This window comes from Schistocerca americana, chromosome 5 (assembly GCF_021461395.2).
Source record: "Schistocerca americana isolate TAMUIC-IGC-003095 chromosome 5, iqSchAmer2.1, whole genome shotgun sequence".
NCBI lineage: Eukaryota > Metazoa > Arthropoda > Insecta > Orthoptera > Acrididae > Schistocerca > Schistocerca americana.
Window position 1 is genome coordinate 676470735 of NC_060123.1, and position 72089 is coordinate 676542823.

Sequence of the window (72089 nt, forward strand, 5' to 3'; positions counted from 1 at the left end):
CCATAACATTCCCCTGTGTCACGCCAGAGGTTACTTTAACGTCTGTAGACGTCTCTCCATTGATAACAACATGCTGTGTTCTGTTTGCTAAAAACTCTTCAATCCAGCCTCACAGCTGGTCTGATATTCCGTAGGCTCTTTGTTTATCAGGCGACAGTGCGGAACTGTATCGAACGCCTTCCGGAAGTCAAGGAAAATAGCATCTACCAGGGAGCCTGTATCTAATATTTTCTGGGTCTCATGAACAAATAAAGCGAGTTGGGTCTCACACGATCGCTGTTTCCGGAATCCATGTTGATTCCTACAGAGTAGATTCTGGGTTTCCAAAAACATGATACTCGAATAAAAAACATATTCTAAAATTCTACAACAGATCGATGTCAGAGATATAGGTCTATAGTTTTGCGCATCTGCTCGACGATCCTTCTTGAAGACTGGGACTACCTGTGCTCTTTTCCAATCATTTGGAACCTTCCGTTCCTCTAGAGACTTGCGGTACACGGCTGTTAGAAGGGGGGCAAGTTTTTTCGCGTACTCTGTGTAGAATCGAATTAGTATCCCGTCAGGACTTTCCACTGTTGAGTGATTCCAGTTGCTTTTCTATTCCTTGGACACTTATTTTGATGTCAGCCATTTTTTTCTTTTGTGCGTGGATTTAGAAAAGGAACTGCAGTGCGGTCTTCCTCTGTGAATCAGCTTTGGAGAAAGGTGTTTAGTATATCAGCTTTACGTGTGTCATCCTCTGTTTCAATGCCATCATCATCCCGGAGTGTCTGGATATGCCGTTTCGAGCCACTTACTGATTTAACGTAAGACCAGAACTTCCTAGGATTTTCTGTCAAGTCGGTACATAGAATTTTACTTTCGAATTCACTGAACGCTTCACGCATACCCCTCCTTACGCTAACTTTGACATCGCTTAGCTTCTGTTTGTCTGAGAGGTTTTGGCAGCGTTTAAACTTGCAGTGAAGCTCTCTTTGCTTTCGCAGTAGTTTCCTAACTTTGTTGTTGAACCACGGTGGGTTTTTCCCGTCCCTCACAGTTTTACTCGGCACGTACCTGTCTAAAACGCATTTTACGATTGCCTTAAACTTTTACCATAAACACTCAACATTGTCAGCGTCGGAACAGAAATTTTCGTTTTGATCTGTTAGGTAGTCTCAAATCTGCCTTCTATTACTTTTGCTAAACAGATAAACCTTCCTCCCTTTTTTTTATATTCCTATTAACTTCCATATTCAGGGATGCTGCAACGGCCTTATGATCACAGATTCCCTGTTCTGCACTTACAGAGTCTAAACGTTCGGGTCTGTTTGTTATCAGTAGGTCCAAGATGTTATCTCCACGAGTCGGTTCTCTGTTTAATTGGTCGAGGTAATTTTCGGATAGTGCACTCAGTATAATGTCACTCGATGCTCTGTCCCTACCACCCGTCCTAAACATCTGAGTGTCCCAGTCTAGCCGGCCAGAGTGGCCGACCGGTTCTAGGCGCTACAGTCTGGAACCGCGCGACCGCTCCGGTCGCAGGTTCGAATCCTGCCTCGGGCATGGATGTGTGTGATGTCCTTAGGTTAGTTAGGTTTAAGTTGTTCTAAGTTCTAGGGGACTGATGACCTCAGAAGTTAAGTCCCATAGTGCTCAGAGCCATTTGAACCAGTTTTGTCCCAGTCTATACCCGGTAAATTGAAATCTCCACCTAAGACTATAACATGCTGAGAAAATTTATGTGAAATGTATTCCAAATTTTCTCTCAGTTGTTCTGCCACTAATGCTGCTGAGTCGGGAGGTCGGTAAAAGGAGCCAATTATTAACCTAGTTTGGTTGTTGAGTGTAACCTCCACCCATAATAATTCACAGGAACTATCCACTTCTTCTTCACTACAGGATAAACTACTACTAACAGCGACAAACACGCCACCACCGGTTGCATGCAGTCTATCTTTTCTCAACACCGTCTGTGCCTTTGTAAAAATTTCGTCTGAATTTATCTCTGGCTTCAGCCAGCTTTCTGTACCTATAACGATTTCTGCTTCGGTGCTTTCTGTCAGCACTTGAAGTTCCGGTACTTTACCAATGCAGCTTCGACAGTTTACAATTACAATACCGATTGCTGCTTGGTCCCCGCATGTCCTGACTTTGCCCCGCACCCTTTGAGGTTGTTCTCCTTTCTGTACTTGCCCAAGGCCATCTAACCTAAAAAACCGCCCAGTCCACGCCACACAACCCCTGCTACCCCTGTAACCGCTTGCTGCATGTAGTGGACCCCTGACCTATCCAGCGGAACCCGAAACCCCACCTCCATATAGCGCAAGTCGAGGAATCTGCAGCCCACACGGTCGCAGAACCGTCTCAGCCTCTGATTCAGACCCTCCACTCGGCTCTGTACCAAAGGTCCGCAGTCCTGTCGACGATGCTGCAGATGGTGAGCTCTGCTTTCATCCCGCTAGCGGGACTGGCAGTCTTCACCAAATCAGATAGCCGCCGGAAGCCAGAGAGGATTTCCTCCGATCCATAGCGACACACATCATTGGTGCCGACATAAGCGACCATCTGCAGATAAGTGCACCCTTTACCCTTCATGGCATCCGGAAGGACCCTTTCCACATCTGGAATGACTCCCTCCAGTATGCACACGGAATGCACATCGGTTTTCTTCCCCTCTCTTGCTGCCATATCCCTAAGGGGCCCCATTACGCGCCTGACGTTGGAGCTCCCAACTACCTGTAAGCCCACCCTCTGCGACCGCCCGGATCTTGCAGACTGAGGGGCAACCTCTGGAACAGGACAAGCAGCCATGTCCGGCCGAAGATCAGTATCAGCCTGAAACTGGTTCGTCAGACAAACTGGAGAGGCCTTCCGTTCAGCCCTCTGGAATGTCTTTCGCCCCCTGCCACACCTCGAGACGACCTCCCACTCTACCACAGGTGAGGGGTCAGCCTCAATGTGGGCAGTATCCCGGGCAGCCAAAGTCTTAGTCCGATCGGGGGATGCGTGGGACGAGCCGGCCGTCCCCGACAAACTCCCATCCAGACCCCCACAGCGATGCCCATTGGCAACAGCCTCAAGCTGTGTGACCGAAGCCAACACTGCCTGAAGCTGGGAGCGAAGGGATGCCAACTCAGCCTGCATCCGAACACAGCAGTTGCAGTCCATATCCATGCTAAAAACTGTTGTGCAAAGGACATCACACACATCTATGCCCGAGGCAGGATTCGAACTTGCGACCTTAGCGGTCGCACAGTTCCAGACTGTAGCGCCTAGAATCGCTCGACCACTACGGCCGGCTGCAAATACCGGAAGTAGCGTCCTAACACCAATGGCTCTCCAAGCAGGTACTTCGAGAATGATGCATATTCATCATTTGGTTTTGCAGCTCTTGCAGTAGCCGGGATTGCAATGAAAGTTATTGGTTCTCAGGTCCGCCTGTTAAACAACTCCTTTATAGAGAGCTGTCAGAAACAGTCTGAAAGGGTGTAACGGTGTAATGGTGTTGCAGAATAGGTTGTACTGAGATCCTTACTACCATGCCATGTCCAAATTTTGTATCGCTCTCTTGTTCAGTCTTAGGAAACCAAACGAAGAACACGTTTGTTGACACCGTCTCTGGCAGGCCGCTTAAATTTGCATGCGCAACGATCCAATTGGGTAACTTCAGTGCTAATTAAGTCAGAAACGATGCAACGTACATAATTTCCTTCTTAACAATCATACCTCAACACAACCTACCCTGCAACATCCTTGCAAGCATTTCAGATTTTTTCTGACCATCCTGTACGAACCTAAACGTGCGTCAGCACTTTTGTGCCACAGTCAGTGAGTACTTTCATTCAGTTCTTAATTTCTCAACACTGTTGCGTTCTGTAGGAACCTCTTTACATTACTCCATTTTGACAGGTGGTGATGATGGCTCTCGATCTTCCACCGTAATCGAGTCCATCGACATGAGGTGGCAAATATGAGGTAGCGAAGGAGGTGGAAACGAGGGCTCTGCTATGCCAAGACTGCTTGCTAGCTGCAAAAGAAAAACACAATTAATTACCAACTGTACAAAATAAGAAAGTATTTATTACTTAACTTTGCTGTTGTCCATGATCAGTTGGTTGACAATTATAGAGGACGCGACTAGGCTAAGCGTCTGTAGAATGATATAATTTACAAGTCACAAAACTTGTAGTGACGAATAAATCTCTCGTAATCTTGAATGTCGAATCCGCTGAATTTCAAGACTAATGGAGCTACAAAGACCTGATGGCAGCAACGACTCAGCTGCAGACGATGACTAACATCGACGCTGGCTGACAACTGAGCGCGGCTACGAACTGTAGACTGGCACAACTGCAGTACTCTCCTGCTGCACATGAAGTGGTCTAGCGGCGCCTCGCGGCGAGCATAAGTACTGCGACTGGCTGTGTACTCTTTGGCTAGCACGGCCGTTCTTCTGTTCCGTTTATCGAGAGAATCGCATCCGGCGGATCGATCTCTCAGGCGGCGGTGTGGTCGTATGGCTGACGACATCACTTGTCATATTCAGCTTCGAAATATCCATTCGTATCTGCTTCTCATCTGTTGTCGAAATGTGCACAACAACACAAAGCTTGTTTTTCCAGAACTTCACTTGCAAGTTACACTTTTTCACTTTAGAAGACACAACGCAAAGTCTTGCTGGGGACACCATCATATGTTGTTTTTCCCCCCACATTGATGTGTGGAATGTAACACGCTATCAGCATAGCAGTTTTAATTGCGGTGTAGGTCAATATATCCCAAGGTGGCGACTTACTTAATTGTTAATTGATGAGATAATTAATTAGAAAATAAAAATATAGAATACACAGAAAATGACTTCATTTAAGTTACTGCTCTTGGGTGGTGTGTGTGTGTCAGAGCGGTGCATTTGTATACTGAGCATCTATCAAAGTGGATTTCCGGAAGTAATTGCTTTGTTGTAGACTTCTTTTCAAGGTCAGCAAAACAACAGCGAAAAGAAGTACTTCCTCCATCCTTCATCTATCCCTTTTATCTTTTTGCAAGCGCTATCTGACTCTCGCGTCTCTAGCTTTGTTACTCTGTGTGTGTGTGTGTGTGTGTGTGTGTGTGTGTGTATGGGCGTGTGTGTATGTGTGTGTCTGAGACAGAGAGAGACAACGAACGGGGTTATATATAAAAAAAAAGGAGCTGTGAAGCGAAACGAGCTCCGAAAGAGGGACCCTCATCTTGATAGCGGACCCGCACTTGCTACACGGTCCAAATTCTGCAGAACGCCAGCCACGGACTTTTCGCTTTGACGACGAGTACTGCACGTATACTTAAAACACGCGGCGGACCGAGATAGCGGCTGCGGGCGCTGTTATGAGCAGGCGGCGCCGTTTCCGTCTTTTTTAGAAGAAAATCCTGTAAATGTCTCGATGTAAAGGTAAATAGCGGTGTTATATTTGAGCACGACTCGAATGGCAGGAGCGTTTTACGTCACAGCCCGATAAAATCTCTAGCTCTCCCACCACCTGCCGGCTCTGCCGAGTTTTCGATTCCTGCCCTACCTAGCGAGACTTTCTTTGCTATTATATCTACGACGTCTCCTTGCATTGTTAATGTAGTACTAGTTTTAATAATAGAAGTAAATGGGAAATACGGACTGCAATATCTTGAATGGCAAATACAGCAACTGACAAATTGATAACAGCAACGATTGAGCCCAATTCGCCAGCTGTCGCTCGTCCCGCGATATAGTGACTGTTAGGAAATACTTTGCCCTGAAAAAGCACAACGTGTTTATAACTAGACACAACGTAATTTTTTCTTTCTTTCCTCCAGCGCATTTCTTACGAACGTGAACTACTTCCGAATGGACGTCTTGGAACGTTATAAATATGATACTAAAGTGGAAACAAAGTTTGTTTAAATAAGAGTATGGTGTGGGCTGAGAAGACAATTAAAATTTACTTTTTCAGCCGGCCGGAGTGGCCGAGCGGCGCTGCAGTCTGGAACCGCACGACCATAACGGTCGCAGGTTCGAATCCTGCCTCGGGCATGGATGTATGTGATGTCCTTAGGTTAGTTAGGTTTAAGTAGTTCGAAGTTCTAGGGGACTTATGACCACAGCAGTTGAGTCCCATAGTGCTCAGAGCCATTTGAACCATTATTTTTTCTGTTTGTTTGTGCGTAACTGTTTTCGCGCGAAATGCCGACGGTTGCTTTTGCCAGTTGATGGAAGCGTATTATATGAGTAATATCGTGAAACAGATGGAGGTAGGGATAGCATGAATAAACAGCGTGGTAAATTATGATCACTAAGCCGTAATTCCAAACTCTTCACTCAGCAACGTACAGCTTTCGGATTTTGTATTGAAATGATTGTAAAAAATGAATATATTGCAATTCTGGATGTGTTCTCTCTTCTGTCGTTAGCCTTCTGTCTTTGTGGGATAGCACCGTTACAGTGCGGAAGCGCTGTAACAAATATGTATGAAAAGGCCGCTCGCGGAATGGCAGTTGTGGAAGGAAGTCTTACAGCTCTGTTCCTACTTGAGCTAGGAACATTGAGGAAAAGGTTTTTGGCTCATCTCGGACCAGGGGCCATTTGTATTGCCTTTCGAACATCTGTCTTGCTGTACCTTTGTTACAAATGTTCAAATGGCTCTGAGCACTATGGGACTCAACGGCTGTGGTCATAAGTCCCCTAGAACTTAGAACTACTTAAACTTAACTAACCTAAGGACATCACACACATCCATGCCCGAGGCAGGATTCGAACCTGCGACCGTAGCGCTCGTGCGGTTCCAGACTGTAGCGCCTTTAACCGCTCGGCCACTTCGGCCGGCCCCTTTGTTACAGTACAGATATTAAGCAAGATTTCAACAACGAACTGGAACTGTCGTCTAGGCAAATTGCTCCAATCGATTAATTTCTTTTAAAAAATTATTTAATTAGGCTGAAATTAAAGGTCAGCTAATGGCAGCATTTGCACGAGCACCGTTCGGATTTCACGTTTGAAAACAGTCATCCTCATTCGGATTTTACGTGCAAAATAACTGTGGACTTGAGCGAGACTGATGGATCAAATCTGGCCCACTAGTATATCAGACTTTGGTCTAAGGCAGGTTTTAACCGTTTGAAAATTCGTGCTTGCTTTGGAGTTTACATGCAAAGAGCAAGTTTTTCTTGGCTATTTTTGAAGAGCACGGTTTCTATGTAAACTTATACGAATCGGTTCAAATTTTGCCCAAAGGTGGATAAATGGATAAAGTCAAGCCTGATTTTTTTTTCTGTTATGTTAATCCGTTGACGAGATACGATGGTTTAAAGTAGAGCTAAATGTAGCATGTAAAATTCTTCTTAAGTGAGTAGAATGCGTGGATATGATTTAAAGGGACTCAAAAATTGTTTTCTTACGATAAAATAGAAAATTCGCTTTAAAAAATCTAGCTTCATTCGGATTCTACGTACAAAACACCACGTTTTTGTGAGGTTTTCTATGCGTGTTACAAATACATGTAATTAATTATCGTCTTGTTGATTTCTGAGTGCTTTACCCGCTTCTACAATACCAGCAACGCGGATCTACAAACCACAAGAAAAACCTATACCGGATAAGTTGTTGTATGAGTAAAAAAAAATCTACTTTGTAAGATGGCAAGAACTATGCCCCTTACATGAAATTATTAAAGATCACCTAACTCGCGTTGAGCGAACAGTAGGACTGAACAGAAATGACTGACATGGCACAATGTATCTTGTAGAGGGTATAGTATGGACGTATTGGAATAATTAATGTCGGATGATGGTTTTAAAGTAATTCACACAACATGAAAACTTTGTGGAAACGCGTCGATTTACTAGAGGCTAGTTTATCCTAGGGAAGTATTCAGAGCTGACCGTCTGGGGAGCGGTGAAGGGAAACGACAATAGGCAGGTTAGGGTGGCTCAAGCTCTGAGAAAGCGGTAACAGGGTGCGGCCTCCAGCTGCCTTAAGATGATTGACAGTGAGGGGGGGGTGGTTGACCCTATGCTGGTGTACCGGCAAGCAGACGGAGAACTTTTATGCCTGTTGGTAAATGTCCATCATCCCGTTTCCAGTGAAACATACGAGAAAGCTGCGCAAAGCTACAGTGGGGCAGTCAACAGAGGCAAAAATATGCGTGTTCGTGACTATAGCAACTTCACGCTGAATTCACGGTCCACAGAGTCTGAAGTAAATCAGGTGAAAAGCGACAGAATGAAATACACCGGCCTCCGATGGGAACGTAGGACCAAGGAATTTGAAGTACTCTCCTGGGAGTCAGAATTCCGGAAAAATTGGTGTTTTGTGCAGACACTAACCTTGATGGGTGGCGTGGGAGGAGCTAAATAGCAGAAATTGAGAGGAAGGGAAATTTTGTGGGAATTTGTTCACTTCCCAGAGCAGGCATTGGTCGGCGCTGGGAAGCGATGCATAATTAACATGACTTGCGCTGAAATTGGCGTAAGTGATTTTGCATTTTGCTGGAGGGGAAACTGAGGTGAAGAGCGGACTGGGCAAAGTCTCTGTAGTGGTCTTCTGTACCCAGCTTGCCTAGAGTGCGGACGTGGCGTTCTTTACTCAGCTTGCCTGAGAAAGAGTGAGCATCTCTGCAGTTTAGGACTTAGCAAATGGAACGATTGAACTTTGGGATAGAAAGTTTTCGTTCAGCTATGTACTGAGCAAGATAGCTAGCAGTGAATAGACGAGTGCAGCCTTGCAGCACCACGAGGCCGGCAGACGTCCTCACGACGACGACGCCCCGCCACGCTGAATTCGGTGGTATTGCACATGCTCCGGCTTGAATTAGGCCACTGATTAATTTGTTGGATCACGTCAGCAAAGTTTCCTCGAGGGTTTCATGGGCCGTGTATTGGGGAATTCTTCTCACACTTCGCATTACGCCTGGGTCAGTCAATAGGAATTAGTTTTGATTTATCGCGCTTTACTCCACATAAACGCAATTTATTACCACTGCCTGATAGGAGAGTCATGTAATCTGATGATTGAAGTTAGAGAGTTAAAATAAATTTGTGTTAACCGACTGCATCTGTTTTCAATCAAGTAGTTGATATACCAAGTCACTTTCTTAATTAATTTTATGTTCAACATTTGCATCTGGTGTTCAATAGCTGAATATAACATCAATGTGCACCCCTTTTTAATTAAAAGTGATCAATTTTGAATCAATTAATGTCAATCAGGACAATCAGGAGTCACAGGGCCTTATTACTTTCTTTGCGTTATCCGATATTGCGTCAGTTTTGCACTCTTTGTTGACCTGTTAGTCAATTAGCTGGGGTGAACACACGCCAAAACCAGATAAGTGACGCGTGGGGTGTTACAACTTCGATTGTCAAGCTATGGCGGCCTAGTGCGAAAATTATGGTGGAGCAAAAATTGTGAACCAGAATGAAAACTGCTCGTCTCATAGCATAAAAAAGGCGAATATATCCTGGGCAGAGTTAGAGATGTAAAACGTCATGAGAAAATATCTTTCACCATCGAACTTAAAAACGTGGCCTGCAAATTAAACTTTCTTAACTTGACGCTTATAATAGAAGAAAATAAAATACCATTCAATATTTTTCGTAAAGAAACATATACTGATCAGATCGTACCTGCGTCTTCCATGCACCCACAGTCTCATACAAACGCTTTCTTTCACTGTGCTATTCACTGAGCTACTTCCATTCCTCTTTCGAAAGAAAAGTTCAACGACGAAATCAAATTACTGAAAACGATAGCAGTTAATAACGAGTATAAAACCGGCATAGTAGACGACATCCTTAAAAAAGAAAACTGTTAAGAGTTACTATCCCAGGCACATTCATAATTGAATATAACCCAAAAAACATTTTTCTATTCCTTTCTTGGGGCCCATCTCCTATCAGATCCAACGCCTTCTTCGTGATAAATGCAAGTGCAACGTTGCCTTCTCTACCAATAATAATTTGGAAAAAAAATCATTCATAATTTATAATCGATTCATTCCCCTTTAGAATGTTCTGGTGTCTCTAAGATTTTCTGCGATACCTGCTCTTCTTACTGCCTAGGACAAACAGGACGTACCTTTAGAACCAGATATAAAGGACACCTTTTGAGAAAAAATGGCACTAGCCCCCAAAATTCGTCTTTTACCGAACATCTTCTGATTACGCGCCTAGAGCTATTTACGATATCAACATTTTGCACACTGAGAAGAAAGGGCGTAGATTAGATATTCTTGAAGAATTAGAGACTTTTAAACATCGTTCTCGAAATGGTAGCCTCATTCTTATTCAGCAGCTGCAGTTGCGTAATAAAAATTTCTTCAATGGTATAAAGCCGTTACTTGACATTTAGTTTCAAGTCTCCCCGTGCAGTTTACCGAAATGTTTTTTCCATCTAAGTTAACTCATAATTTTTCATTTATTAAATGGTTCATTGGCTGTATTTCATCTTACATCGTTTTCTACAGGCTGTGTTATTCAACCGTTTTTGTATTTTCTATAATGACGTTTTTATGCTTCAAACTGTACCTCTAAGCTCTCATGTAGACAAACTGTTACTTTATCTGTCGTTGTTAAGCAAAATATTGCCTTTTACATTATTTACTGAATAATATTCATTATAATTTTCGTCTGTCTACACTTGAATGTTAAGCAGCCAAGTTGTACTTGCGGCTGCTAAATGGCAGTCCCGATGCAATGTCATGTTCACCTGCCCGCACTTGTTAACGTGGGAGCCTCAGTCCGTTGGAACCTGCGGCTGTGCAGGTACTAGCAGCCCATAGTGGCTAGCCTTCATGCATTCGTTGTTTTTTAAAAAAATTGTGACTAAAGCCCTTTTGACCTGTTACTTATTTTATACGTGACATGTAAGTACTGTCTCTGTCTTGTGTTGTTACTCAGTACTTACACTTTTATATAAAAAATTTCTTTTCCCGCAAATTTGTAATTATGTTATAGGCCATTTTAAACGTTTAACTTCTTATGAAGGCACTCTTAGATGCGTTGAAACCTGCTTAATAAGACTAAAAATTGTGATCGAAGGCTCATTTGTTTCAATTTAAATCATTTTTCCCACGCACCGTTCGTTACTGGAACAGGAAAGGTGGAAGTGACAGCGGCAAATAAGCTACTCCCCGCCACACACCGTAACGTAGCTTGCGGCATATAGATGCAGATAAATTATGGCAACTCATACACATTTTCCGAAACAGTGAATATGGGTAGTACAAATAGTGACTCGAAAGGAGTGGTCCCCAGGGATGGGACTGACTTTATGAAACCAACCGTAGTGTGGTGTAGGGTTACGTTTCCAGCTACCACACCCTGCGGCTATTCCCCTGGTGGACCCTCGTTTGCAGGTAACATAACAAAATATCATTATACACTATCATTAACTATAGCCTTGAAACTATTAATAATTTCAAGGCGGCGCCGTAGCGTACAAGTTATTTGGCTGTAGGCTGAACAAACAAGGAGAGCACGGCAAATGCCATACCCAGATTTCCCAGAAACTTCGCTCACAGGAAGAGGTGGTAGAGTAAGCGAACGCGTGTCTCAGATTATCGGTGGATATTCGATCGTTTTTGAGAAAACGATCGTCAAAGTTTCCGACGTAGTTTCGATTCCCTTTATTGCGCTGTAGTGGCTGCTGTCGCGGCCTGTGACATCTGTGTACGGTGTTTGAAAACAGATTATTATTTTTGTTTATTTTATTTTATTTATTTTTCTACCCTTCTCTGTAAAGGTCACTACACGAATGTTTCTTATAAAGTCAGGGGAAACGGGGCCGTTACATTGTCATTCATGCCTCATACAATATGGAAATCGGAAATTTGTGGTAAGTTCCCATGAGAGCCTGCCGCTGACTTCATAGATCCTTAGACTGGCACACTACTTAATCTGACTTAAACTAACTTACGCTAAAGACAGCACGCACACCTATGCCCGAGGGAGGACTCGAACCTCTGACAGGGGAAGCCGCTCAAACCGTGGTAAGTCGCCTGAGACCGCACGGCTATACAATATGCGTGTGTACAGTTATTTCAGGGTAAAACAATAAACTGGTAGCCAGGATCGCAGGAATTCTTCATATTCCACGATTAACAGTTTCGGCGAAACTAAAACTTCCATCATCGCATCTTAGGACACATACAGGTTACAACATCAAGGCAAATAATGGTGATATTAATAGTTGCCTGTAACACGCACGCCTTACAAAATTGTCGTAAGTAGCACATAGGCATCCAAGAGAGATGACATTATAAATGTTAAGTGTCTCCATCACATACAAGTTTGAGCTAGGTTATAGAAATTATGAAGTTTTGTTTTCTCGATTATTCGCATACGTGACCGACCTGTTTCAATGTCTGCGGTATGGTACAGCTGGGAATCTAACCTATACCACCGAATAGTCAGTTTCAAAAAGTCAATCGGTCCAACCACTGGGGTTTTCTCCATGTCAGTTTTGTTGATACATGCTTGTTGAAGGATTGTAGCATACTCTGGGGACTATTATTCTAGCACGCTGAGAAATAGACGTCCGCAGCTCGTGGTCGTGCGGTAGCGTTCTCGCTTCCCACGCCCGGGTTCCCGGGTTCGATTCCGGGCAGCGTCAGGGATTTTCTCTGCCTCGTGACGACTGGGTGTTGTGTGCTGTCCTTAGGATAGTTAGGTTTAAGTAGTTCTAAGGTCTAGGGGACTGATGACCATAGCTGTTAAGTCCCATAGTGCTCAGAGCCATTTTTGAGAAATAGCCAACGCAGCTAACTGAAAATGCTGCTGTCCAGTCAGTGCTATCGCCGAGGTGTTTCGTCCGCATACAGTCACCCTCGGCCGTAGGAAATTGTTTTCTTTTTAAGGCTCGAGGAAGCCTTAACTACATGCTTCATGTACGTACACGTCCCGTTATTCAAGTAAGTAGACAGCAAAGCCGCTACCGCTGCTATACACGCTGTTATACAAGGCGACAAATACATGTGGCCGTTACAACTGGCTCGTTTGCATGAGAATTGCCGCCCTTGTTCCACGCTCCTGATTCCATCGGCTCAGCGGGTCCTGTGCCCATCCCCCACGGGATCAGCCTGCGAAACTTGCTTGCCTACACCCGCACCCAGCGGCGCTGAGTCGCCACCTAGCGGTGCTAAGCAGCTTTGCTCGCGCTGCGGAGCAAGCGGCAAGTGCGGGCGCTAATCTCCACCACTGTACCCAAACCTATCACCCGGAGTGGTGAGTACAGGCTGCGCTGCCGCTTACGCAGAGCCTATTTCGGAAATGGAAAATTTCCTCACGCTGCCAGCACCGCAAATACAGTACGTAACTTTGTCTTGCTACGGTTACTAATAGCAGAAACTTCCTTGTGTTTTCATGTCCTTCTCCACGTAGTCACATGACCATTCCAAAATGGTGTAACCAGTTTTGAGCAAGCAGCCCTCTCATGCAGTCTGTCAATACGTAATAGAGAAATAATCACAGTGCAATCTGCACTACTGGCCATTAAATTGCTACACCAAGAAGAAATGCAGTTGATAAACGGGTATTCATTGGACAAATGTATCATACTAGAATTGACATGTGATTACATTTTCACGCAATTTCGGTGCATAGATCCTGAGAAATCAGTACCCAGGACAACCACCCCTGGCCGTAATAACGGCCTTGATACGCCTGGGCATTGAGTCAGACAGAGCTTGGATGGCGTGTACAGGTACAGCTGCCCATGCAGCTTCAACACGATACCACAGTTCATCAAGATTAGTGACTGGCGTGTTGTGACGAGCCAGTTGCTCGGCAACCATTGACCAGACGTTTTCAATTGGTGAGAGATGTTGAGAATGTGCTGGCCAGAACAGCAGTCGAACATTTTCTGTATCCAGTAAGGCCCGTATAGAACCTGCAGCATGCGGTCGTGCATTATCCTGCTGAAATGTAGGGTTCCGCAGGGATCGAATGAAGGGTAGAGCCACGGGTCGTAACACATCTGAAATGTAACGTCCACTGTTCAAAGTGCCGTTAATGAGAACAAGAGGTGACCGAGATGTGTAACCAGTGGCACCCCATACCATCACGCCGGTGATACGCAAGCATAGCGATGACGAATACACGCTTCCAATGTGCGTTCACCGCGATGTCGCCAAACACGGATGCGACCATCATGATGCTGTAAACAGAACCTGGATTCATCCGAAAAAATGACGTTTTGCCATTCGTGCACCCAGGTTCGTCGTTGAGTGCACCACCGCAGGCGCTCCTGTCTGTGATGCAGCGTCAAGGGTAACCGCAGTCATGGTCTCCGAACTGATACTCCATGATGCTGCAAGCGTCGTCGATCTGTTCGTGCAGGTGGTTGTTGTCTTGTAAACGTCTCCATCTGTTGACTCAGGGATCGAGACGTGGCTGCACGATCCGTTACAGCCATGCGGATAAGATGCCTGGCATCTCGACTGCTAGTGATACGAGGCCGTTGGGATCCAGCACGGCGTTCCGTATTACCATCCTGAACCAACCGATTCCATATTCTGCTAACAGTCATAGGATCTCGACCAACGCGACCAGCAATGTCGCGATACGCAATCCGCAATCGCAATAGGCTACAATCCGACCTGTATCAAAGTCGGAAACGTGATGGTACTCATTTGTCCTCCTTACACGACGCATCACAACAACGTTTCACCAGGTAACGCCTGTCAACTGCTGTTTGTGTATGAGAAATCGCTTGGAAACTTTCCTCATCTCAGCACGTTGTGGGTGTCGTCACCGGCGCCTACCTTGTGTGAATGCTCTGAAAAGCTAATCATTCGCATATCACAGTATCTTCTTCCTGTCGGCTAAATTTCGCGTCTGTAGCACGTCATCTTCGTGGTGTAGTAGTGCATAAAGTCTGCCAAATAACTATGTACTAGGGAAGTTCAATAAGTAATGCAACACTTGTTTTTTGTGAAAGCAGGTTGGTTTTATTCAGGCTGCCACTAAGTCACTTTATTCCCTACTTTTTGGACTACAAAACCCTATTTTTCAACATAGTCTCCGTTCAATGCCACGGTCTACGCTGCATTACCGTGAGGGCCTGTTTGCCCTTGTAGTAACACTCTACTGGTCGACTTCGGAACCAACGCCTTGCTGCATCAGCAATCTCCCCCTCATCCACGTACAGCTTCCCGCTAAGTGCATTCTTCATCGGGTCAAATAGATGGAAGTGAGAAAGCGCGAGATCCTCGCTGTAGGGTGGAAGAGGAAGAACACATATTTGAGTACCCCCAGCTGGTGCGTCAGCACTATCAACAATGACGTCCCGTCGTGTAACGAGGTGTTTGACTGTGGTCCGTCGATCACCTCGAATGAGAGTGTCCACACGTTACAACACTGCCGGAGTCACGGCTGTGTGCGGCCGGCTAGCATGCTTGAGATAGGACACATTCCAGCAACCTTGTTGTGATGATGACACGCCTCTGGCCGGCGGGAGTGGTCGAGCGGTTCTAGGCACTACAGTCTGGAACCGCGCGACCGCTACGCCGCAGGTTCGAATCCTGCTTCGGGCATGGATGTGTGTGATGTCCTTAGGTTAGTTAGGTTTAAGTAGTTCTAAGTTCTAGGGGACTGATGACCTCAGCAGTTAAGTCCCATAGTGCTCAAAGCCATTTGAACCATTTTTGCTCAGAGCTATTTGAACCATTTTTGACACACACGTCGCCCACCGACTCTCCATGCTTTTGTTTAATGAGAGGTCTCCGTATACATTCTGCAAGAGCAAAAAAATGTGTTGCATTACTTATTCAGCGCCCCTTGTCTGTGGCACTTCGGACTAGTGCCTTGACAGCAGGTATGATACAGTCCTTTATTGCCCTGGCAGTAGGAGGGAGTAGTGATCCCATCATCCCCGTCCTTCTTTATGCATTCGAAGAAAACCTTTGTCCTAGGATTGCATTGTGGTTTTGCTCCTTTGCAAGAGATCGACGCACGTTAAAAACCGTAGCAGCTATGAAACAAAAATATGTTCTAAATAATTTCAATGGAAAGCCCCTTAAGAAATTGATGGAACATACTGTAGACTCTTCGGAGTTTTTGAGTACCTCTTTCGAACGTTAACATCGCAGCTTTATTGTCAGTGATGCCCGGATTCTTGTGAACAGTTTTCATTACCACCAGTGGATAGTTTCTCTTCTGACTCTGCACTCGACAAACAAAATAAGTACAGTCTCTCTCAGTGCTGTGTTACAGTAAGAAATATTCGATAAGTTGCCACGCAGTTATCTTAAGAAATTATCATTTGTATGCACTCCTAATTGAGCTGCACGACTCCATTTTCCGGTCTCTCGGCATACTAATTCTCTTTGCGGCACAGTTTGAACTGAGTTCGCAGACGGCCGCTTTCTTGCGATCGTCTTTCAGATCGTGTGTTCCCGCACCATGCGCAACTTACATATCAGATCAAAGATGATCCGATCCTATCCGACTATCTCTGGTGGAACAGTGCATCTTTAAAAAGAATCAGTAGATGTCTCTTAAGGATACCTGTAAGGTTCGATCCATGTCAGACAATCAAAACAATAGGCTCGTATATTTCGGGCGAGACGCGCCGTGCGGTTTAAGCACAAACCTACTCTGATTCCTGGCACTGCTTGGAAACGACTTTATTTAGATACTTGATTTATGATTTCGAGATGGGCGAATTCAACCAACAATTTTCAGCAAGATGATGACATTACTCAAAGAGATGATTTTACGAGTTTCATTTATGTGGTTTGAACTCATGTATGCTTTAAGTGATGTAGAATAGTTGGCATTTCAGCTTGTCATGGAAAACTTTATGCCTTTTTTCTAGCCTGTGATCTCATCAGAACACGCGACCATCGGTATCTAACTCTTGAGTTAACCATCCGTGGATTCAAGTAACTTATAGATTATTTCTCCCATTCGCAACGTCATGCTCTTGAAGCTAGTAAGCTTATTTTGTATTTTATTTCTGGTATGTTGTCCAGTGGGGACGTTAAGTCGTTGGAGCCGATGTGTGCATTTATTCACGACAGTAACCTAATGTATGTCGCCTTTTCAAACATGTATTGCGTTTTTTATACATTTCGTCTTCTTGTGTCGTCGCTGGGCTGCTGATTTCGCGTCGGAATCGGAATTGTACGTAGTGATCCCTTCGGAGAACAGGTCGATTCTCCTCGGCTGCGATAGAACTGCTGAGGTGGATGAAACTGGAAATGCCCGTCAAAACACGCGACGTGGTTTGTGTCCTGGTCTGCACAGTGATATAAAATTGAACATTAACTGTAGCTGACATTCAACATAGTTCCTGTTCTGATGATGACCTCTGTTGTAGGTCGTTGGATATGCAAAGAGGCTAGCTCCGCCTGGCCTTAGGCTATCCTCTGGAAGCGCAGACGGCCGCTTTTCGCGATCGTCTTTCAGCTCGTGTTGCTAGAGGGAAGGCTATCCTACAGTGGAGTGCGCGGTCACAACATTCCTGGAACATCATTCAGGTTCATCTTAGTGTTTGATCTATGATCTTGCAGCATACGAACAATGATATTGGCCTTTAATTCTATGCATCTCAATTTCATCCTTTTTGTTAACTGGAGTGACCTGCACTCTTTTTCAGTTCTTTCTGTATTAACACTGTGCCAATATTTTCGCCCTATGGAAAATATGAGCACCCCTTTCACAAATATTTTGTCGCCCAAACATACATTTCCAGAAGGTGGTACCTGACCTGAGCTGACCTTCTTTGCCCCTTAGCCTAGTCCCCATTCAGCAAAATCATACTGTATAGTTTTTCCCTGAACAGGAACGCGTTTCCCATTGTCGTTTCAAATTTAAATTTATTTCCGTGTGACGAACAATAAAAAATAAGAAGAAAACTTTATTTTTATTAGCAACTAGCTAAGTAGCTGACGTTAATCCTCCCCCTCTCTCCACCCACGTCATCCCAACCATTCCCAGTCGTCCTGCTCCTCCACCATCTGTCCATCCTCTCATCCTCTTCCCCCCCCCCCCCATTCTCTATTCATCATAACGTTGATAACGTTGTCACCGCCGCCCCAGTAGGATGTTAGGATGTTGCTAGTTATTACCCCCATAGTTTCGCTTTTCAGATCGAAAGTAATATACAGATTGTATCAAAAAGAATCATTCGATTTTAAAAAATCATAACTATTATGTTATTTGAGATATGTACGTGAACAACTCTCGAGTTTGCATGGTTCCCGATAGGTAGCAGCGGTGTGCGTCCACTTCACTTCTAGTAAAAATGGTGTCGGGACAACAGAATGCGTTGTGTGTTCTACGTTTTGAGCAGTGCGGGTTAATAATAACTGTTCAGCGTGACTTCAGAACTAGGAATGGTGTGATGTAGACAATGGTGTAGACGATGGCATGAACAATTCCGAGAAACAGGTTGTTTGTGTAAAGGCAAATCGCCCGGCCGTCCCGGAGTGTCTGACACAGACGTCAAACACATCCGCCATATTTTCACAAGGAGTTCACAGAAATGCGTTCACCGTGCAGCTAGACAGCGCAACATGACCCAGATGTCCTGTCTCTCCTGAGTTGCGTCGTCGTTGACACTCGAAACCATACAAAATCCAGCTACTTCAAGCTCTTCGTGTAGGTAATAAACAACAACGTGTGGAGTTTTGTAATTTCGTTCATGTCAAGGTTGAAGATGACAGTTTTCTTCCACGCTTAGTGCTTAGTGATGAGGTAACATTCCATTTAAATGGAAGGGTGAACCGTCATAACGTGAGAGTATGGGGTACGGAACAACTAGATGAAGTTGTACAACATGCGAGGGACTCTCCAAAATTTAATGTGTTTGTGCAGTTTCACGAGAAAAGGTGTATGGTCCATTTTTCTTTGCCGAGAACACTGTTACAAGAAGCACATTTGTCGATATGCTTTAGAACTTTCCTTTCTCACAGCTGAAGACTGATACAAACGATTTCATTTGCCAAGAGGATGGGGCACCGCCACACTGGAATCTGCAAGTGCGGGAATTTTTACATCAGAGGATTACTAAACGATGGATCTGTCTCACTGGACCAAATAATTCAACCTTACAGGGTTACTGGACCTTACTATGTGTGATTATTGCTTGTGGGAGTTTATGAAAGACCCTCTTGGTGTGCCTCCGTTACCAACAACAATGAATAAACAGAAATATCGCATAACAGCAGCTGTGGAAGCTCTAACTCAAGATATGATCACTGCAGCGTGGGAACAATTTGAACACCGCATTGACAGACGTAGTGTGTCTGAAGGGAGTGAACACGTATGAAAATGTATGAAAAAAGCTTCTTGAGTTTCCCCTTAATCGAAAAACATGATTCATTGTATATGTTTACTAGTTTCAGAAATATAGATGCGCCAAATCGGATGATCCTTTTTGATACGCTCTGCGTTGTATGCCAAGCTTGGCTGAAACCAATCCAGGGGCTTGGAGCTTTTTCCGACGGCTTAGTCCGCGTGCTCATATGCCACAAATATTTCACATATATTCAACGTATTTCTACACATATTTCACCTGTACCTCCAGCGATTTTTACCCTGCAGTTTCGTATTCACGTAGCTTAATGCTAATACGTCATATCTCTTGAACAATGTGCCCTACAATGATGTAATGTTGCGGATACATATAGTGCATACTGCCTGCGAAATGTGTTGAAAATAGAATCAGTAGTAAACAAATAAATTAAAACGTCACGCTCGATTCCGCAGTTATTCACGCATCTCATTATTTCGTTATATCTCGTGAACCATGTGTGGTAATATTTCAGAAACATTCTGTGGTATATGTGAATACTTTCTGTACAACGTGATACAAATACAGTTATTACTAACGAACTAATAAATTAGAAGGTCATGCCTGATGGGCGAGTTTTACTTCATTAGCAGCGAAAGTGTAGTAAATGATAAACTTTTCTTCCTTTCATTATTTTGTGGAGAGTGTAGCCAGAAAAAGTAACGTTACAGTTTGGCATTATGTGTAGAGTTTGTTGCAAGTCTCTTAGGGCTTTCATTCTCAAATATTGGATGAATACAATCTGGCTATTTGCGAATCGTGATGTTAGGTACATTTGCACCTCCACCCCCTTGAGAGGGAGTTTGTACTTACCCACGTGGCGGTTCTTTCTCGACAGTAAGTGATACGTGTACTAACTTTGGTTGAAGGCGATCGAGTGATTTAGGAAGAGACGGGGAACATGCAAATAGAGTGGCTACAGTTGAAATTTCGCTACTTGAGCCAATGTAGACGGAAAACCACACCCCTGGGCATTAAAATTGCTACACGAAGAAGAAATGCAGATGATAAACCGGTATTAATTGGACAAATATGTTATACTAGAACTAACATGTGACAACATTTTCACGCAATTTGGGTACATAGATCCAGAGAAATCAGTATCCAGAACAACTACCTCTGGCCGTGATAACGGCCTCGATACGCTTGGGCATTGAGTCAAACAGAGCTTGGATGGCGTGTACAGGTACCACAGTTCATCAAGAGTAGTGACTGGCGTATTGTGACGAGCCAGTTGCTCGGCCACCATTGAGAGATCTGGAGAATGTGCTGGCCAGGGCAGCAGTCGAACATTTTCTGTATCCAGAAAGGCCCGTACAGGACGTGCAACATGCGGTCGTGCATTATCCTGCTGAAATGTAGGGTTTCGCAGGGATCGCATGAAGGGTAGAGCCACGGGTCGTAACACATCTGAAATGTAGCGTCTACTGTTCAAAGTGCTGTCAATGCGAACAAAAGGTGACCGAGACGAGTAACCAATGGCACCTCATACCATCACGCCGGGTGATACGCCAGTATGGCGATGACGAATACACGCTTCCAATGTGCTTTCACCGCGATGTCTCCAAACACGGATATGAGCATCATGATGCTGTAAACAGGACCTGGATTCATCCGAAAAAACGACGTTTTGCCATTCGTGCACCCACGTTCGTCGTTGAGTACACCATCGCAGGCGCTCCTGTCTGTGATGCAGCGTCAAGGGTAACCGCAGCCATGGTCTCAAAGCCGCTGCAAAGTCGTCGAACTGTTCGTGCAGATGGTAGTTGTCTTGCAAATGCACCCATCTGTTGACTCAGGGATCGAGACGTGGCTGCACGATCAGTTACAGCCATGCGGATAAGATGCCTGTCATCTCGACTGCTAGTGATACGAGGCCGTTGGGATCCAGCACGGCGTTCCGTATAACCTTCCTGAACCCACCGATTCCATTTTCTGCTAACAGTCATTGGATCTCTACCAACGCGAGCAGCAATGTCGCGATACGATAAACCGCAATCGCAATAGGCTACAATCCGACCTTTATCAAAGTCGGAAAGGTGATGGTACCCATTTCTCTTCCCTACACGAGGCATCACAACAACGTTTCACCAGGCAACGCCGGTCAACTGCTGTTTGTGTATGAGATATTGCTTGGAAACTTTCCTCATGTCAGCACGTTGTAGGTGTCGCCACCGACGCCAACCTTGTGTGAATGCTCTGAAAAGCTAATCATTTGCATATCACATCTTCTTCCTGTCGGTTAGTTTTCGCGTCTGTAACACGCCATCTTCGTGTTGTAGCAATTTTAATGGCCAGTAGTCTATTTACCGTATGCGTGCCAATCTTCACAAGAATGATCTTCAGATTGTTGGATCTCCGTTGTTAGTAATGTCAGTGACTTGATATACGGTCAGGTACTGTTACGGCGACGTAGGGCGGAAACACAAGCATCAGTCTGCTTTGCAGTTGCAGACAGTCAACATGGGTCTGTGTGAAAGCCTTTACTCGCAAAGCTGTTTTATGTTAAGAGTAGTAATTGGTGATTCTGGTCTTCGCGAGTATCGAAGCATTAACGGAATACGGAGAGGTCTTGTTAACGCACCAAGGTTCAAGAGCATGATCCGCAAGTTCGAAATAACTGGTTATTAGGGAACTGCTATTGGAAGAGGCTGAAGGTCAATTACGCCAACATACTTGGAGAAATTACAGTTGCCGCGGCTGTGAATGCTGCACGCAATGTGGGATCTTCAAGCAGTGAACGAGCTGTGTCACGACAGCTGAACATTCCGTGGACCACCGTCCCAAAAGTGCTGCGGACAACTGTGAAATAGTATTTCTAGTGGGGTCCCTGGGCGTCATGAACGTAGATGATTATCACATTCAGCAACGTTTGTAACCTACGACGTAAGCATAGAACGCAATTAACAAATATTACTGTCTCATGTAGAAATTAGAATGTGGCTCTTCCAATGATTTACTCACTATTTCTCTTCATTGTTCTACGATCACACGTTTTTCATATGGTCGTTCTCAGGAAGTGAAAGCTTGATTATAACCATCCATTGCATGCATCCACGTTTATAATATGCATGTATAATGATACAGTCTTAGTTAACTGACATTTACATTTGAAAATAGTGTAGTAATCAAAAAGTAAAAAAAGTAAGGGTGCTACTGAGAATCGAACCAGCAATTTCATGAATGCAAGAGGTCTGCGCTACGCAATATTTCTTTCCATTTACTCCGCTTATATTAAAATGCTCGAAATTTTCTATATTTAACACTGTTCCAACATCTTATACTCTACAAAGGCGGCTTTATCGAATTTATTTGAAAAGGGCATCGTACTGCTTTAGTAATCTGATGCTCAGGTGCGAGATGGGGGGAGAGGCGAGGTTGGGAACACAATACAACTGGCACGGAAAACAATTCATTCACCTTAATACATGCAATCTAACTCACATCATCCGCTGTTGATGCATTTGATATAAGCTGGGTAGCTTGAATTGAGATGCATAAAATACCGGGTGATCAAAAGTCAGTATAAATTTTAAAAACTGAATAAATCACGGAATAATGTAGATAGAGAGGTACAAATTGACACACGTGCTTGGAATGACATGGGGTTTTATTAAAACCAGAAAAATACAGAAGTTCAAAAAATGTCCGACAGATGGCGCCTCATCTGATCAGAATAGCAATAATTAGCATAACAAAGTAAGACAAAGCAAAGATGATGTTCTTTACAGGAAATGCTCAATATATCCATCATCATTCCTCAACAATAGCTGTATTAGAGGGATAATGTTGTGAACAGCACTGTAAAGCATGTCTGGAGTTATGGTGAGGCATTGGCGTCGGATGTTGTCTTTCAGCATCCCTAGAGATGTCGGTCGATCACGACACACTTGCGACTTCAGGTAACACCAAAGCCAATAATCGCACGGACGGAGGTCTGGGGACCTGGGAGGCCAAGCATGACGAAAGTGGCGGCTGATCACACGATCATCACCAAACAACGCGCAAGAGGTCTTTCACGCATGATAACAACAGCTTCACTAAAAGCGCCTTTTCACGTAACGTCAACATGCTGTGACTGCTGGAGCATCTGATTCTCTCTCTCATTACAGCTCCTTTTATACACGATTGTCATGCGCAGTCACTGACGTTTTGCTGTGCAGTGCCATCTGTCGGACATTTTGTGAAGTTTGTTCTTTTTCGGTTCTAATAAAACCCCATGTCATTCCAAGCATGTGTGTCAATTTTTACCTCTCTAACTACATTATTGCGTGGTTTATTAAGTTTTTAAATTTATACTGACTTTTTGATCACCTGGTGTATTCCAGGCTAGTTTCATTTTGCCCGCGCTGCATAAGTGCAAAGAAAACTAAAGATGGTCATTCCGCGATGTAAACTTGTTAGTCGCTGTCCACATGACTGGAAAAAAACGCTCGCTTTTTTCATTCTTTACCGCAATATCCGTACTAAGCGGCTTCTCTCTGGACATGTGGTGCTTCAGGGCGATAGGGAAAATTTGACACATCTGAAAAAGCGTCCGTTCTGGACGATGATCTAATGCGAATCCCAGTTCCGTTAATCAAGCGAAGGAACAGTTCTTTTCTCCTTGCAAAAGGTCTGACACTACCGCCTATGGAAATATCTAGTCTACATTTATTGGCCAGTAGCATTTTTTCTTCATTACAAAAAATAAATTATTTTTTGGAGCTCGCAATCTGACATAGTTGCGAAGGACCCTACCAGCTGTGGCTCACTTCCATTGCTCTATGCGGATCCGGAGATATCATCTGACGCACACCTCGGCGTCTTCGGTTGTGGAACACGAAGTACCAAAAGAAGAAGACAGGACAGATGTACCAGCAGAAGTAAAAGCTGTGAAGGTGACTCGTGAATCGTGGCTGCTTAGTAGCGTCGATAAGCATTTGCCCCTGACTGGCGAAGGTTCCGGGTTCGATTCCCACTCTGGGACGCAACTTTCATCTACCAGGAAGTTTTAAGTAACGAAATAATTAAGCTTTTATACAAACATTACATAAGATTTAACCGTTCTCTTCGCGATTCGACTACGGCTAGGATGAACAAAGCACTGAATGCGGACTTAGGCAACATAAAAATTGAGCCCTTGTATAGTTCTTGTTCTCTACTTCCGTAACTCAGTGGCCATCTTGTCTGGATACTATGTGGAGGACCCAGGTCAGCTTGCAGGTACTGCCAGCACTTTTTCCTCGGTGGGAGGACAGATCCACTCAGCCTCGCAATGCCAGTTGAGGAGATACTCGAGTGAGAAGCAGCGGCTCCGAGGTACACAAAACCGAAAACAACTTGGGGAGCAGTGTGCTGACTTCATGCCTCTCCATACCGCAGCGACTTACGCCGGTGGCAGAGGATGTCACAGCGGTCGGTGGTACCGAGTGGTCCTCCTGGGCGAGAACTCCGCGGTTCTCTCAGCAGCGCTTTTAGCTGTTATTATGGCTCGGAGTCAGTGCTGTGCCACACACTCAGGTGACAAAAGTCGTGGGATACCTTCTAATATAGCGCTGGATCTCCTTTTGCCCGGCGTAGTGCACTAATGCGACGTGGTGTGGACGTAACGAGCCTTTCGAAGCCCTCTGCAGCTGCCCCTAAAACCGTCCATAACTTGAAAGTTGCCGGTGCAAGATTTTATGCACGAATTGGGTTCTCGATTACGCCCTGCAAATTCTCGATGGGATTCATGTCGGGCGATCTGGGCGGTCAAAACATTCGCTCGAATTGTCTAGAATGTTCTTCAAACCAATTGCGAACAACTGGGCCTGGTGACATTGCACATTGTCATTCACAGGAATCCTATCGTTGTTTGACAATAAAAAATCCAAGAATGGCTGCAAATGGTCTCCAAGTAGCCGAAGATAAACATTTCCAGTCAGTGATCGGTTCAGTTGGACCACAGAACGCAGTCCATTCCATGTAAACACAGCCCACATCATTAGGCAGTAACCACCAACTTGAGCAGTACCTCGTGGACAGCTTTGGTCCATGGCTTCAGGGGTCGTGCGCCACACTCGAGCCCTACCATCAGCTCTTACCAACTGAAATCGGGACTCGTCTGACCAGACCATGGTTTTTCAGTAGTCGAGAGTCCAACTGATATGTTCACGAGTCCAGGAGAGGTGTTGGCTATGTCACGCTGTTAGCAAAGGCACTATCGTCGGTCGTCTGCTGTCATAGCACATTAACGCTACTGCCCTAAGGGACAGTACTGTCCTAAGGGATACGTCAGTCGTACGTCTCACATTGATTTCTGCTCTTATTTCACGCAGTGTTACTTGTCTGTTAGCACTGATGAACGGTGATTTATTTTCAAAGAATATTCTTAAGAATTTATTTTATTTACTAGCGATTCATCAAGAACATTCACACGTTTAATCACACTATCTAAGCGTGGAAGTAGTTGCCAGGGAGTAACTGATGAAATCATAACCAAATTCCTTTTAACGAATGGGAGTTTTATTCACTTTAATAGTGCCTAAAAGCATTTTTTAAAGTAACAGATTTAAAACTATAATCAGAAAGCACTCTCTAAATTTCGAAGTTACAACTTATTCAGAGGCAGAAAGAAACAAGTTTTGACTGTATGAGCTTTCGGGCAGAGAACCTTGCCACTCCCTTTTGCATTGGCCGTAGTTATGACCGCTCACAACAGCCTCTGAAAGACTACACTGGTGCAAATCTTCAACACACCAGATTAAACTAAGAGTTTTAACAATTTACACAAGCACACAAACTATGCACTCCCGCAGGAGGGATGGAAATGGTACAAAACACTAACAATTAAAATATTAATCTTGCCACCGAAGGTGCAAGTTGATTTTGACTTCTAAGAAAAGTCTTACGGTGAAAGGGTGGCAACTTTATATACTAAAATGATCATTTAAATAAAAGCCGTTGAAATGCAATCTTATATAAAATTCTACAAGGTTGCGCAAACAATACTTAATACGCTCTACAGTACACAGATACCGCCTCAAGATCATAGGCAATAATATCAAAGTTTCCAAAGACCAAAACATTTTCAGGTACTAGGCCGTTACACTCCAAGCAATAAATTCGTTAACACACCAAATCCGACAAACATGACAGAGGCAGCTACTAACGTACCGTAGATTGATAGGGAGATTACTGAACAACCCGAACCGCTGGTTGCTCTAACCCGCCCCTACTCCACAAGGGAAAAACGGACCACCCTATTTATAAACAACCACCTTCCCGTGGGTGGGCAAACGGAGAAGAATGGTGGGACGACCCCAAAGCAAAACGGCTGGTGACCTCACCAAGAAAACAAGTAGAATTTAACAATAAATCAAACAACATATCACCAATCACTTAGCTTCTAATAAACTGCGATTTCTCGAAAAGACCTGGCGCAGCACCCCCAAATCGCTCTCCCGAACCGTCCGCTGCCAGCCGCTTCAACGGACGCAGGAAGGCGCGCCGATCTCCCGTCCCCCCGGCGTCGCAGCTCGCACCGGCCAGACTGATGTCGTGGGTTCACTCCTGTTGCTCTCGTGTCGACCGCCAAGTCACTACCCCTCGCTATACGCCGCAGCCCACTGGACTCACGTGGCGACCTCACATGCGCCGACGCTCAAAACTTACAAGTCATCTTGTGTCTCAGTGCGCGACCGACCAACCGATCGATCCAACCGCCAATGAGCATTTCCTGAGCAAACTCGAACAGCCTGGCGGCCTAACGTGCAGACTCAGATGCAGGAACTCAGCCCCGACCGGGCGACCACTCGCTGAGTTCTCTTACTGGCGGAGTGGAAAGACTCTCATTTTGCCTGCTTTAAAGGTTGATCCGACAGACATACTAGCACTCCGAACGACAGACACACTAACTGCCTAACAAATGCGGACGAGAGACAGACTAGCGAGCTGGGGACGAGAGACTGACCCAGACTGACCTCCTGGCGAGCTCATAGCGCCCCTTAAATACACGTAGACGTGAGAAACACCAAAGCTGCGATTGCCACAACGGCGCCACCGCCTGAAGCGGAGGGCGACTGCTTCACACTACGTGCTGCGGCCCGCTCTTAAAAAACAGCATTTTTACCACGACCCAACTGACTACGCTAATACCGCTGCTCTCGGTCGTTAAGAGAAGACCATCGGCCACTGCGTCGTCCGTAGTGGAAGATGACGCCTTAAATTTGCTGTTCTCAGTACAGTCTTGACACTGTGGATCTCGAAATACTGAATTTCCTAACGATTTCCGAAATGCAATGACCTATCCATCTAGCGTCCATTCTGCATTCAAAGTCTGTTAATTCGTGTCGTGCGTTCAGAATCACTTCGGACACCTTTTCACACGACTTTTGTCACCCCAGTGTATGAAAGAGCTAGTAGTTAGCTGGAGCAAATGGTCTTGGAAGAAACTGGCACAGGTATATTGAAACTTATTTTTTTGTGTCGCAACTGTATTGTATGATTTTGGCGTAATGTTGTGAGCATATCTTCTAATAGTTACCGCAAGGTATTTTTGTTGTGTAACTGCCAAGGCCGTTGCATTCAGACAGCTGGAGCTTAATTGGAGTGTCCACCTATATTCGGTACGTTAATCTGATTTATTTGTTTTCTTCTGAATGTTATTTTTAATAACAGTACTGCAGATGCAGAACTTCAGAATGAGTAAAGGTTTTAGTATGTCCCACTCGGTCTTCTAAATAGTAATTTATTAATTATTATTACTTGCAGTTATTCATCTAGCCGTTAATTTTGTACGGGTGAGTCTATAATCTGTTGTACACCAACGACAAAAGTTTTATAAACAGAAAAATGTTCATACTACGGGTCCAGGTATCTCGACCGTTTCCCAGGGCAGAGTGGGTAACCTGTCTCTCTTCCGATTTGCACAGCCGTATCAGTAATTGCAACTCTGTTCGGATATTCCAATCATATCCCACGACGAGGTACAAACGCCACACCCTGGTCTCGTCTCAGTGTCTGGATGTGCTGCCGTTAATTTACTGCTGCGTCCAGCGGACGCTAGCTCAGACACGTAATGCCGCTACCGCCGCCTGTGTACCACAGTGCTGTTCTGCAGTGGTGTGCGGGTGGAGTAGTGCTGTATCGGCGCGGCCGGCATTGTACGACAGGCGCCGAGGCGTCCAGATGCATTGTGGGCCGCAGCGGACAGAGCGAAACCGCCAAAAAAGGAGCCTCAATCAGGCGCGTCCCCAACAGCGCCAAATAAAACGGACGCGCACGGCTTTGTTCCCGAAGCCGGTGAAATATTCGCGTCTCAGGGGGGCCCGTTCCGGGCGCAGGCAGGCAGTGGCAAAAAACTGCGAAACAGCGCGAAAAACGCAACCCTGACGCTAGCGGAACAAACGAATACGTTAGGTTGCGGGAGGCGGGTGGTAGGGGGGAGGGGAGCGCACTACTGCGCCGTAATGTACATGTGCGTTAGTGAAAAAGACCAATAAAAAGGTGTTAGCATGTGGACGTAATGTGCTGTTCCAGTCTCTTCTGTACCTAAGGTCCATCACCGTTACCTTTGGATCCCTACGTAATTCGGTGCTCTCCGATACACACGATCGAACAGCGGAGGAGTGGTACTCAAGCGTCAACTTTAGGTTACAATATCTCCGGATGTAATTAACATTTTGCAATGTAACAAACGGCACTGACTGCGTATTTGTTTATATGTTCAGATGTGCTAACAAAACTAACGGGGTTCCATTTAAAAAACGTAGGTTTGTGTTAAAAAACATACTTCCGTGCATTTTTTTATGGTTTGTATTAACCAATTACGCTAGTCCCTCTCCTCACGTTCGGTCTGTGGAATCGGTTCGTCAGTATTTGATGTGGTTTACGAAATATATCCAGCGGTAACGTTAGGTGACTCACCCTGTATTTATCAGGTATTTATACCAAATCAAACACAATAAGGTCAACACAGCACTGTAATGACAACATGTTTACACTCCCTCACCACTGTCTGTTTATTTCAGCAGTATACGCTCTCAGATAAAGCCCATTTGATTACTGATATCTTTATCAAACAAGTAAATTTATCATAAATTGACGACATATGTTCTCTGGGGGAGAGGGGAGCTAAGGAAGGTGTGAAAACATTCGGAACATCACACTTATAACGTGCAAGTAAATTCTACTAGCCAAAAAGGGTATGTTTAGTTAACATGGCCGTATTGTGCTCTGAAACACTTAGCGGGATCCTTCAAGAAAATATCTACCAGGATGATGTTACAACTAGCTTCCGCTCCCTCCAGCAACTGCACATGCAAAATTACACGCAGGTGTAACTTTAGTTACTTGACTTAGAAGTTGCACGAGCTGTAAGATTTGTTGTTGTGCTTACTTTGAGTGCAGCATTTCTTTTTAGTTGAAATTAAAATTACTATACCGTTCCGAGGTCTGGATACAGCATTGTTACAAGCATAGTTTGTATTCGAAGTTCTACCATAGTGCAATCCATATACGAAATACTTTAAAGAGCGATAATGTTTGAACCAATGATGGGGCACATTTTCAATTTTGGGAGACGATAACACACCATTGGAGTATTACACACATACAATCAAATGTTCGAAATGCCCTCCATCAGCATCGATACACAACTGCACTCGCTTCATCATATTCCACAATGTTCTGTGAAGTGTATCGATAGGTGGCAAGCCACACTGTCACTTTAACAACACTGTCAGTCAGATTAATATTCATATTTTAGGTCATGACCTCGGTGTTCTCATTGTTAAATTTGGTGTGTGTGGTTTTTACATGAGGAAATTGTGGGCAGATTGTTCGTATAACTGCATGTGTAGCCTGTAGATCGACTTCAACGGAAATAATGGGCTGCAGATACCTACAGTTACTTAGGTGTAGCTGAAGTGGGCGATCTGAGTGATGGGTGCAGCAACAAAGGGTCTGTGACAGCTGAAAATTTAAAAAAATGTCGGGAGGTGGGGAATATTCTTGGTCGTATTACAATAGCGTAAATCAGTATAAAGGCAGGGTCCCACGAAAATAATAGTACAATGTCAGAAGCATACATGTATCGAATTTACTATGAAAGTAGTAGATACAATAATACATAAACAGTCATGACGGAATTACGAAGTTTCTTTCATAACACGAGTAACAAAATATGGCGGTTGCATTTCCTTCATGGGAGTTGGTATAAAACCACTCACTGTAGTGTTATGTTATTGCATTGTTAGCTCTTCGTCCAACCTCCGTTCTTCCTTATTACCTCAACAATTCCCTTCGGCACTGATTAAGTTAGGGTTTTTAGTTCGTGCAGTGAAATGGTCTCCCGCTCATCTCGTATCGCTCTTTTCAGCTCACATACGGCCTCAAATTGTCTTCGATTGCGATAAACACGTCTTGCATGTATTCCACAAAGGTTTCCAACGGGATTGATATCCGGGCTACATGCAGGAGACGCCAAGACATTAACATCTTTATTTTCAAACCCCTTTCTGGTTCTAGCAGAGCCATACACAGATGCAATATCTTGTTGAAACATTAGATTTTCATTCCCTAGGTCATCATACGTTCTAGCATTCTATCCAGTTCCGTTTCTAGCATGTCAGTGTACGTAGAGTTCATTCTGGAGTCCAGCCAAGCAATGCGTGACTTACCATTAGCGCAGAAGGCAGCCGAAATCATGACACTTCCGCCACCAAAATTTCTGCTCATCCTTACCTCCTGCTCTGTTCTCAGATCATGCCAGTGATATTGAAATGCGCCCTACCCGTCTAAACTAAACTTCTTCTCATCACTTGTCGCGAAAGGCCATGGACTTTATCCCATTTTAAAGTCCATGTCATGTGTTTCTCAATAAACTCCAGTCTAGTCAGTTTGTGTGTGGGTGTTAATACCGATTTCTACTGTCGTTTCTTGAATGCAAGATGTTTGTCATGTGACAAAATTTGTCGTACACGTCTGGCAGTTACTTGCAACTGTAAATCAGCGACAAGCTGAGAAGAATAATGGTTTGCAGCCCTTACTTTGTGCAAAAGTAACGCTTTTCGTTCCCCTGATACTTACCTATTTTACCCAAATCTTCCATTCTGTCCATATTGTGCACCCTATCTAACGAAATTATCGATCACTGCACTTGAACAGTTCATCTTCTTGCCATTTTTAACCATTGGAGGAGTCCCTTTACCTTGCACGCACCGATGTTTGCTTTTCCATCAAGTGACAACTGTTCTCTGCGTGGCGTTGTCATGATCGTGGTTTATGTGTACAACACCCACTATCGCTAATGGTGTCCGTTTCCTGTCTGCACCAAAGGCAAGCATGCACACATCAACACCGCACAGAACCGACTGGATTTATACCGGGTTCGGCCCTCTAGTACCTGAATCATTGATGTCTTGTTGTATACTGTACTACTGGCATCAAATGCGCTACCATTTTATTGCATTTGTCAGTATACTTTTCATATTATTGCTAATGCATTGTGGGCAACTGATCCAACCGACAATGTTAATTTTCATGCAAATATCCGTGCCTTTATACCGATTTCCACTACTTTAGGGCGAGACGTTGGAACTGAAGTCCTGGCGGCGGCACGCAGGTGCTAGCGCGCTGTCGCTCAAGAAGTGTCTCGTAAGTAAAATTCGTTCGTGGTGACACTGTTCAAAAATGGTTCAAATGGCTCTGAGCATTATGGGACTTAACATCTATGGTCATCAGTCCCTTAGAATTTAGAACTACTTAAACCTAACTAACCTAAGGACATCACACAACACCCAGTCATCACGAGACTGAGAAAATCCCTGACGCCGCCGGGTGACACTGTGCAATAACAATTGCTTCCTTGGGGCATGCTAGCAGATATTTTTGTTTCTGTTGGGTATTCGCCGTCTAGTATAGCGTATTGGGCTTTAGTATCATTCATCTAGCCAAACATACATCTCCCGAGATACCTTGACAGCCATGTCTTGGTTAGTGGTAGGCGGTGCGGTATAGTGTCGAATGTCTTTCGGAAATCTAGGAACTGCATCTATCATGTCATTTGTATTGTCAAATCCAGCCCAATCGTCGAATGTGGGGTGTCTAGGAAACCTGCTGTCTCAGATCGCTAGGTAACATTCAGACAAATCGTATTAATGAGTTTTATTACAAAAGGAAAAAATTACGATACTTAACTTTGACTGTTATACAGAAGTGTCGCAAGCAAAGGGCGACGTACAAAATAAGCAATGTCTTCAGTATAACAATTCCTAAGTCTGTGTTACATGGACAGTACTAGCAAGTGAGTAGAGTCGACGTTTCTGTTCAAGCTGCTAATCTTGGAGCTGCTGTAGAACTGGGCCGCGACCAGTCGGGCTCTGTCGTCTAAACGTAGGGGCCGCTGTTGTCACGTTGTCTTCCTGGAGAGGGATCGGTCAGCGTGCCATTTGCTGACGTCTTCTCACAGCATTCTCTTCTCTCTTGTTCCCGACTAGCGTGCCGGCGCTCGACTTTACGCCGTAACGTTTATGTACTGTTACCGAATTGTTATTGAGCTTATGAACCCAAGGCTTAGCCCTAAAAATGCAAACGAAACGTATCAGACAATAATTACCTCGTGAATTTCAATCCATAAGTGTGCAAATGAAATTTCGCAAAGAGATATTGCGATCCACTTTTAAGAGTATTCTCTCGCGTCCCGTTGTTATATATCTCTAGGGCCGATATCAGGGACTCCATTAACATATGTGTCGTAGATCCGGAGACATTAGTAACACACGGATGGTAATATTCGTTGGCCACAATTACGCCCGGTTAGATATGGAAACTTTACGTCCCGGACGCCCAATGAAAATTATCTTCCGGCACGGATGCGAGGCTCCGTCGAACAACGCTGATCGTATCGATACAGCCCGTGATATCGACGGAAGTAACCGTTGTTTCCTGCCCCATGTGTAATACGGTGAACAAATGCGGACCTACGCCAGCGTGTCATGAAAGAGCTCACTAGCGGTACCTAGCGGCAGTGGTCGATACCTCATTTGGTCAGCGCTCCAAGCGGTCACTCTCCGAACCATGAGATGCAATGCAGGCGCAAATCGGGCAAGGGATGCCGCATATGGGCATCAGGTGGAGGGAGGGAAGATTGGCTTCCGTCACTGACCACCACAATTTCATTCCTCCTGTGTGAACGATAAGTCTGGCTGGAGAGACAACGAAAAAAAACGCTTAAATTCAGACTCACAATTCATATCTGTTCAGTTGACCGAAAATATCTATCCACACCGATTTCCCTAAAGATCCGTAAAGACGAGGAGACATCTTACGCCACTGATGGTGCAATACGGTACAACTTCCTGCTCCAAGAGCTGGAAAGCCATCTGTTAGCTGCGTTTATACACAACAAAGCGTAAAATCATTTTTAAAAATGGCTGATGACGAACTGAGATTGGCAGCTGGTGTTTATGCAGTCATTACCGCTGTAACATCTCGGCGGGGTCGACGACGAAATTTACGCTAGCGTAACAGAAGATGCAGTAGACGGATTTTAAGATGTGATGACGGCTGTCAGGAATTACACTGTCTATTACACGATGAACTGAGTTTGGAGGACAGGGAATCACACAAAAAATTTCTGGGGATGGGCGAAATGGAGTTCTTTACATTGCTTGGTCCAAGAATACTAAGCAAAAACCGTTATGCGAGAATGTATCTCAGCTTCAAAGAGGTGAGTAGGTTCCTTATATAAGCCTAGTACTAATAAGCTGCTATAGGTACAATGCATGCTTATAAGCTTGTAACTAATTCCAGGGCTAATGGGAGGATTAGTGATGGAGGAATGTTCCAGAACAGTTCATTCTGCGAAATTCTTACTCAAACTGCAGTTCCTCATATGGCTGTAGTTGATGATGTTTTTCCCTTCTCAGAGTATGTGATGAAGCTATATAAGGGAAATCTTCCGCAGAAATAGAAAATATTTAATTGTCGTTTGATCAGGGCAAGAAGAACTCCTGAAAATGCTTTTGGAATACTGAGCAATAATTTAAGAATCCTCCTTAAGAAACTGGAGCTAGCTGTTGAAACTGTAGATAAAATTCCACTGTCTACTTGTGTGCTACTCAACTTTTTACTGAACACATGTGGGAAGAGCTATACTGGAGAACTGGAAAGAGTGGCATAGAAAGATTAAGTCAACACACGTCACTTGAAGAAGCTACGAAAGTGAGGGTGAGTCTTCTGAAATATTTCAGCACTGCTGGGTATGTACAGTGGCTGAAAGTTAATATGATATGCAGGAGAGTTTATGATATTCATAAACTAACTCAGTTGGCATTAGCAACAGATTTTGAAATTTGAATGGCTGTAATTAAATTTCACATTCAAGATAATGCACTGCATTCAACTTATATTTTATAGCTACTAAGAAATTAAATTTTTAAGCAAATAAACAAATAAACATACTTGTTCCTCAAAATAAACAGTCTTCTTACTCGTTATTGCTCAAGTCTTCCTCATGTACATTACAAAGTATGGTATATCTCTCTCTCTTAGCTTTCATCACCAGAGCTATGCTTTGTATTTGCTGGAGAGAAGCAGTTGCGTATGAAACATATACCTCAACATCAGTTGGAGCTGTTTTTGGTTTATTTATGCTGGTCAGCATATTTTCAGCTCTTTTCAAAACGGCATTTTCATCTCCATTGTAAGCACTCTTCCTATTTGTCCCCTTGATCATACCACTTCCATGGGGACTGGTCTATGATGGTGACGATGATGCTGTTTGAAATGGCTGGCAGTCTTGTGCATCATAATATCCCTCTATAATTATGAAATACTAACATCAATGGGAGTGTTTGGGATATCACTGAAGAGACAGTAATCCTGAAGGATAATGATAACAATTGTACACAGCTTGCAATGTGCGCTTTATGCTTTTTGTGACTGGGTATTTATAGCCAATACGAGACACTGTGCAAGATTATGGATCACTAACTCAGCTTCACAAATTATTTTTTTTTTAATTTCAAAGGAAAGAAAGAACGATACTAGTGATATTCAAACTCACATTCTTCGATTTAAGAACTTGGGGTACCAAACAACTAAAGGGTAAAAAATTACTTACTTTAACGTTAGTGTTTCTAGTGTAGTCCGCGCTCTCTTGTGCGAATTCTGCGCTGCAACTCCTTGGCTGAATATGGACAAACGTAAGTTTGTTAAAATACCATACCGTAGGTTCATATACGCCTTCAGAAACCCATACCATAATCTTAGTCGATGATTTTATTAGGTTCCGACACAAATGCCGTGCGTAAACTTTTCATCTTCGTAACAATCCGGCAGGCGACGGAAACCTAACCTTCTTCAGTGAAACAACTTGTCGACTGAGTATTTTCTGGCGTGTTTGTTATGATACGTGGGTGATTTGTGCAATAAACACGTTTCGCTTTTTTATGCCTCAATAAGTATTTCTATTGATTACTTAGACCACACAGTGCTCTGGCACAGCCATATGGCGTGGAATATAGCTCCATTTGACTGCAAGCCATTTACTAGCAATGCTACGGCACGCCACCAGATGGCACGCAAGGTTCACACGATACAATTTAATTGCTATGCCAATCACATCGCAAGAAATGTCTCCGTCTGTACAGGACTTACGTGGGAACGACAGGATGACGGACGAAAATGTTGCTCAGATTCAGGATTTTTTTTATCCATACTGGAATTCAGTAGACAAATGGAGCTTGCTGCAACGAATAAAGCATATATTGAAGTTTCTTGTTCTTTTTATCGAAAAATATTAATATTTCACTATGCAACTGGGATTCCCCCAAGGGAGCTCTGAAAGGTGGTAGATAGACGTCGCTGTAACTCCGGTTGTGGTTATCTGAAACATGAAAGTAACATATCACCCTGATCCTTACAAATGTAATTTTAGTTCATCGTACAGATTAGTAAAAAAAAATAAAGCGAAATTTTAGATAATTGAAAAAATGACCTATTTAGACCCCTTTTTGTGATCGAAAAGAAACCACTAAGTATTAATATAAAAAATATCGGCAGCGATGAACTGAAGAGAATTCTGTTGTGGCCGAGCGGTTATAGGCACTTAAGTCCGGAACCGCACTACTGCCACGGTCGCAGGTTCGAATCCTGCCTCGAGCGTGGTTGTGTGTGATGTCCTTAGGCTAGTTAGGTTTAAGTAGTCCTAAGTCTATGGGAATGATGACATCAGATGTTAAGTCCCATAGTGCCATTTGAACCATTTTTAGAATTCAGTTTGCTTCAAGGGAGGCCAAAAATCATGAAAATTGTAGCGGGGCGCAGACAACCATGCCGGAAAACATGGTTTTCAGAAAAACGATTTTAAGGTTGGACAAGTATTTATCATATAATAAAAGGGGCAAGCTTGAAACGTACGGGATATCATCAATGCCAGGTCTGTAATAACCATCGCCGCAACTAGTGGATGGCAGCCTTCTGCTACTTTGACCTGATAAGCCCCCAATTTTCGTCTTGAAAGCGCTTTTCGTCGCTGTCTTCAAAGAGTCGGCGCGTTTCATCGACGATTTAAATGTAAGAGATACCAAAAGAAACTGATTTCCACTTTACGCCGAACATTAAAAACACTCAGCTCAATGACTCCGACTGTCGCTAACTCAGCCATGAAATAGCTGACTGAGCGACTACTAGAGGGCCAAAATGAGAAAAGTGAAAGTTCACTATGTGTTCGAGACGTTGGTAGACATTTGCACCATTAGAATCAGTCCTAAACATCGCACGAACGCAAGGAGGGGAACGTGAGTGCGAACCGGTTCTCTAACGCCAAGGCTCAATGGCTCTGAGCACTATGGGACTTAATTTCTGAGGTCATCAGTCCCCTAGAACTTAGAACTACTTAAACCTAACTAACCTAAGGACACCACACACATCCATGCCCGAGGCAGGATCCAAACCTGGGACCGTAGCGGTCTTGCGGCTCGAGACTGTAGTGCCTAGAACCGCTCTGCCATCCCGGCCGCCACGCCGAGGCTTCAAACGCTCACAGATTCGTTAATTTTTTGAGTTCGCGCATAACATTTTGGGGAATAATTTTTCAATGTATACATATTCGAATTCCATAATAAAAAAACTCGAGTTCCTTTCGATCGTCATCCTGTCGTTTTCACTTAAGCCTCAACGTGAATTCTCTTGCTGCTAGCTCCGTTGTCGGTCTTAACATCCACGTGTTGGACACGTATAGTCAAGTCAGAGCAGCGTGCGGGCTGCTTCACAACCATATACAGTATATACAAGGCAGATACGTATAATGATTCTGACTGGGCTACTGCTGCCTACAAGGCAGTACGAGGAGCGGTGTATGACCATGGGACTCCTGACCAGCATGTTGCCAGTCCATCCAACTGGTACCGCCAGCAGCCGAATCCTGCTGATGCCACTATATCTGTATTCGAGCAGCTCCTCATTTGGACACACGAGGCTGAGTGGACACCGTTTCGGACATCCGTACCTCGGAGAAAAATCAGACGATATAGCGCAAGTCGAACCCAGGTCTCTCCGTGCGCAAGGTAGGGGCTGAAGAAGAACAGTCCAGTAAAGTTTAGTAAGCTTCTCTCGGGTGCACAAACTAGTGTGAGGCCTTGCATTGTCATGCAGTTGGAGAAGTTCGTTTGCATTTCTATGGTAAAGAAAACGCTTAAGTCGTTTCTCCACTTTCATGAGGGAAGCACAATACTCTTCAGAGCTGATCGTTGGAGCACAAGGGACGACTTAAGAGAATAACCCATTCAGAGTTTCAGAAGACCTTCGCCCTGGCTTTACGGGCTGTGGGTGCGGCTTTGAACTTTTTGTTCGCAGAACGGATGATTTGGCATCACTCTATAGATTGCCGTTTTGTTTCCGATTCGCCATGTTTCATCGCCTGTGACGACGTTCGACAAAAACTGTTACGACCAGCCTCGTAACGCACAAGCAATTCCACACAAATGGTCCTCCGTTTGCTCTTTATGGACTTCTGTTAGGCGGCGAAGAAGTCAGTGTTGTGACTTGGCAAGACAGCCAGGCCACTATGAGGTAGCCGAAAGGCACGCGTTTAAGCTCACGCAGGCTGGCGTGAGGTCTGGAACAGTTAAAGGAGTTGAGTCTAGTAAAAAAAGTACGTAGCTTCTGGAATACTTAACTTTAATCTATAATTGGTGAACATCGGTCTGACGGTACATGCATCACAAGATAGATACCAATGATAATGGCGCCTTGCTAGGTCGTAGCAAATGACGTAGCTGAAGGCTATGCTAACTATCGTCTCGGCAAATGAGAACGTAATTTGCCAGTGAACCATCGCTAGCAAAGTCGGCTGTACCACTGGGGCGAGTTCTAGGAAGTCTCTCTAGACCTGCCGTGTGGCGGCGCTCGGTCTGCAATCACTGACAGTGGCGACACGCGGGTCCGACGTATACTAACGGACCGCGGCCGATTTAAAGGCTACCACCTAGCAAGTGTGGTGTCTGGCGGTGACACCACAGTCAGCGTGCCCGAACTGGTGGAGGAGTGTGTCCGCACTACCAGCAGAGACGTCCAGTTGTGCAGCGAGGTGTTTGATTCTGATCCTCGATCACCTCGAATGAGAGTGTCCGCACGTTCCAACGTTGCAGGAGTCATTGCTGTGTGAAGGAGGTCGGCAGGGGGGATATCAGACAGGTTTGCGCGATCTTGCTGCAATGATGACATAGGCCTCGCCCAACGACACACCTTGTGTTTGTTCACTGCCAGTCTCCGTAGACATTCTTCAAGTGTCTATGAACATCTGCAATGCTCTGGTTTCCTCAAAGAGAAACTCAACGATAGCTCCCTGCTTGGAACGCGTCTCTGTACAGACGCCTCACTGCAGATGTGAAGATACATTCTATTTGTTCAGTCCATCTGAACATGACTTCAATTTATCATTTGTACATCTCGTGCACGAGTTGTGTGTTGAGGAAAACGGGCATACATTTGAGCACGTCACTTAAGCATTCCAGATCATTCATCTGAACACTGTCATAAATGTGCAGCGTGTTGCAGACAGTCATAAAAATTTGAACATTTATAGCTCTCTATCTACAACCGATAGAAATTTTGATATAAACTGATTTCCACGTGGTTTAAGTACATCAGCTATACTATGGAAAAAATATGTTTTGTTTAAAAAGTTACGGCTCTTTGGACAACTCCTTGAAACATAACGGTGCCCATAAATACGTAGAAAAAAATGTCGTTCCTTACGCTTACTTATCTAAGTACACTGTCTGCCACAAAAAGTAAAGCAACCAGAAGACATGGTCGGATGTGAATGTAACACATCAGCGGGTATGTAAGTGATTAGAGACGCTATTCCCTGTGGCAGGCAGAACGACCACCAGCGAGCGTTAATGTTGTTCGTGTTTGGGGTTGTTACCAGGTCTATCAGCGACGTGAGCGGAGCGTCAGATATTGAGTGATCACTGTCAACGACACGGAGATGCACCGTACTCTTGAGAATCTGCGTTATCTGCACATGAGAGTTTGAAACGGCCAACATTTTTTTGTTTTATTTATTGTATTAAAAAACTAGAAACCCCGTCTCGATTGCGAAAAAAGCACCTAGTGTTAACCCAGGTTTCGGCGTAGATAACTACACCTTCTTCAGAACAATAAAACCCACAAGTGCGTAAGAAGACCTTTGTAAATGATTAAAAGAACGCCATAGCTGTACATTTATAAACGAAAAAGAAAAGGAAAACACAAACGGTACATATGTACAAAGTCAAAACCACTACTTAACTTAATAATGTACGCTCCACCTCACACCTGCCTAGGTGCTTTTTTCACAATCGAGGCCGGTTTTTAGTTTTTTAAAATATTAACCAACGATTGCTGACGCGCTGCGATGTTGAACGTCCTTTTATTTATTTGTTTTGGGCAACGAAGACCATGCAAGCAACAGTAGTTACAAAAGACTATATTATCATAACTGCAATGTCCACAGTAGAACAATAAAGTTCGATGTACAAACATAAGTTCTTATTGTAAAACGAAAACACTAAAAGATGAATACGAAAAAGCCAGTAGTAGTTACAACAGTGCCAAGTTAATATCAGTCCAGTTTTCACAATAGGACAATGATAGGAGTGTGAAGTATGCAGATACATTCGTTATACAGGGTGGTCCATTGATAGTGACCGGGCCAATTATCTCACGAAATAAGCATCAAACGAAAAAACTACAAAGAACGAGACTCGTCTAGCTTGAAGGGGGAAACCAGATGGCGCTATGGTTGGCCCGCTAGATGGCGCTGCCATAGGTCAAACGGATATCAACTGCGTCTTTTTTAAAAAGGAACCTCCATTTTTATCACATATTCGTGTAGTACGTAAAGAAATGTTTTAGTTGGACCACTTTTTTCGCTTTGTGATAGATGGCGCTGTAATAGTCACAAACGGTATAAGTACTTGGTATCACGTAACATTCCGCCAGTGCGGACGGTATTTGCTCCGTGATACATTACTCGTGCTAAACTGGACCGTTTACCAATTGAGGAAAAGGTCGATATCGTGTTGATGTATGGCTATTGTGATCAAAATGCCCAACTGGCGTGTGCTATGTATGCTGCTCGGTATCCTGGACGACATCATCCAAGTGTCCGGACCGTTCGCCGGCTAGTTACGTTATTTAGGGAAACAGGAAGTCATCAGCCACATGTGAAACGTCAACCACGACCTGCAATAAATGATGATGCCCAAGTAGGTGTTTTAGCTGCTGTAGCGGCTAATCCGCACATCAGTAGCAGACAAACTGCGCGAGAATCGGGAATCTCAAAAGCATCGGTGTTGAGAATGCTACATCAACATAGATTGCACCCGTACCATATTTCTGAGCACCAGGAATTGCATGGCGACGACTTTGAACGTCGTCTACAGTTCTGCCACTGGGCACGAGAGAAATTACGGGACGATGACAGATTTTTTGCACGCGTTCTACACTCCTGGAAATTGAAATAAGAACACCGTGAATTCATTGTCCCAGGAAGGGGAAACTTTATTGACACATTCCTGGGGTCAGATACATCACATGATCACACTGACAGAACCACAGGCACATAGACACAGGCAACAGAGCATGCACAATGTCGGCACTAGTACAGTGTATATCCACCTTTCGCAGCAATGCAGGCTGCTATTCTCCCATGGAGACGATCGTAGAGATGCTGGATGTAGTCCTGTGGAACGGCTTGCCATGCCATTTCCACCTGGCGCCTCAGTTGGACCAGCGTTCGTGCTGGACGTGCAGACCGCGTGAGACGACGCTTCATCCAGTCCCAAACATGCTCAATGGGGGACAGATCCGGAGATCTTGCTGGCCAGGGTAGCTGACTTACACCTTCTAGAGCACGTTGGGTGGCACGGGATACATGCGGACGTGCATTGTCCTGTTGGAACAGCAAGTTCCCTTGCCGGTCTAGGAATGGTAGAACGATGGGTTCGATGACGGTTTGGATGTACCGTGCACTATTCAGTGTCCCCTAGACGATCACCAGTGGTGTACGGCCAGTGTAGGAGATCGCTCCCCACACCATGATGCCGGGTGTTGGCCCTGTGTGACTCGGTCGTATGCAGTCCTGATTGTGGCGCTCACCTGCACGGCGCCAAACACGCATACGACCATAATTGGCACCAAGGCAGAAGCGACTCTCATCGCTGAAGACGACACGTCTCCATTCGTCCCTCCATTCACGCCTGTCGCGACGCCACTGGAGGCGGGCTGCACGATGTTGGGGCGTGAGCGGAAGACGGCCTAACGGTGTGCGGGACCGTAGCCCAGCTTCATGGAGACGGTTGCGAATGGTCCTCTCCGATACCCCAGGAGCAACAGTGTCCCTAATTTGCTGGGAAGTGGCGGTGCGGTCCCCTACGGCACTGTGTAGGATCCTACGGTCTTGGCGTGCATCCGTGCGTCGCTGCGGTCCGGTCCCAGGTCGACGGGCACGTACACCTTCCGCCGACCACTGGCGACAACATCGATGTACTGTGGAGACCTCACGCCCCACGTGTTGAGCAATTCGGCGGTACGTCCACCCGGCCTCCCGCATGCCCACTATACGCCCTCGCTCAAAGTCCGTCAACTGCACATACGGTTCACGTCCACGCTGTCGCGGCATGCTACCAGTGTTAAAGACTGCGATGGAGCTCCGTATGCCACGGCAAACTGGCTGACACTGACGGCGGCGGTGCACAAATGCTGCGCAGCTAGCGCCATTCGACGGCCAACACCGTGGTTCCTGGTGTGTCCGCTGTGCCGTGCGTGTGATCATTGCTTGTACAGCCCTCTCGCAGTGTCCGGAGCAAGTATGGTGGGTCTGACACACCGGTGTCAATGTGTTCTTTTTTCCATTTCCAGGAGTGTATTTAGCGACGAAGCGTCATTCACAGCGGTAACGTAAACCGGCATAATATGCACTATTGGGCAACGGAAAATCCACGATGGCTGCCACAAGTGGAACATCAGCGACCTTGGCGGGTTAATGTATGGTGCAGCATTATGGGAGGAAGGATAATTGGCCCCCATTTTATCGGTGGCAATCTAAATGGTGCAATGTATGCTGATTTCCTACGTAATGTTCTAACGATGATACTACAAGATGTTTCACTGCATGAGAGAATGGCGATGTACTTCCAACATGATGGATGTCCGGCACGTAGCTCGCGTGCGGTTGAAGCGGTATTGTATAGCATATTTTATGACAAATGGATTGGTCGTCGAAGCACCATACTATGGCCCGCACGTTCACCAGACCTGACGTCCCCGGAATTCTTTCTGTGGGGAAAGTTGAAGGATATTTGATATCGTGATCCACCGACAACGCCTAACAACATGTGTCAGCGCATTATCAATGCATGTGCGAACATTACGGAAGGCGAACTATTCGCTGTTGAGAGGAATGTCGTTACGCCGGCCGCCGTGGCCGAGCGGTTCTAGGCGCTACAGGCTGGAACTGCGCGACCGCTACGGTCGCAGGTTCAAATCCTGCCTCGGGCATGGATGTGTGTGACGTCCTTAGGTTAGTTAGGTTTAAGTAGTTCTAAGTTCTAGGGGACTAATGACCTCAGAATTTAAGTCCCATAGTACTCGGAGCCATTTTTGAATGTCGTTACACGTATTGCCAAATGCATTAAGGTTGACGGACATCATTTTGAGAATTTATTGCATTAATGTGGTATTTACAGGTAATCACGCTGTAACAGCATGCGTTCTCAGAAATCATAAGTTCACAAAGGTACAGGTATCACGTTGGAACAACCGAAATAAAATGTTCAAACGTACCTACGTTCTGTATTTTAACCTACCTGTTACCAACTGTTCGTCTAAAATTGTGAGCCATATGTTTGTGACTATTACAGCGCCATCTATCACAAAGCGAAAAAAGTGGTCCAACTAAAACATTTCTTTACGTACTACACGAATATGTGATAAAAATGGGGGTTCTCATTAAAAAAAGACGCAGTTGATGTCCGTTTCACCTATGGCAGCGCCATCTAGCGGGCCAACTATAGCGGCATCTGGTTTCCCCCTTCAAGATAGACAAGTTTCATTCTTTGTAGTTTTTTCGTTTGACACTTATTTAGCGAGATATTTGGCCCGGTACGGTCAATGGACCACCCTGTATACTCGTGAATTAAAAAACACAAAATTACCACCCAAATTTCGAACTGGGCCGGTTCCAGGGGGGCATGACATCCACAGCAACTTATAACTGAGGGCTGGACAACGGCGTCGTTTACAAAGATAGGTTCTTAATGCAAAGCAAAATCACAGATAGACGTCCCAGTTTTCGAACCGGCCTGGTTCCATTGGAAGGCAAGGTCGACACAACTTATAGATCAAAGCTGGATACCGGCATCTTTTAAATAGCTCAAAAGCTAATAATGCTTGTATGTATCGAACCTGTAAAGTAAATCAGTTACACCTGTAGGGAGGAAGTAGCTCCTCGCAACCAATTTTTTGTACAAGACCGTCGTGAGACCGAGTACTTGGTACACGCCAGTATGACGTCGTTCATCGCCGCCACCATTGTATCCTGATCAGTCTCCAGAAGCGATGATTTTCAGCCGGGATCGGTGGGGTAGTTAACACCGGTGTCCCAGCATCATGTAGATGAGAGAGGTCACATGGCGTGTACCAAGATTCACCTAGGTGAACCGTGACCAGGAGAGATGTTCGGTTCTATGGCCGCCCTTTTAATTGTGGGACACGTGCCACACAATTCCAGCAGTGTGGGTCTCCGTTCGGTCGGCTGGTCGCACCTTGCAACATCCAAATCATTCGGACATTCGGGTGTGAGGATGACTTCCTTTCTCCTCTTTTTATAGTTATTTCCAACGATGTTTCTCCTTATACTGGACCGGTGCCATGGTTTTTAACGCAGTTGATATTATGATACTATCATACACTGTAAGTCATAAAGTACTTGTTGTTCCCAACACTGGCTGATATGTTTTATAACACAGGTGGCATTTCGTTGGCACCCTTTCACGTATTGTATAATGGTTGTTACTTAAAGTAAAAAATTCTGTGGGATATCTTTCTGTACAAAGAGTCAGATCTGGCCTCTGTGAATTTATAAATGGCTTTCAGACATTAATAACGTACGATATAAGGCGGTCGTTAAATCTGGAACGGCAGCGATTTGAGTATTCTATTTCAACTAATTGTGGAATTTTGTACGTACCTCATATATAGTTTTGTTACTACCATGTTTAAAATAATGTAGTTTGTCCGGTGATATGTCATGTACTACACACAATATTTTATTTCCATTTTTATGCCCTTAATGTACTCATTGGTGGCTGACTGTTCTTATACATGGCATCAACTATGTCTGGCACGCCAGCAATATATGTAACGTGCCTATGATACGTGTCATTGAGAGCCTTAAGTCTTTGGATGAATGTGTATCTGTGACAACAAATTACCAGCCGCTGTCAGTTACCACGCTATACACAAAGTCCAGATTACTATCTTAATAGTTGTCACTGTAATGTGTGTACTTTCGTAAAATGACGTAATATGGCTACTTTTTCCTTTTTATTAAGAGCGATTAGAAAGTGACATGAAATACCGATGTTGGAAATGTAAGTAAGAAATTTGTATAGTTATCTTTTATCTTAATGTTAGTTGTGTAAAGTGCTTTTTTTATACATGGCGATGTATGCAAGCAATGTGTCGCACGATTAAATAAACATCGCATTACAGCCTACCATGGACCATTATTAACCATCTGGAGGCTATGGATCCCCACGAATACAAAATTTTAAGTGGTCCGATGTTCTTCTGCAAGGAAGCGTGGGGGCAGGAATACTCGCCATCAAGGTTCAAAATGGCTCTGAGCACTATGGGACTCAACATCTTAGGTCATAAGTCCCCTAGAACTTAGAACTACTTAAACCTAACTAACCTAAGGACATCACACACAGCCATGCCCGAGGCAGGATTCGAACCTGCGACCGTAGCAGTCCCGCGGTTCCGGACTGCAGCGTCAGAACCGCTAGACCACCGCGGCCGGCCTCGCCATCAAGGTTCCTGATGATCATGTCTGATTATCCCTTTCCACCCTGGCCCGCACAACCATGCGGATTCAGTTTCAAACTTGCCGTGGCTCAACAACATCACTTTCCTGTGTAACTCTGGACTGCAGCCGGCCGGAGTGGCCGAGCGGTTAAAGGCGCTACAGTCTGGAACCGCACGACCGCTCCGGTCGCAGGTTCGAATCCTGCCTCGGGCATGGCTGTGTGTGATGTCCTTAGGTTAGTTAGGTTTAAGTAGTTCTAAGTTCTAGGGGACTTATGACCACAGCAGTTGAGTCCCATAGTGCTCAGAGCCGTCTGGACTGCAACGATTCTGTGAGTTCACAGCTTCTGTTTCACGTTTTATTGGCTATTTTAAACATCAGAACACAGCAGATCGTTTCGAACTTCAGTGAAACCAAGATAAACAAAATATGTTGTTTTCTATATTTAGTTAGTTTAAGCAATACCTGCATTATTTTAGATTACGAATGTTTAATTTATGTAAGTTGTTCACACAGGCATGGAATGCCTTTTCGATATTATAAATGTTTGTATCTTGACTAACAGGATCATGCTATCGACTCCTTGAACAGACTATCACACTGAGAATTTTGTCAGTATTTTTACCTAATTCCAGATGTCATAAGCTATAGGAACTGATACACAACAGATAAACTTTTAAGAAATTTTCTCTCAGGGTGGAAAGGGTTATGATGTTGGTTTGTGGGGCTCTCAACATCGTGGTCATCAGCGTCCATGCAAGTTTCAAATCTTTCCATTCCCAGTCTCGGCACTTCCCGAATGATGATGAGATGCTGGCAACACAAACACCCTGTGTTGTGCGTACTGTAAGACCTTCGGTACACACACCATCAGATTATTTGACTTGTCGCTCTAACGAATTAGGCGAGTGTCAGCAATATGTCTCGCGGTCTTATCGTGGCGTGTTTATCTTCTGCCGTTAGGTCAGACGATAGAAATGCCACTTGCACGCTTAGAGTAGCAGATTGACGGCGACCAACTTTAAACAGAACTTGATCAATTTTCACACACATTTATTAAAATAATAACAAGCCTAAAAATAACTTAACTTGATTCTGGATGCTGTTTACAATTGACAATCTGAAGTTCCTTTGGTCTTGGTACGTTAATCTTATTCTCACATATCTCTGATACTTGACAAAGTGTCTAGTCATTTATCTTCATGGCTATGCACAGGAATATGGTAATCTTATTAGGCTCAGACTGAAACTTGACTACAGACTAATGCAGAATGTTGCAGACTGACTTATCGGAGGTCTGTACACTCGTTATAATACCTCGAGCGTTCAGGTATCACTGCGCCAGTGTGATCCGCGAGGAGAAAAGGTTCTACGTTAGCAGCAATCACATTGGCTGCGTGACATATTAATGCGCGGATGGGCGGAAGCAGAATTTGGTCCGTCTTTAAGGCAACGCCATCTCGTAGATCGGAGACGGACGAGCGCTGGGCTTGCGCTGTTGTGCTTAGCGGGGCGCGCTCTAGTGGGAAAGTTGTGTACGCGCTGACTACGCGGAACTATGTACACAACACACACCCCTCCCCGAGCGGAGAAAATCCCCAACCCGTCCGCGAATCGAACCCGGGATCCCGTGATCCACAGGCAGCAACGCAAGCCACTAGACCACGAACTGCGGACAGTGATCATGTCCGGTTACCTCACATTTGCGTCTGCCATCCGAGAACAAGTAATAGACTTCCACTGGAAGAAGAATAGCACCTGCCGGAGTGGGGAACTGCCATCCTGTGAGCAAACTGCCCTTAACACTACAGCACAAGCGTCTGGGTTTGGAATGGTCGCGTGACCCGGACCCATGGAGTGCTGATGAATCACGTCGCACTGTACTCAGCGATGGGTCGCAGTCCTATACTACCGTGGATGACCATCGTCCCTGGATCACCATCGTCGGCGAGTGTGGCGGCAATTTGCGGTGACGTCCTATTCTTCAAATGTTTTGGTGGCTCCCAGCAGTGTGTCTCCTGCCGTCGTGGTGTGGGTATAACTTATGGCCAAGGATGATAGTGGCTGAGGGAACTCTGACGGCCCAACTAGACGTCATGGATATCTTCCATCCTCATGTACTAAATCTCACGCTACAGCATCGTGGTGCCATTTTTCAACAGGACAATGCTCGTCTCGACATGGCACGTGGCACTATGAAATGTCTGCGTGATATTACGGTACTCCCGTGGCCGGTAACATCCACGCATCTTTCCCCCATAGAATATATGTAGTATCAGCTCCGACATCAACTCCATCTTATTGACGGTCTCCAGAGACCAGTAACATAATTTTTTTCTTTTCAGAAATAAGGAATAGGAATACCAACAACCCTACTTTCTATAGATTGTATTACACTACTCGCCACTAAAATTGCTACGCCACGAAGATGACGCGCCACAGACGCGAAATTTAACCGACAGGAAGAAGATGCTGTGATATGCAAATGATTAGATTTTCAGAGCATTCACACAAGGTTGGCGACGGTGGCGACACCTACAACGTGTTGACATGAGGAAAGTTTCCAACCGATTTCTCATACACAAACAGCAGTTGAACGGCGTTGCCTGGTGAAACGTTGTTGTGATGCCTCGTGTAAGGAGGAGAAATGCGTACCATCACGTTTCCGACTTTGATAAAGGTCGGATTGTAGCCTATCGCGATTGTGGTTTATCGTATCACGACATTGCTGCTCGCGTTGATCGAGATCCAATGACTGTTAGCAGAATACGGAATCGGTGGGTTCAGGAGGGTAATAGCAGCCGAGATGACAGGCATTTTATCCGCCTGGCTGTAACGGATCGTGCAGCCACGTCTCGATCCCTGAGTCTATAGAGGGGGACGTTTGCAAGACAACAACCATCCGCACGAACAGTTCGACGACGTTTGCAGCAGCATGGACTATCAGCTCGGAGACCATGGCTGCGGTTACCCTTGACGCTGCATCACAGACAGGAGCACATGCGATGGTGTACTCAAGGACGAACCTGGATGCAAGAATGGCAAAGCGTCATTTTTTCGGATGAATCCAGGTTCTGTTTACAGCTTCATAATGGTCGCATCCGTGTTTGGTGACATCGCGGTGAACGCACATTGGAAGCGTGTATTCGTCATCGCCATACTAGCGTATCACCCGGCGTGATGGCATGGGGTGCCATTGGTTACACGTCTCGGCCACCTCTTGTCCGCATTGACGGCACTTTGAATAGTGGACGTTACATTTCAGATGTGTTACGACCCGTGGCTCTACCCTTCTTTCGATCCCTGCTAAACCCTACATTTCAGCAGGATAATGCACGACCGCATGTTGCAGGCCCTTTACAGGCCTTTCTGGATACAGAAAATGTTCGACTGCTGCCCTGGCCAGCACATTCTCAACATCTCTCACCAGTTGAAAACGTCTGGTCAATGGTGGCCGAGCAACTGGCTCGTCACAATACGCCAGTCACTACTCTTCATGAACTGTGGTATCGTCTTGAAGCTGCATGGGCAGCTGTACGTGTACACGCTATCCAAGCTCTGTTTGACTCAAGGCCCAGGCGTATCAAGGCCGTTATTACGGCCAGATGTGGTTGTTCTGGGTACTGATTTCTCAGGATCTATGCACCCAAATTGCGTGAAAATGTTTTCACATGTTGTAACGTTCCCTGGCAGCACACACACTGTTAATAAACTGACATGACGTTTAATTGTACTATGTATGCCGCTATGAAGCAATTCGTATGTACTGTAATTGTTTAACAAAAAATATATTATTTAATTTTGTATAAAGGACGTTGGTTATTATTGTAACATTTTCTGTAATAATATTCTCGATGTATTTATGATCGTAGTATTTCTGTACTCATAATGTAATTACGAAATATGTTAATATCTGTGATGAAAAAATGTAAAATATAGCCAGAGAGGAAAAAAATGTTGTAAGATTACAAAGAGATATTAATAATCAGCAATAGTATAAATAGCACTACATAATGTGCATTCTTTGTTGTATTGCTGGAGAGCTGAGATAGAGAGGAACCTGTGACGTAGCATTATATGCATGAGTAGACTTCTTTTGTCTGTATCTGTCTTCAGCCGCCATTAGAGGAGAAATTATAAAGATATGTAATTTTAATTATTGTTGTGGTCTAAATACATTATAATTCATCAAAATTGTGTATTACTAATGAAAATTAGCTTGCCCATGTCATCAATAATATTTCTTTAAAGAATTTTCAGCACTTTTAGCGATTATCTTTGGTGTTGTTGGGCTGTGCCGCTACCGAACGATTTGGAGCGGCGGCACATTTAAAAAATTGTTCCGCTATAAAATTAACCAAACCCGTAAATCGGGAGCAGGTAAAATTAGCAGTGAATTACGAAATATTTTTCTTTTACAGCGATCCTGAGGCTGACTGAATTTATTACTGGTTTTACATTTGTGCATTCATAGGCGGATAATTAACGTTGAAGTTGTTAATCTATTGGTTCTATCAATTTCTAAAGGAAATAACTTAAACGTATAGTGAAGTGTGTTTTGTCAGTGATGATTAAACGTTCAGGTCGGCTTGGCGATATTTAACCATTTTATGCTAACAGAGACAGTCTTGTGTTCCATAACTAACGCCGGGAAAGAATTCAGTAAATATTTAAAAACGCACTGCATTTAGAAAATGTGTGCCGAGGCAGAAATACGTAAAAAAAATTTTATTTAAATAATTTTCAAAGTCATAAATGTTATTAATCAGTTAGTTTGAATTTATCAGCATGAGAGGGTTGCTAAAGTTCACGTAATTTTAAATGTGCTTAATTCTGTCTAAATGAATTTTTATTACCACACGTAAAAAAAAGGATTCTACAACAAAGTCCGTACTGAAAGAGTAAATAACAAAAATATTTAAAGCCATTTCTTCCCCATTTTCATCCATTCATTTTACATAATAAATATTATATATATATATATATATATATATATATATATATATATATTAAAATGTCAGTTCTAGTATAATTTATTTGTCCAATGAATACCCGTTTATCATCTGCGTTTCTTCTTGGTGCAGCAATTTTAATGGCCAATAGTGTAACTTCGTGGCTAGTTTCGACACTACATTGGTGTCATATTCAGGCACTTACTCATCCTGAATCGTGATATCCAACAATCGTTGCGTTAGGATAGGTCCAGCGTATATTAAATGGTCTCATGGATTCCTGTTTACACGATGTGTGCACTGCAGCCCTCTAACAATTGACAGTTATCGGTCACCTACCCTCAGCAGAGGAAACAACGGTTTTATGACGGCCTTCCCACGCGATTAGTGTTTGGTTCCATGCCAGGAGGGGCGGATTGTGGGGGGGGGGGGGGGGGGGGGGTCCAATCTCATACTGACGAGCGCGTTCTATTTGCAACTTGCACTCGATTTTCTAATCACTGAAATAACGTAATCTGTAAAGTTTCATTTCGATTCCTTGCCCCCTTCTCGGAGCTTCAATTTAATTTTGTCAGGGAATGTAAATATTGCTTTCGCTTATTATTTTCCAAGTTATAGATATAAGCACATTCTGGAATACACTGTGTGTCGAATAAGGTAAATAACATTAATGTAATGAAAGTATGAAGAGGAAAAAATAAACGCGGGAAGAGAATTCCTTCTCCGTTCCTGGCGTAGGTGGCTTTCACGGTCGCTGCACCGGCCGCGCAGAATACGGTTTCAGATGGAGGCGCCGGCGCAGGCGCACCTTTTCGGCGGAGCACGGAACGCGGAGCGAGCTTTCGGCGCAGCGGGCGCCGGCGTGACGTCATTAGCGGGTGATGGATGGCGGGCCGCGCTGACGGCCCGGAGATTGCCGGCGGCGGCGCGCGTGCACGCGTTCGGGATGCGTGTCTGTGCGTGCCGGCGCGCGGGAAATACCTCTGCTGTTGCCGTAATAGCCGTCTCAAATTAAAGTCCCGATTTTTTTTTTTCTATTCGCAATTGTTCTTCTTACTGTTCTGTTTCATAACTCATCGCCGTTGAGAAATGTTGCTCAAAAAATTGGGTATACCAACTACTGCTTCTGTGCACAAATGTTCCTCAATTAAATTAGCAATAAGTAATAAACTCACAAAACAAAATGTTACACGATCCCTTAGAGTAGCACGCTGGCAGCTTTTTGGTGCTGTATTCGACTCCCTCTCCCTGCCTACTTCCCCCTTACCCGTTCTCCCCCTCTCTGCCCACTTCCTCCTCCCCCTCTCTGCGATCAGCTCCTCCTTCCCCTACCTGTGTTCGTCTCTTCCTTCTCCCTCTCTCTCCATATCCTCCACCCCATCTTCTCTCACCATGAGCAAGTGATCACCCCAGCCTAACAGTAAGCTGGTGGTTCTTACCATTACGGCATTCCATTCGAGACAGTAAGTAGTATATGTACCAAGTTAGGGTGAAATCGACCCAGGGGTGTAGGAGGTGATATTTACTCATGACTTCGCGAGAGTACGCACATGTCACATTCACTGAAGAGCCAAAGAAACATACACCTGCCCAGTATCGCATAGAGCCCCCGGGAGCACCCAGAAGTGCTGCAACACGACGTGGAGTCGACTTGACTAATGTCTGAAATAGTGCTGGAGGGAACTGACACCATGAATCTCGCAGAGCTGTCCGTAAATCCGTAAGAGTACGACTGGGTGGAGATGTCTTCTGAATAGCACGTTGCAAGGCATCCCAGGTATGCTCAATAATGTTCAGCGGAAGTGTTTAAACTCAGAAGAGTATTCCTTGAGCCACTCTGTAGCAATTCTGGACCTGTGGAGTGTTGCATTGTCCTGCGGGAATTGCCCAAGTGCGTCGGAATGCACGATGAATATGAATGGATGCAGGTGTTCAGACACGATGCTTACGTACGTGTCCCCTGTCAGAGTCGTATCCAGGCGTATCATGGGTCCCATATCACTCCAACTGCACACCTCCCATACCATTACAGAGCCTCCACCAGCTTGAACAGTCCCCCTGCTGACATGAAGGGTCCATGCATTCATAACGTTGTCTCCATACCCGTACACGTCCATCCGCTAGGTACAATCTGAAACGAGACTTGTCCGAGAAGGCAACATGTTTCCAGTCATCAACAGTCCAATGTCTGTGTTGACGGGCCCAGGTGAGGCATAAAGATTTGATGATGATGAAGATGATGATGCTGTTTGGTTTTCGGGATGCTCAACTGCGCGGTTATCAGCGCCCGTACAAATGCCCAACCATTTCTCAGCCCAATCTCGCCACTTTCATGACTGATGATGAAATGATGAGGAAAACGCAAACACCCAGTCATCTCGAGGCAGGTGAAAAATCCCTAACCTCCTCCCCACCCCACCACCCCCCTCGGGAATCGAACCCGGATAAAGATTTGTGTCATCAGGGGTACACGAGTGGGCCTTCGGGTCCGAAAGCCCATATCGATGACGTTTCGTTGAATTGTTCGCACATTAACACTTGTTGATGGTCGAACACTGAAATGTGCAGCAATTTGCGGAAGGGTTGCACATCTGTCACGTTGTACGATTCTCTTCAGTCGTCGTTGGTCCCGTTATTGCAGGATCTTTTTCCGGCAGCAGCGATGTCGGAGATCTGATGTTTTACCGGATTCCTGACATTCACAGTACACTGGTGACATGGTCGTACAGAAAAATCCCCACTTCATCGCTACTTCGGAGATGTGTCCAATCGCTCGTGCGCCGACTATAACACCAAGTTCAGACTCACTTAAATCTTTACAACAAGCCGTTGTAGGAGCAGTAAGCAATCTAACAATTGCGCCAGGCACTTGTTTTCTTATATAAACGTTGCCGACAGTAGCGCCGTATTCTGCCTGCTTCCATTTATATGTATTTGAATACGCGTGGTTATACCAATTTTTTGATGCTTCATTGTATATTTCTATACATATTTCATCTGTATCTATAGTGACTTTCGCCCTGCAGTTTCGTATTCACGCAGATCAGTATAAATGACGTCAAATCTCCCGAACAGTCTGAAGACTTAACAAATTAAAGCGCCATGCACGATACGGCTGTATTTCACGCATCTCATTGTTTATGACGTCATGTCTCCTGAGCTATCAGTCGTAGTATGATAGAATTTTCCCGGCTGGAGTGGCCGAGCGGTTCTGGGCGCTACAGTCGGGCACCGCGCGACCGATACGGTCGCAGGTTCGAATCCTGCCTTGGGCACGGCTGCGTGTGATGTCCTTAGGTTAGTTGAGTTTAGTTAAGTTTAAGTGGTTCTAAGTTCTAGGGGACTGATGACTTCAGAAGTTAAGTCCCATAGTGCTCAGAGCCATTTAGTCATGATAGAATTTTGTAGGTACAATCAGTGGCATATGTGGATACTGTCTGCGAAATTTTTTGTGAATGAAGGTAGTAGTAGAGAAGCAGTAAAGTTAAACGTAATGCATGATGCAGCAGTTTTTCACACGTCTCAGTATTTGCGATGTCATATCCATTGATCTGCATATCGCACAGTTACATAATTTTGTAGGTATAATAAGTGGTATATGTGAATACTGTTTGCAAACTTTGTCGTGTATACAGTCAGGGAATAAAAAAGCAATAAATTAAAACTGCATGTCTCATGCGTCAGTTTTACCGCATTGACACCGAGAGTCTAGTAAGCGGTAAACTTTCCTCTTCGTCATTTTCTCGAGGTTACCACCGATAAAAAGTTTCTCAAATGTTTGAAATTACGTGTAAAGTTGTTGTAAGCGACTATGTGCTTGCATTCCAAGTTCTGGATAAATAAAATTTGGGAATTCCAGTGTCGTGAGCTACACTTGACTTACATCACCACCCCTACCCCTTTGATAGTCTCGCCACACTTTCGTCAGAGGGCCGGCAGAATGTTTATGATCAGTTTTTTTGGATTTTTGATTTAACATAAGATACAAAAACCAGACTATTTATATCATGACTTCAGCTGAAGCCTGAATATGTTCAACGAACGAAACCGATCGTAACAGAATAAATGTGTAACAATGTAGCTGAGGCGACTTTCATTAATCTTTATCATTAATGTGAGCTGTGGTGGTGAACACGATCAAGAGTAAAACAAGTGCTTTACAGAGTGCTATTACATACCACAAGCGAGCTTTTACTTCGACGCTCTCTCTCTCTCTCTCTCTCTCTCTCTCTCTCTCTCTCTCTTTCACAGCGTTAATACCGTCGTACGGAGTCCGCCGATTTTCATAATTTTGCAGGTTTGTATTATTTTAGATATGTGGCCGGATGCATTTTCTGCCGCCACGATCATCAGTTAACTCGAGGGAAGGAATCGTGTGCCCCACCTGTCCCGTGAATCATGCTAACTCCGTTCGGCGTGAGTGGTATTTTCTGGGGCGAAGACTGGAGAACAGCCCAAAATTTACCTACGCGAGTGTGGAAAACCGTCTAAAACAACACTAAAGGTGGCCTCTGTCCCAGACCAGCTGTCTTTAAACCGGCGCGCAGGTTCGATGCGGATCTGGCTCAGATCCTACCCTCACAAAGCTAGCGGGCTGTGCGTTACACTAAACGAGTGAGTCTAGTTATTAATTAATTTATTTCTTTATTTATCTGTTCCAGTGAAACGACGTGACACAAAACTGCTTGGTCATGGAACGAATGTTTACATAGTTTGTAGAATTCGAATTAGAAAACCTCTAAACAAAAGAATTAAAGAATTAATAAAACACTATAAATAGAGTTTACAAGTAAATAAATCATTACAGCCCCTGCAGCCGAGGTCGCTAACGCAGCCTGTGCAGTGTCGCTAGACTTGGAGGTACACCTGTTTGAATTCTGGTGGTGGATGAAATTTTCACTGCCATTATTTTGGTGGCACGGGGAGGAGAGAAGGTGGCACAAGGTTCCCGGTGACTAGTCTTCGCGCGTCGATGTCCTGGATGAACTTCCAAACTTCTTCGCCGTGTCTCACGAAGTAAGGGCCTGAGACACTTGATGATGATGCATCTGTCAGATGGGGATGTTAAGCTCGACAACACCCTTTCTGCTATTCGAGAGGAATAGGCTGTGTCCTGGCACCAGCTTTCACCCTCTCTCTTCTGTCTTCATGATGTAACACAGACATAAAGACATAACACTACACTATACATTCATCCATTACACTCACCCACATTCCACAAATACACATGGCTGCCCACTCCCGCCGGAGGTTCGAGTACTCTCTCATGCATGGGTGTGTGTTGTTTTTAGCATAAGTTAAAGTTACTTTAAGTAGTGTGTGGGTGTAAAGTGTATAAAAGCAGATATTTCTATTGGTGACTGAAGAAGGTGTACTGGACAGCATTACACCTGTATTTACATCGTTTCCAGACTAATATTACTAGCTATTACAAGTGGTATGTTTTTATGTCGGGTAGTACCTCCAAGTACATGTGGCAAGAGCAAGCCATTAATGCTTATTTTCACCTGAGCAGCAGATCAGGCGTTCAGTGTAGATGCGGGGACACAAAAACGGTAGTTCATACTTACAGGGTCGCCCACTTATTGGTGCAGTTACGACCGTGTCCAAAACGGCAGGTAGTAAATTATGTGAGGTGTCTGTGGGGAGACTGCTCAACGCAGAGAAAAAACAAACAACAATCTGATATATATCGCATGCAACAATGCGATACAACATTTACATTTTTACACATTACAGAAAAAATTGAGCAACTGTGCGTAATTGAAGGTGTGTGCCACAAAGAGATCTTTCAACTTGGATATGGATATTTGACGTTTATCAGTCACATTTTTCAGTTCTATTGATAGCTTACTGTAAATGAAACCTACTGATTAGTGCACACCCTTCCGTACAATTTTATTGAAGTGCTTATTGTTTCCCTGTGTAATGTTCACTGAATGAATTTTGGAGGTTCTTCTGAATGAGTTAGCGCTGGTAACAAGAAATCTCATGATGAATTATATGTACAGGGATGACTAAGTTAGAATTCCGAGTCAGCTATAGAATGGCGCATATGAAGTTGGCGATCAGACACCGAAAATCTGTCTGACTTCCCTTTACTGGGCTAAAAATAATCTTGATGAGAGCGGAGTTTCCCCAGAATACAACACCATGCGATAATATACAAGGTGGAAACGTTGACTGTTTAAAAAATAACACAATGGTCTAGAGAAGCAGAGGCGAACAATTTGATACAGTATACTTGTGGTCTGTCAAGTTTGGAAAATACAGTACTTCAGACAAAAACCACCTAAGCCGCAGGGAGTGGCCGAGTGGTTTTAGGCGTCATGTCGCGGATTGCGCGACCCCTCCCGTCGGAGGTTCGAGTCCTCCCTCGTGCATGTGTGTGTGTGTGTGCGTGTGTGCGTGCGTTGGTCTTAGCATAAGTTAGTTTAAGATAGTTTAAGTAGTGTGTACGAAGTTTGGTCCTTAGGAATTCACATACGTTTGAGAATTTTTGAAAACCCACCTAAGCTCCAGCGCATGAGTATAAGGTGAGATTTTCAATATCCTCTTGCCCGCTTCGCCCAAACTAGTAGTTCTAGAGAAAAAAATGAACGAGTTAGTTAAATTTTTTTCGCTAGAGGACTCTGTCTTTGGGATATAGGAGAGAAACGTACAAAAGTGACTTTCAAAGGCATCCCAAACTCGTACACATAGATCCATCTGGTCATGACTTTTAGTATAGTTGATGGAACTTCCTGCTACTACCGTACAAAAATTTGGGACAATACGAATTCGTTCCCACATTCTACCTGTTGGGTAAAACTCCACCTGCGTAGTTGGCTATTTCGCTAAGATTATTACCTTAAATTTTCTCGTGAGGGAAACCCTTACAAACTCGGTAGTTTCGTAGCAAGAAGGGCAGACTAGCAAAAAGATTTAACTGTTGTTGTCAAAATTCTCAACTGTTTGCCCTTGTTGATTGTGAGTGTTGACACGATACAAGGTATCTAAGGAACAATTTTATGTGATTGACATAATGCGGCGGCGCGCGGTTCTCTCCGTCCCTTTACCTGCCTGTGAACTTTGTCTCAGCAGATCATCAGTAGGGAAGCCAAGCGAAACCTACTGTACTTCGACGTGAACCAGGCTGCAAATAAAGTCACTAAATCTACGTTTCGTGAGAAAGTTTTCACACGAAATGAAAGGTTGGAAATTTTTTCCTTAATTAATATATTCTGAAACTTAGATGAACAAGTATCACTGCCAACCCCGTGCTAATCTTAACGCAGTCACTCACTATCCCTTTCACTCAGTTTAGCAAGTTTATGGTGTTGCATTTCCCGAAAACGTAATAGCTACAAAAATACGTATTGTTTTTGGTTGAGAATGCTCGCCAAATATTAAGTCTGTCGGTACCTAATGCAGTCACAGTTTTTAGCCACCGACCTGCTCAATACGCCACGCGGAATAAAAATTCCGAAATTTGTAGACACCCACCGGAGTAATTATGCCGTCACTTTACAACAGTTTTGATGTAATGAAACAATGCTAGATCCGGCAACTTATCGTTTCCATCGGAACTACTACTACACACGTCCGAACTGTTTCGTGGCTAGGTTCAGACTCCTCCCTAGAATACTCTAAGTCTTCTCTACCAGCAGAGAAAGGAGCGCGAAGAATGTTGCTTTAGTCAGTTTACTCAACAGCCAATAGCAAAACAACATTCTCCCGCGTCAGTCCGCGCTTTTCATCAATAATCAATCGCAAAATAGTAAACCTAACGACTGCACTTTTTACCGACGTAATTATCTAATATGCTAAAGTTTTGTTTATGCATAATGTTATTTACTATTGTTATTTATACCTGAATTAACTTTCCCTTTACCATAAACTTACTTTACAAACATATTCTACAATAATCCCCTTTGTCCATATCCATACTTCTTCGAAATGTTCCCGCACTAAATTCCACTACATAACTCGTTAAACAATTATCTTCATATTAACCTTAAACCACACTCACGCATCATTCATACTGCTAAAACACATTTATAACATTTTACCTACAGAAAAAGACATAATAACACTTTATGAAAATACTAGAAAAGTTTATGAAAAACATTCTATTACTTTAGTGCACTCTAGTGGGCACAATCGAAACTAAATCAGTCCCCTATCCAATATTGTACTCTATCGGCTGATACATAAACCACATAGGCGCCCAGTCTCGCGTCACCATCTGTCACCATCCAGCTCTGAGACACATCTCCCATTTAACCGCCTCCAAGGCAGGATCGGTATACGGCGCTACGCCTCGATAATACTGACTTCGAGCATTTCACAACGTCGGAACGCATAACGTGTATTTGGAAATAACATAAGCGTGGTCAACGCATAAGAAAAGTTGTTAAAAAGCGTTTGAGTCATCTGTAGCCTCTAGCAGCAAATGATTGGTAAACATCAAGAAAACGGAGGACCTAACACGGAACCCTGCGGCACCCTGCACTTTTCCAGAACTAGGCTCCACAAATATTAATTATGTAACGTAGTCAACCAAGCGGCATTGGTGACAATGCGTTTCTTCCCATTTGATGGGAGCGCAGCTTCCAAGTGAGGTAGGGGCCGGCAGCTTATCACCACGCAGCGCTGGACGCACAGTAGGTCGGTGCTTTAGGGGGCGGCTAGAGGTGCGAGAGGCGGCAGACGGGCCGTGCCTACCCTGGGCTCTCGGCTCGGCTCGCCTTGCCTTCCAGTCTATTAACTGTCGGGCAGACGCCGTAATGAACGGTAATGGCGCGCCTGGTTAGCAGGGGGGCAGCTAGGCGCGGGCAGCTATCTGGCCCCCCATTAGCAGTAAACTGCCAGTCCGCCCCCCCCCCCCCCCGCCCCGTCTTGCGGCGCACTTCATGAATTACGGTGGGCGGCGCGCGCGGCCGCCCTCGCCGTGTGTCGTGCTGGAGTCGAGTGCGGGCAACACCGACTCAAAGGAAGGCCTCGGCGCTTGTTCGTGACGTCACGTCAGCTAGGCACGGCGAACGCCACGTCTGTTGCAGGCAGAAACGCCTGGGCGTGCTTATCACTATAAATCTCTTATTTTTGGGAAAAATGTTTGATATTGTTTTGGATTCTGCAGTTTTATTTAGATGAAAGATTTTCTTACTATCGTAAAGCTACAAATGAAGATCATAGTTCTCTATTACTGAATCCTGTCGAAACAAACGTAGATCAATATGAGAAGATGCTTTGCCGCATTGCAAGCTACGGAAATTTTACATTCAAGTAACTATATTTACTTGATCCATTTTGTTATAGAAACTTACCGCAACCCGCTTACAATGAACTCGTTTCTTTTATTTATTTATTTATTTTCGTTTGAATTCGTCACTGGAAACGTGAACTAATTTACATGTGTAAATGTCCAACTGTTGCCAGTCATTAAGATTACAGTCGTTTTCAACGAAAGGAATTCTAAACAGGAAACAAAATAGCTTCATACATCGAAAACACTGCTGAGCTTGCCGGCCGCGGTGGTCTAGCGGTTAAAGGCGCTTCAGTCTGGATCCGCGTGACCGCTACGGTCGCAGGTTCGAATCCTGCCTCGGGCATGGATGTGTGTGATGTCCGTAGGTTAGTTAGGTTTAATTAGTTCTAAGTTCTAGGCGACTGATGACCTCAGAAGTTAAGTCGCATAGTGCTCAGAGCCATTTGAACTGCTGAGCTTAAGCTTTTTTAAACATGCACATTAGAAAAGATAAATATTCCCCTCTGGCAACTGAAAGGAGAAACTTCATAAGATAAAAAAATTTTATTTGATAGAACAAGTATCTCTCTTTTGCCTCTTCTTCTGTCCCCAAGCCCCACCCCCTCCCCCAACGTGTACAATCGCAAGATATTTCATTAACGTTCAGTGCTCCTCACCCCATAGTCAACCAAGATACCTAAAGAAGAGCACCAACATGTTCACAGTTTCTTGTAAAAGCAACCCAGTAGAAACGTAACTTCCTCAGATTTACAAATAATGTAAAGAAGCACGAATTCTGTTGCTGCTGGACCGTGAAGTTGTTTTTGTATGTCAATCCTTAAAACAGGTGGAAATTTAAGTTCAGGAGTACACTATTTGTTAAGAAGTGTAATGAATTGCACGATTAATTGATTGCAGGAATCTCTCAGAACAATGTGTGTTGGTCAACTTCCGCCAATAGTTTCACATTTTCCTGTGTCAGAGAGGGAGACAACACCATTATGAGTATGCCTGCAACAGACCTGGCGTTCGCCGTGTCTAGCTGACGTGACGTCACGAACAAGCGCCGAGGCCTTCCTTTGAGTCGGTGTTGATGCGGGCCGGCACACGCGCCTCCGCCACACTGCACTCTATAGTTTACTGTAGTCTGCTCTACTGGCCTGCCTGTCGCAGCCAACTGGCTTTCACCGATGAAGTACTCGCCTCGTGCGCGATCCCGAAAAATTTAAATATTAGTCTTGATCTCAAAAAGCCGTTCATCTTGATGTCTAGTTTCAATTCGTAACAATCTTCTTCAGTTCATAATACGGTGTCCCTGCCCCTCTCATCTTTCTGCTAAAATCGAACATACATTGGTGAGTTCTCCTGCAGCACGGTCTGCCCTGAAGCGACGTACAGATAATCGGTCAGGCGCAAGTAGGGCTCGCGCACTGTGGGTTGCGTACAAACTTAATTACGAGGGCGATCCGGAAAGCAAGGTCCGGTGGGTCACAAAATGGAAACCACTGTGAAAATATGAAATGTTTTATTTGCAACAGTTAGCTACACCTTCCAGCTACTTCTCAACATAGTAGCCGCTCCGATTTATACATTTGTCGTAGCTTAAAGATTTGACGCTGCATTACCGGTTTAAACGAAGTACGTCGTCGTTTTTACATTTGAAAATGATGATATAGTTCGTTGAATCAGGTGAGGCAACCTTATCTTTTTTAAAAAAAAGTTTTATAGACTGCCACTGTGGCTTCACTATTGTAGTGTCAAATAAACTTTTAAATTACGTTTTAGTCACAGTTCTAATGAAAATCATGTCAGAATACAGAATTTGTCGTAGCGTTGTACCAACTTTCCAATACCCTCGTCATAGAAGGCAACCGCGCGGGATTAGCCGAGCGGTCAGGGGCGCTGCAGTCATGGACTGTGCCGCTGGCCCCGGCGGAGGTTCGAGTCCTCCCCCGGGCATGGGTGTGTGTGTTCGTCCTTAGGATAATTTAAAATGGTTCAAATGGCTCTGAGCACTATGGGACTCAACTGCTGAGGTCATTAGTCCGCTAGAACTTAGAACTAGTTAAACCTAACTAACCTAAGGACATCACACACATCCATGCCCGAGGCAGGATTCGAACCTGCGACCGTAGCGGTCTCGCGGTTCCAGACTGCAGCGCCAGAACCGCGCGGCCACTTCGGCCGGCTAGGATAATTTAGGTTAAGTAGTGTGTAAGCTTAGGGATTGATGACCTTCGCAATTAAGTCCCATAAGATTTCACACACATTTGAACATAGAAGGCCTGTACTTCTTGCCAATTCTCTACGCTGGTCTGTAGACTGCTGTCTGTGTCAAAACATTATCTTCATAGCCAGCGGTTCATGTGTGCAGAGCTGAAACTCAGGGGTCGTCAGTTACGGGCTCTATTGGGGATGAGCAAATACTTCCCATCGAAAAAGCCACAGGAGCGTCTTCATTGCCCCTGCTGTGTGTGGTCGAGCATTGTAATGCAGAAGGAAATGCGTGACAGCTATGTGGGTTGCTCCTCATACTTAGCGGGAGACACTACTGTTCTAAACATCTTTGCGCGCTCACTGTGTGCTCAGAACTGAAAAGAACGAAGTGACGCGATCGACGGGCATGCCAGAGGCACTACTAACGCATCTGTGCAAAGCTTCATCGCTTTTTCACTGTGATTTCCATTTCACACCCCATCGGACTTACTTCCAAATAGCCCTCATATTTATATAGACGGTTTATCCATTCCAAGAATCGTGATGTCGATTTTTTTCCTGTTATCGATATTGATACTGGGAAGATATCATGTTCCTAAGAATCCAACACTTTCGAGAATGTTTTAATTTCAAGCTTGAAGTCGGATAACAAATGACGAAACAATTTTTTTTTCATGTTGCATAATAACAAATTATCAATTTTTGGATTTTTTTCTTTATTTATACTGCAAAAATTTCTTCTTGCTACAATTCATGATTCTAAACGAGTAGGAAGTACCCTATAGCTTTTGGTGAGTGAGATTGCATCAAAATATGTGACATAAATGGCCGTGTATTTTGATTTCATTTACTTAGAAGCTTCACGTTTTAGCGTCGCCGAGGGACTATGGGCGTTGCTGGTATGTGGCATAACCTTCAGCTTGATACGTCTACCCGTTCCTCAGCAAAAGGATTTGAACAGTCGGACAGACGACCAGTCAGACGCACAATAAACTCAGCAACGCTTCCGTTTTTATCGATTGAGGTACGGAAGCGTAAAAAACTAGCTGCATTACACGTGTTAACGAGGCACCTAGAATTGATGGTGTCATCCCTATAAATCATGTTCATTTCATAAGGTCCAGCTGCAACAACTGAATGAAGGAATCGTACTTGAATAGAGTATCTGTTCTGTATTATCAGTTCGAGTACACCAGTTTTTGCTATCAATTCAGCCCTAGTTATAACCACAGTTTATACTAGCTGTTTCACATCTACAGCTTTCTCTCTCTCTCTCTCTCTCTCTCTGTCTCTCTCTCTCTCTCTCTCTCTCTCTCTCTCTCTCTCTCTCTCTGTCTAGAAGCCACCTTAAGATTTGAAGACACTAGCTGTTATTCAAATAACTGCGCGTTTATCAGTTAATAAGCAGTTTCTAAAAGCATTAGACGTTTAATTATGACGAATGCTTGTTTGAATCCTATGCAGTTCATCATGTTTAAACACCCTGAGAGTTCACGGAAACGCCACGATACGTGAAATTCATGGTTTTCGTTAGAAAGTCTCACGCCACACTATTCAAAATTTCCGTAGACGTCAATCACGACCAATTACAAACTTTGACGAATTAATCTAATTCTTCATAAAGCAAATATTGCACACTCTTAAGAAAATCATTACAGCTCCAGGAGCTACATGAACTCTCATCACAAGACCTAGCTACGGACTCCCAGAGGTGAACGACAGAAATCATCTCCCTGTACCAAAGCCCGCAGATGATCTCTTCTCTGAGTGATCCAATAACACGGTAGTCAATCAGCTTCCTATTTGAGTACAGCCCTTAATTGTCAAGTTTTTTTAAATGATACTGTGCTAGCAATGATTTTCAGATCTCAAATAGACAAAAATATTGTTTATAAAAAGTTCTAGCTTCTTCATTGTGTTCAATATGAGAAGAAAGGAAAGCGAAAAATAACGCACCAAAAAATATCGTTAAGAGTGTAACACGTCACATGTTGTACGTTCAAACACTGAGTCATGAAGGTACTGCGTGTTTCGGGCTCTGAGGTCATCAGTCGCCTAAAACTTAGAACTAATTAAACCTAACTAATCTAAGGACATCACACACATCCATGCCCGAGTCAGGATTCGAACCTGCGACCGTAGCGGTCACGCGGTTCCAGACTGAAGCGCCTTTAACCGCACTGCGTGTTTCGGGCTCTGAGGTCATCAGTCGCCTAGAACTTAGAACTAATTAAACCTAACTAATCTAAGGACATCACACACATCCATGCCCGAGGCAGGATTCGAACCTGCGACCGTAGCGCTCACGCGGTTCCAGACTGAAGCGCCTTTAACCGCACGGCCACACCGGCCGGCACTGCGTGTTTCGGTATAACTGTTGTTTAAGATACAAAGAGGCGTGCATTTGCTAGAGGTCACCATTGTACGAAAATCACCGCTGTAGAATGGTGAGCGACAAGTGGTGCTGCTGGTTCATGACAACACACGTCCCCATATCCCAAATGTCGTAAAGAAGCTGAAGTGGGAGACACTTGAGACCCGCCCTATAGTCCTGATCTCTTCCTTTGCTATTGTCAAGCCTTGGGTTCCTTAAAAAAGACCTTGAAGAGTCGGCGTTTCATGTCGCATGAGGATGTGGAGCAGGCAGTTGCGGACACTTTCACGCAACAGGACAACGTCGCTGGGATGATTGCCTCAAGGCTGACCGGGAGGTTGCTTGATTGTCTTACCTATTCTTGGCTGCACGGTCTTTGAACGGTAACTTTCTGATCACCCCTTACAGTAAAAGAGTTCACCAAGTGGAAATAATGTGCTGATAGTATATAATACGATAAAACAATAACACTAATGAGAAAGTTGTTAATTGATAATGGAAGCCGGCTGGTGTGGCCGAGCGGTTCTAGGCGCTTCAGTCCGGAACCGCGCTGCTGCTACGGTCGCATGTTCAAATCCTGCCTCGGGCATGGATGAATGTGATGTTCTTAGGTTAGTTAGGTTTAAGTAGTTCTAAGTCTAGGGGACTGATGACTTCAGATGTTAAGTCTCATAGTGCTTAGAGCCATTTGCACCATTTTTTGATAATAGAAAGCCGTTTAGTAAATTACGAAGTAATTTAAAATGCAACCTACAAAAGAGCAATGTTACCAATTCAATTAAGTAATCTCCCTCTTTTGACCACCATTGTTCCAAAATCAGTTTACACAAAATTCCAATCTAATGAATTCCATATTTACTCGCTTGAAGACCTGAAGTGAACTTCACGTTACTAAAGTACCGGAAACCGGCTACCTTACGGTCATCACATTCCCCTCAAGTAAGTGTCTTCTTATCTAGGATGATAATCTGATTCCTACGTTCACTCATACTTACTTGTTATTTTCGTCCTCAGTCACTCACATAATACAACAGACGAAACTAATGTCATTTAATTAGTAAATGAAATAAATTTCCTGACGTAGTCTACGATCATTGTGCATATTTTGTGAGTAGAACCGTCTATACCGCTCGATGTATGTCTTTAATTATGACGTTCTTTCAGCTACTGATAATCCCCAGATGAAAAGTAAGAACTTGAAAAACAAGGTGCAGTCTGGATATCATTAAAACCTATGCCTAATCGGGCGCCTTTATTCATGATTCACTTCCATACACAAATGCACATTGTCAGAAATTTCTTCTTCGTATTAATTCCTATGTTTGATGCAAGCACACATGTTTCAGTGAATTGTGCCCCCTTTGTGACAGTATTCTTCTCATATCCTCCTTCCTTCGTCAGCCTGTGTAATTTTGGTTCCAAGACAGATGAGTAGCTTTACTTCGTCGTCTTTCATTCTGATGTTAAGTTTATCAGTATTGTCGTGTCTATTACTTTTCATTTCATTTACTCTGAATCCGTATTTTGTGTTCAGTAGCCTATTCATTCTGTTTTCAACAGATCTTGGAATTCTGCCTCACTTGCTCTGAGGATTGCAGTGTCATCATTAAATTAATCTTATCATTGATATCCTTCTACTCTGAATTTTAATCCCACTCTTCGACATTTCTTTGTTTTTGTCATTGCTTTTCAGTATATAGATTGGACCATAGGAGCGAGAGACTACATCCGTGTCTTACGCTATTCTTAATCCGAGTACTTCTTGATTCTCCATCTTTCTTTTTATCTTTTCTTGTGTATAATGCGAATTACTCGTGTTTCCCTGTAAATTCGACCTATTTTTCGAAAATTTCGAACATCTTGCGCCTTTTTGCATTATCGGACGCTTCTTCTAGATCGACAAATCATTTGAACGTGTCTTGCTTTCATTATGAAACGAAACGTCGGAACTGCCCTATGGTGCCGTTACGTTTGCTAAAGCCAAACTGATCGCCATCCAACCAATCCTCAGTTTTATTTTCCATTCTTCTATATACTATAATATTCTCGTCAGCAACTTCAACATACAAGGTCTTAAGCTGACTGTTCAATAGTTATCGCTCTTATCTGCTCTTGCTGATGTCGGAATTGTATGGATGATATTTTTTTCCAAAACTCTGATGGAATATCAACAGTCTTACAGATTTTGCAAACCAGCTTGAATAATTGTTCGGTCGCCGCTTCCCCCAATAATTTTATAATATCCGAAGAGATATCATTTGTATTTCCGCCTCTTTTTATTGCTAGTCTTCCGAAGTTTTATACATACTTGTATGCGGTAGTCGGAAAAGTTGACATAATTGTCGTTTATAACCAATTTCTGCAGACTGTTGAGCAGTGTTGCGTCTGTATGCTGAAATATAACCAGAACGCGTATCTAACGGTCTTGTGGCGGGTTACGGCTAATTGTGACGTCAGACCAGATGTTTGCCATTCCAGGGCAGCGTGGACAACAGGAGAGAGCTCCTGGTGATCTGGAGCTTCCAGCCTGTCTCCAACGCTTTCTCTGGTGGTTCACCATTGCTCATAACAGGAAAACCTGCGTTCTCTATACTATCTTTTACTCCTTCTAAAACTTCGAATAAGATTTCCAAAAATGATAATTACATGTCAAGGTACATTTTTCAGTACTAATTGTTTTTGTAAGTGGATTGATAACAGCCTCCATATCAAAATCCAGGATGGGGAGGATATTCTGTAAATGTTTTACAAAAATAGCTACTGATGTTCCTAACAACAAGTTGATATACTTCAATTGTTTATCGTTACCAAACAGTCATAATATACTGTCAGATAAGATCATTACTGCTAAAAAAAGGTATAACACGAGAAAAGGCAGGTTACAATAAATTATTTTCATTTTTATATTTTCAGATATTGTGAAACATTGCATTTTAATAGTCTATTCTCTTTTGTTTCAGGTAAGCAAGAGTGCAGCTAGATCTATTCCCCTGGTAAGTCAACGACTCAGTCGTGCAAGTGCCTACTTTTGCAACGTATTTTGATGAGTGATCTCAGTGAATTTATAATTTTGAATTTATAATTGTGAAAATAAAAGTCTCAATCGCCTTTATTTATTTTTGTGAGTGCCGGTTTGCCATACCCCTAAGATGCTACATATCCGATCCCCCGTGACGTACACGGAGAGGAAGCTCCATATAAGGTCAGGAAAACTTGAGAGATGATGTCGCACAATGGATAACGTCTTGTTAAAAGAAAATTACTAGAGTTCCGTTTCCACATCTCACGCAGATATATTAATGAAGGGATTAGTGAAACTACAAAAGGAAATCAGTGATTACAAACATTTTAATTTATTACCGTAAAACATGAAACAAAATTATCTACACGCTTAATCAAGCATATAAAAATTTAATACGTAGAAAAGGGATTTTTACTGCGAATTGTAGCCTTGACACATGTGGGTGGGTACATGAAAGCATAATGTGAAACTATAGTGTGGTTTTGTCCAATGACTGGAAAAATGGTTAGTGGTCTGAAAAGAAATCTCCAGAAAAACAAGAACGAATTATAACACTTTTTCAAAGCGCATGTTGGGTCCAACTAGATGGCTGTGAATGTTAAAGGCGTACAATGAAATCCAGATGCAAATTAAGTAGCTTCTTGTACTCCTTTCCTCAGTGGCTGCATCGATGGCACATGCTTACCACTCTTAAACAATGTGAGTTTAGAAGACGGCAGCAGCAGTGGCTGGAAATTTGGAGGCCAGCTCGATCTCTGTACTTTGCTATAAGTTGTAGACATCGCTCTCTGTAATTTTCTGCCACGACGTAGATCGAGTCTATTCATCTATGTCCCAAATGTAAGCAAGCGTTCTATATGAAACTTAGCTGGTCCTGTCAAAACCAGAATTTTGCTGGCCAGTTGCAGCAGACCTCCTGAGAACCAACCAATAACGATTTTATAAACAAGTTTAATAGCTTCCAACTCTGACGGATTTTGTCATGGTTAACCATTAACTGTGTGGCATGGGAAAGAGGGCAGAAAATCTCTCCCACTACACGACATATTTTCAGCCATGACCATCCAAAAGCCTTACACACAGACATGCACAGCAAACCCCACTTTCTGCCGAAATAATTATCGCAAGATAATCACAGAACCTCTTACTCAGATTTATATGAACATTCCTGCATGACACAGCAACATTCAATGGTTGGCCGCACTGTCTAAAGCTCGGCGTTTTCACCTGGGCTTCAGATCTTATCCATCCAAAAAGGATACCTTTCAGCGCCTCACACGATGCAGTTTTCATGATATGCAGTTCACCCTCTCGCACTCTCCCGCTGTGTGGACACAGGAGACTGCCACTTCCCTGTTCTATAGCTGTGCGGAGATGGCTTTCAGCACCAAACAGTTTTATGACACCTCAGTCCTCGCATCTTGACAGTTGCGAACCGTATAAAGAAAGCCTCCTACGTTGATTAAATATGAGCTCTCCCTCGTCATATTAAAAGGAAGCGAGAGGATGAAATAATTAGCAATGCAATCGTTGGCAATAATGACTATTATCTGTAGTTTTCATGCATCGTTAAAGAACTGACTGTACTGACTAATGGGATCTGCATATAACATTATAAAAATTGACAATTTGTGCATAAACTGTCAACACCGCCACCATTCATTGAAGACTGGCCACTGTATATGCCATCGTTGATACCTGCACACGTTCAGAAATCTCAGTCATGTTCCGAATGCACTGACAAACACCCACCATGTGTTCCCGGAGTCCATCAACACTGTCGACAGGGCTGGATTATACCGAAGCTCATAAATATCCCCACACAAAAAAATGCAATGAGTTCGCTTTGAGGACCTGAGAGGGCATGGTATTGACGGTCCACAACTAGTACAATTCTTATTGGAAGACTATATACCAGTAGCCTACATAGGTATCTGAAATGAAGATAGAAACAAATAAGGGTAGTTCATCACTTTTTAATTTACGCCTCACTTGCGGTGCTTCGAAATTAATGTAGCCTCTGACATTATCAATGTTGTAAGATTAGCATGATTGCGCCTGTGTTCATCTGGTTTATTTGTCGTCTACTAGACCCTTTCGTTAGTACCTACAAAAGTGAAACACACTGCAGATGCGGTATATTATTACTGCTATATTGAAACCGCTCTCGTCTTGCACTGTTTATTGCTCTTACTTCTTCATTTATAGTTTTGGTCATACTGTTCTCATTGTTGTTCATAGCTTCTGGTTATTATTCGTCCGACAACAGAACTGCAATTTGTATTACTGTAGCAGCACAAAGTGTTGCATAAGGTTCTGTATGTGTTGGTATTTAAAGGCTTTGTTTGTTGAACGCGGCATTAGGCGAGCGGTCTCAGGCGCTGCAGTCACGGACTGTGCGGCTGGTCCCGGCGGAGGTTCTAGTCCTCCCTCGGGCATGTGTGTGTGTGTGTTTGTCCTTAGGATAATTTAGGTTAAGTAGTGTGTAAGCTTAGGGACTGATGACCTTAGCAGTTAAGTCCCATAAAATTTCACACACTCCCTCTTTTGTTTGTCGTGGTTATGAGGCGCAGATGGGAAACTAGGCGCCGTGGGCTTAGAAGAAAGTGGTAAACAACGAAAAATTGCGCTGAATGCAGTCGCGTCTTGCTCAGCCCCTGCCCAACAACCTCCTATGGTTTAAGCTAAACGACCAAGTCATTACGAGAAAAACTGAGAATTGAAGGGATTTGCATGTTTGAAACGTGTTCCATTTTTAATTTTACATTCCGATAAACCTGAAGTATAATTAGAAAACGCTTTCAGCCTACTCATTTGGAATGCACCCTTTGAAATTGTGTAGTTATCAAGAATGAAAGCAACAGAAGATAAAGTTATCTACAATCTGCAGTTCTAAGCGTCGAAGGGCATGGATGTAGTAGTTGCTCATTGTAGAAGGCCATGAACGTAGTAACTGACGGGAGAGTGGGACGGGTTCTGCCCTATCCTCGTATTCAGTATGGACAATAAAAAAGCAGTTATTGATCCTAAGGAGAATTTTGGATGATCAGATGGAAAAAGCAAAACTTTTTTATTTTATTTCTGATGACACTGGAGCATAGCCAGATTGGTCTAAGCCGTTACTTTTGTAGGTACGGACGAAAGGGTCTAGTAGACGATCAATAAACCAAATCAAAATAGGCGTAGTCATGCCAACCTTACAACATTGATAATATCAGAAGTGAAACATGGGTAATGGGAAATAGTTGATTTAAATCGAATAACGGTGACCGAATTACACTAGTAAATATGACGCTTAATGTACTAGACGAGTTTTGCTATTTGGGAGCAAAATAACTGACGATGACGGAAGTGTACACGATACACAGGGTGTCTCGGGCGGAATGGTTAATGTTGTGGGATATGACAGAAACCACCATTCGAAGCAAAAATATCTAGAAAATGTGGGCTCTGAAACGCATACCTTAAGAAGTATGAGCATTTGTTCGCTAGAACAGGTGTGTTCCATAGTAACGAAGATGAACAGGTGTTCATAATTCTTAAGGTTGCGCTTTAGTGCTCATGTGTACTGGACATTTTTTCCTGGTTTTGGTCCACATTACCATCTCTCAAAACATGGAAACCAAAGAAGTTGCAGCGGAAGAGATTTGTTTCACAGTATCGTAGATGAAGAAGTGCTCCTGGCTTTTAAGGTATGGATTTTAGACTCCATGTTTGCTACACCTTTTTTGTTTGGAATGATGGTTCCCGTCATATCCCTGACTATTGACCATTCCTCTGCGGACACCCTGTATAATGAAACTGACAATAGCAAGAAAGTATTTTGTGTGACAGAGGGATATTTAACATCTAATACTGTTTCAGGATAAATTAATGACTTGAGTTTTTCCGGTAAATATTTGTCTGCAGTGTAACGTTATATGAAAATGATACAGCGACGATGAAACATATAGAGCAGAAGAGAATAACAGCTTTTTAAATACGGACCTACATAATAATACTGAAGACTGAATTCGATGTAGAGGTCAGATTGTAAGTAGGCTGTTCAGGTTTTTATGTTGGTAACGCCACGTAGCTCTCTGTATGAAAATCACTGACTGTGCTGTGTGCAGTCTGAGGCTGGTTTGCATTGTTGGAATATTTGCTACTGTAGTGTTGGGCAGTTGGATGTGAACAGCGCATAGCGTTGCGCAGTTGGAGGTGAGCCGCCAGCAGTGGTGAATGTGGGGAGAGAGATGGCAGAATTTTGAGAGCGGACGATCTGGACGCGTGTCCATCAGAAAGAGTAAATTTGTATATATATATATATATATATATATATATATATATATATATATATATATATATATATATATATGTATATATATATATGATGACTTTTGAACATTATTAAGATAAATACATTGTTTGTTCTCTATCAAAATCTTTCATTTGCTCACTATATACCTATCAGTAGTCAGTGCCT